A 71,075-nucleotide genomic window follows, 5' to 3' on the forward strand; every position below is an offset into this window, starting at 1 on the left:
AGTTCAGTCCCTCACCTGCCTCTACCTAGGCATTAGGCTAAAAGAATGAGCTGGGTAAGGCTGCTGCCCCAGAGATGCCAGCCATAGCAGGGAGCAGCTGGACCTCTCCCCAGGACCTCAAGGCTGTCCCCCAACTGTGTGTGGCAGGTAGCCAGTGCTAACTCATTCGGAGGAGGGGTGGAGAAGGTCTGTGGCAACAGGAGGGGCTTCGTCAGGTGGGTCTTACAGGTGCGCAGTGGTTTACTGGGCATCGGGAAGGACTGAGCTCGTTTAGGTAGATAGCAGCAGAAGCAAGCTGGGGTACCCCGAGGGGCCTGGGAAAGAAGGGAGAATGTGCCACAGCAAAAGATCTGGGGGTTCCAGGAGACTGTGGCGGGGCAGACAGGTGCAGAGCTTGGCTGCGAGTTAAAGACTTTGTGGTGTTCCAAGTCCACTACCCCAAACTGTGCCTAAGTATGTAATGAGGGGCCAACTGCTTCCAATCACCTGGCTCCACCAGGACCCCCTCTGCTGAAGCGTGGCCCCATCTCCTAATGAGGCTGGAATGGTCCTTCCCTGGGAATTGACCCCCAAAGGATGGGGAGGTACCCAGGCTGGTGGGACAGAGGGATATCTCAGTCGCCAGCTGAAGGCCGGCATAGGGCCTAGGCGCAGGCTCTGCCTGAGTGTGTGAGCTCACGCAGACACCAGGCTGGCTCTTCTCCAGAGCCACTGTGCCCAGCTCCAAAGGTCCCACAGCCCTGTAGAGGAGAGCCATGGTCCTGGAGGCAGATCCCTGGGAACATATTGGGGACCTTGGCTTTTTTTTTTTTTTTGGAGGGGGTGTCTTCTCTAGCACTAGGAGGCAGGGGACAGGGGAGGGAGAGGGCACACTATCCCTCTCCAACTCTCCATCTCCTGGTCCATAAGATAGACAAACAGTTTCTTCAGGGTGGTGGTCACGCTAGAGCTAAAGACAGGCCTGACCTACAGCAGGCAGCAGGCAGAGCATAGTGGGGGTACAGTGCACTCCCCAATTCTGGATGACAGAGAAGTGTAGGGAAGGGGAGCACCTCAGAGGGGCTGGCTCACATAGCTACTTGTGCTTAGTGGAGCCAGGGTCCCAACTCCCCACCCAAACCCCTGTGATGGCCAATGCTACGCAGCTCCCTGAGGGAGCACTGAAGCCCAGGTGACAGGCAGTTTCCTTGTGTTTGCCCATGATGTGCAGATAGCTCTGTGTCCCTCTGTGTACCCCAGGACACTCACAGCATTCATGTGCTCAAGTATCCCAAGGGCCTCACTGACTATCTAACCAATCACGCATGTCTCAGATGAAGATACAGGTAAGAGCTAAAGGCCTAAGGCAGGCTGAGAAGACCCACAGAGGAGGCAGGTCCTCTGGAGCTATTCCACACAAGTCACAGCCACATCCCACTAACACGCAGGAGGACTTCTCCTCTCAACATCTGCAGGATGACTTGGTGGACCGGCATAATGTCTCCACAAGCTCAAAAGGATTATGTGCAAAGTTACGCAGGTAGAGATGGCCAGGTGAAGGAATCTGGACTCAGTGACCCTAGACAGGTTTTCCGAGAACTCCCAGGTTAGAGTGTCACCATCAGCTCCCTCTCCCAAAGGGCTCCAGCCATCAGTGAGGATGCATGTGTGACTGATCTTGCTGCTGCTGAAATCAGCTGCAGGAATTTGGGGAGTGTTCTTTGATGTGTGAATTGGACTCTCCTCCTCCTCCTCCTCCTCCTCCTCCTCCTCCTCCTCCTCCTCCTCCTCCTCCTCCTCCTCCTCCTCTTCTTTCTCTTCTTCCTCCTCCTCCTCATTACTATTATTCTGAGATCTCAGTTCCTGACAGCCAAGGAGTTCTCAGCCACTCTTCCCCCATCCTGAGATTCTGGGCCCCACACTGGACAAACTCTCAGCACTGTGCTCCCAGACACCGAAGTTGTGCACCTGTTCTGATGAGGCAGGGGAGTAGTCAGGACTGGGCGCTGCCTATGGGCCCAATGGTATACTCTAGGCATTCTGAGAGAGAGTCCTTTTGATGCTCTAGGGAGGGTAATAGAGAGGGTCCCCAGAAGCACTGTAATGGGGCTTGGGGCAAGGACAGAACACACACACACACACACACACACACACAGAGAGAGAGAGAGAGAGAGAGAGAGAGAGAGAGAGAGAGAGAGAGAGAGAGAGAGCATGGGGTGGGGGGTGTGCACTCGCTAAGGCTGAGGAGCCCTGTCCTGCCCAGCTTTTACCTTTGCCCAGAAGAGTTGTGCCACCACTTGGGGCAAAGGCTCTCCTTACCCTGGCCTTGGGCCCTTAGCCATGTGCTAGGGACAGGGTCTTCCATAAGGAACAAGGGACTTGGAACAGTGGGTTCTCTGCATCAAAATGGCTTGTCCAACATGGAGTACAGACTGCCGGGTGGAAGTGGGGTTGCTATTTTTATTGTTTTCCTGGCAGGAAGCAAGGACACCCCTGGAGTCCCTAGGGAAGACACCAGCTCATCATGGGTGGCAGACAGCCAGGGAACTGACATTCCTAGCAGGGCAGGGGTGGTGGGGCATCTTGGCTGCCTTGGCCCCTGCCCACCGACTTGCTGTCAGGGACCGGGCCCCGCCTCCCCTGACCTCCTGGGCTCAGCCAGACCCTGGCGTGCTTTGGCAAAGCCGGTCCGGATCTCTTGGTTTATGCGGTCCTGCCAAGGGTCTCTGAGGAGAAAGGAGAGATGAGGGTCATAAATAACCTCCAGCACAACAGTGAGAGGTGGTCGTGCTTTTTAAACGGGCCAGGCACGCCTTCCGCTCTTATGTCTGCTGACACCCAGACCTGGGCACACGGGGCACATCGGACATACTGCGCATACCAGGCATACTGGTGCACTGGGCACACTGGGCGCACTGGATGCATTGGGTGCACTGGGCACACTGGGCGCACTGGATGCATTGGGTGTACTGGGCACACTGGGCGCACTGGGTGCACTGGGCACACTGGGTCCATGAGGCATACTGGTTTGATCCTTCCCACCTTTGCACTGCAAGATCCCAATGCTCAGACATGTGATGTCTCCTGCATGGCCACACAGTGGCTGGCCATCTGCATGTGTGGCCGCCCCTCTGTGCTCAACTTGGGATATGATTCTGGGACACACTGGGACAAGGTGTTCCCTGGACATCCCCCATAAATGTCCACTTTCTCATGCTCTGCTCATGATTCCCGGAGCTGGCTGACGCGCCCCCCTCAGCCCCCCGGCATTGCTTTGAACCAGAGAATGAAGCAGGCAGCTGAGGGACAGCCGAGCTTCACAGCATTCCACAGGGGTAAAACCCAATACTTCACAGATGCTGGGCACGCGTTCTGCCACTGAACCACACTCCCAGATCTCAGGGACACCTTGGACGCTGGTTGGCAAGAGCAGAGGGAAGTGACAGGGAGCTTTGAGGGATGTGCCCCTGTGGTGTGATGGGGTGGGGCTCTCTGAGTTCTGTTGCCAGGTGGCTCTGCCATCACAAAATCAGGGTAGGGCTTCTGTCTCTGATCTCTGTCTCACTTTTGATGGAAATAGTGTGTGTAAACAGATGGTGTGTGTGTGTGTGTGTGTGTGTGTGTGTACAAATGCAGACCCCTGACAGCTCACATGTGGGCTCTGAGCACAGACCTTCCCCTGCCTGCCTGAGGCTCTGGGTCAGGCGAGGCTCCTTGCAGCTGATCTCCAGTTTCTTCCCTCCCTGAGCCAGAAGATGAAAACGTTTCTGGCGCTTTCTAAAGTTTCTGCCTAGGAGTGGAAAAGTCATCAGCTTAAGGAGCCTGGGCTGATAAATTGCAGCCAAGGCTGCAGACCCCAGGCCTGGGACAGATCGTTGGGACAGAAAGGACTTCATTGAACTGTGGAGGAAACAGAGCCTGGGTGGAAACAGGGCAGGAGAGGACTGGGACTTCCTAGGGGTGTGACCAGATCAGATGAATAGAGGGGCCAGTAGGCTTGAAATGCAGGAAGGGACAGGGCTATTGAGGGGGTGGTTCAGCAGAGGAGCACAGTCCAAGTTCAGTCCCAGTACTACAAACAAATAAATAAATAAAATGACTTAATGACAGAAAACAAAACAAAAGCCCTAAAAGTAACAGGGCATCTTAAGCCATGGATGGCAACAGCAAGAGCAAAGGCCCTGGGGTGGGAAGGCTTGAGCTGTGCTTTAGTGAGGAGCCCAGAAGACCCCGAGGAGGTGTCTGGCTGCAGGAAGCAGCGGAGTAAGGGCTGGCAGGGGTGAAGCTAGTGACTCAGAGCAGCCTGTGAGATCAGTGACTCCAAGCTGTGGAAACCCTTTAAGACAGTTCCTCATGCTGTGGTGACCCCCCAGGCATGAAATTATTTCATTGTTAGTTCATAACTGTACTTTTGCTGTTGCTTTGAATCATAATGTATGCAGGATATCTGGTATGTGACCCCCTAAACACAAACCACAAGAACCAATGTATTAGAGGCATCTGGGAGGGGCCTGGTGTATTCCCAGCCCAACCCCAGATGGACTAAGCCTTTTGGGCATCATGGTCCAGAACCTTCCATCCTTTGATAACACCTATGCCTGCTGCCTTTGTTTGTGGAGGCTGCTCATGGAGGCAAGGGAGCGAGGATCAGCCTGTTGAAGGAACTCACTAATGTTCCACGTGGCTCTCAGTGAAGGACATGGTGGCCCCAAGGAGGGAGGACAGAGAACATGCTGTCAGAGGCCCAAGCTCTAAAGAATCTTCCTCATGGCGCCCTTTGATGTCCTGCTAGTGTAAGAGTCCCATGTCTGTGGCACATAGCGACAAGGACACAGCTCAGAAGAGAAAGACCCTCAGTGCTGGATGAGCATGGTGTGCCCTGTATGGTGTCCCCACATGTGGCCTGTTTAGACAGCTTTTATGGGGACACAGGAAGCTCTCATGCCGGCCAACTGAGCATCCTAGGGACCCCCATTGCACCCTAAATGGTGACTCAGCCAGGCTGTGGAGAATCACAGCTGCCACCCCTGTACACAGAGACAGTGCTTAGTTAGTACCAGGCAAATCATGTATTCCCCAGGTCTCTCCTATAGTCAGGCCTTTGATAATCTAAAATAATGGGATCACCCCGAATAGGGAAGTGGTCTTGCAGAATCCCTCACTCACCCAGGCTTGACAGACAGAGGTGTAGGCAGGGGTCTGCAGAATCCCACCTTCCCTGTCAGCCAGTAGGTCTCCTCTAAGCCCTTCCCCTGGAACAAAGAGGAAGAGGTGAGAGGCCCAGGCCCCGAGGGACCTCTCCAGGCAGGGAGAAGCCTGGCTCTCCCTCTTCACAGCTGTGCGGCTTTGGCCAACTTACTTCACCTCTCTGTGCTTCCTCTGTTGTCTCCTAAAGCTGTTGTGAGGATTAGAGACTATAATAATGACCAGCTAAAGAGATGAAGGCAGGCCTGGGATGCTCAAATCCTGAGGCACGCACTGTGTAGAATTCCTTGCAGCCTTTCCTTGGAGGGCTCTGCAGCCTTCCTTGGAGTGGGCGGGAGGGAGCTGCGAGGCACTGGGCTCCTATGCTCTTCTAGCCCGCAGTTCCTCGTTGACTCAGGCCTTTCCTCAGGACACACCATGCCGTGCTCATGTCCCCAAGTCAAACACCCCGGCCCTGAGCTCACCCCTGCCCCCAGCCTCCTCTAGCCTTGGCAACCCCAGGGTGTCACAGGCAGATACTGGCCCCCAAGAGCTTGAGGACTTCAGTGCCTCCTGCAGCTACACCTCTGCTGTGGCATCATCCCAGAGTCCTGAGATGAATCATAAGGAGTGCCTGATTTTGAGGTCCAGCCGTGACTCTGGGGGGGGGGGGCTTTATACTAGTCAGCCCCTGCATCATAGTCAGGCCTTCCCCAGCAGAGGAACTGCGGGAGGAGGATGGGACAGGGTGAGGTGGGGGAATCAATGCCTTTATCAAGCATTGTGTGGAGGAGGAGGAAGAGGAGGAGGAGGAGGAGGAGGAGGAGGAGGAGGAGGAGACAGCCAAGGCTCAAGGCTTTTCTCTGTCTCCTTGCTTATGGATAAGTTCAGAGCCCAGGATCATACTGTGGCCATGGGAAGCCATTCATGGGTGCACAGAGAAGTTATGGCAGCCACTGTCTGGAGGAAGTAGAGATGTTCTTGGGCCAGGGTAGGCTCTGGTGAGAGGTGATGTCTGAACTGGGTTCTGAGGGATGCACAGGAGAGTGTTATAGAGAAGGCACAAGCTTGGATCTGGTCATGAGGCAGCCTTTGCTTTCCTAACTGGGCTTACTCAACTATGTCACACGGGGGTATTTTGTTCTTTACATAGCTGCTCTGAGGGTTATATGTGTCACGTGTGCTGGGCACCAGGGCACTGCCGGGCACCAGGGTGCTGCCGGGTACCAGGGCACTGCACCTGTGGATCATCAGTGCCACAAACTTCTCTGCCATGTCCCTGACTCCAGAAAAGAACCAAACGGATCCTAGGAAGAAACCCTTCTTGCTTCTAAATTGGGGGCCACAGAGGGTCACTTCTATGCCCAGCTCACACAGACTGGCCAACTGAGGCCTCCCGCTGCCCAGAATCTGGTCTCCAGGGCAGTCCCTCACCTTCAGTTCAGTCTGACCTCTGACATCAATGTTGTAGCCTTCGTCAAGGCTGAGCAGGGCCTGGACAGTGCTTCGGCTGACATGGATTCTGTACGCTGAGAAGAAAGACAGAAATCAAGCCACTGCCTACTGGCAGCCTGCTTCCTAAGAGCCTGTGACTCCAACCCTAGTCAGCCACACAACGCAGTCAGTATGCATAGAATTCCTTCTCCGAACCCTCTTGTTCCCCTAGACAGTTGATGGCTAAAAGGACCCCCAAGAAAAAGCAAATTGTATAAATGAAGTGTTAGGAGGTGGTGTCCCAGGAACACAATGTTTGCCTGTAGGGCTACCACATCCAGTTTCACAGTGTGTGCACAAGCTACATTAGGGACTGCACCATCTCCACCCGGAGACAGAGGCCCTAAGATGTGGCAACACAGGCTGCATTCTTCAAGCCATCAGAGTAGCTTCTCCCCATGTCAAGGCCTAAAATGTTGGAGATGTCCACATGGTGGCGTTGGAGCTGACAACAGGGGTTGGCGTGCAGCCAAGTGAGATCCCAAGCTGGAAGAGGCCACCTTACTATAAAAGGACAGTACCAAGGCCTCCTGGGCAGATCAAGGACACTGGGCAAGTCGGTTACAGTGCTAGTGAGAGGACCCAGGTCTCCTGCCGCTTGAATCATTGTCTCCTCTGCTAGTTGTCCCATGAGATCATTAGAAAACCTCCACAGGAAGCTAAGGAACACACATCCTTCCCTCTGCTCCCTGTGCTGCAGCCCAGGGGATGCTGCCACCAGGAAGGGACATGGTGACTGAACACTCGTTCCCACTGTCAGTCTGGGTTTGTGGAGAAAGACTTCTCCCAGGGGCAGGCTAGACGGCGGGAAACACTCACGCAGCCCAGTGGATTCCATCCTGGAGGCGGTGTTGACGGTGTCCCCAAAGAGGCAGTACCGAGGCATGGTGAGACCCACAACACCTGCCACACAGGGCCCTGAAAAAACAAACATGCCCGGGGAGCCCAGGGGCCAATGGAGGATGCGGGTTCACCTCCTGTGCCACCACACCACCCTCTGTGTGTCCTGAACTGAAGATCGTGGTGTCTGGATCAGCTCTGAGGGAGGCCGTGTGTGTGCCAGGCTCTGGGCTGGGGCCCCGGCTGTGTGGGAGACAGGGAAACAGTAGTCAGTGCTGGGATGAGGAAAACAACCTGGAGAAGTGGCAGTTGAAGGGAAGATGAGTGGGCAGGAGATGAGGTTCAAAGGCCTGGGAAACTAAACTATAGCTGACCGTGGGTGAGAGACTGGTGGGGAGCTTCAGTGGGAGACTGGAGAGGCCAGAGAGGGCTTTGAGGCTACAGGGGGCCTCCGCTCTGCCCATGATCCTGGAGGAGGGGCCATGAGAGTGGGAAGAGCATAGAGACCCTTCTGTGAGGCCTCTTCCACACCCAGGTCGGCAGACATTTTGTTGTCCCCATGACTACAGGATATTTCTGCCTCTTCAACCAGACTATCGACTTCTCCATGTGGAATCAGATGCCCTTGACCAGATGCTAAGGGCAGAAAACGTCAAACCAAGTAAGATTTATGAATCTGAGTGTCTAGACCCTTTGGTAGCCAAGGGTGACCAGAAACAAAATTTTCTGACAGAGTGTGGGTATGGATGCCAGAGGTCCCAATGCAGCACCAGAGCTGACCCACCACCAGTGCCCCTGGGAATTCTGGGTGGTTGAACTGGCCTGGCCATGGTGCCCTGCCTACCTGAATGCAGACCGGCCCTGACACAGATGGGCACATCGGGTGCATGCCTCATCCGGAAGTTGCCTGCATAGCTGAGAATGTCTAGGGCCATGTTGGCGATCTCAGCAGCATGCCGATTTCCATTGCGCCGAGGGAGCCCAGATGCCACCATGTAGGCGTCCCCTATGGTCTCTACCTGCAAACAACAATGTTTGGGACAGCCTGTCGCACACCCAAACCTACAGTGCCACCAATCAATGGCCCTCACCCTACCACCCCCAGATCTCACACACACAGCCTCTGCCAGACTTCCAGGCCCAGGCACCCGGCACTGATGAGAGCTGCAAGCTTCAGGCGTCTCTGTCTGTAAGGCAGGTGACTCTCTCTCTCTCTCTGTGTGTGTGTGTGTGTGCGCGCGCGCTGGCTCCAGGGCTAAGAGTGTATGCAGCTGAGTTTGGTGACCTCAGCTTGAGTCTAGAACCCTTATGGTGGGAGGAGAAAACCGGCTCCACAAATAGTCCTCGGTTCTCCATATGAAAGCACACAAACACATGCATGCACACTCTTTCTCTACACACACACACACACACACACACACAGACACACAGAGAGAGAGAGAGAGAGAGAGAGAGAGAGAGACAAACACACACACACAGACAAATACAGACACACAGACAGAGAGACATCACACAGACAGACAGACACACACAGAGTGAGACACACACACACACACACACACACACAGAAATTAAAAAGGAGGAAGAAGTAGAGGAAGGAAAGAGAGTTCTGGAACCTTCTGCTGCTTGCACACACAGGGCTTCCCTTGCAGCCACTGCTTCTCCCCTGGGAGCTGTATGTGGAGTCAGTTAATCGAGCCAACTGTAACACTGCCTCCAGGGAGCCCCCTGGAGCCTCAGGACCCAAGATCGGCTTGATGCCCTCTCCACTACAGGGCTGTAGAGTTGTTTGTTTCTCGGATAACACCATGCCACACACACCCCATGTCAGCCATGGACCTCGGCTCTTACCAGCTGCCCCCGGCCCCCGGCCCAGACTGCAGGGTGAGTCATACTGACCCTAACAGACGTGGTATGCTCAGAGCTACCTGTGATGTGCGTGCTTCCTACAGAGGGGAGGCTAACACAGAGGAGAAGCAAGAAGAAGGGCTGCGTCCCACTGAGCATGCTTGCGGACTCTGACTGTGCCACTGACTTGCTGTGCAACCTCCGTGAGGGAATCTTGCCCTCTCTGAGCTTCATGTGTACGAAGGGCTAAACCGTCCCACCATGGGCACTCGTAGTGCTAAATAAGGCCGTGAAGACCTTCAGGCCCAGCTCTCCCTCAGTGTGGGTGCTTCTCGCTTCCAGGTTTTCAGTGGAGGCCTGAGAACGGGGAAGAGCTGCAGTCAGCCCCTGCTGGCCTTCTGTTGGTGACTGCCGTGCCTCTTCTACTCTGCAGAGCAGACTGAGCCACAGGCATTTCACCCCCGGGGCTTCACTAAGGGGAGCTTTGGGCTCAGAGAGTGACCAAGCTTTGGGGCCATTTGATGGCTTAGATGGCTAGGGCCTCACACCTTACACAGCAAGCTGAACTGGGGACGCACCTGTCCCTGTCCCTTTTCTCCTGTCCCAAGCCTCGCCCTAGCACTCAATTCTCTGCTATGAACAGAAAAGTGCTTACCCAGCAATGCTGATGCTGGGGTGGTCCTCCACCCCACCCCCATTCCCAGCCCCCACCCTGTCACCCATTCTCTTCCTCACCCCCACCCATACCTCCACCCATGCAGGAAGTGGTTATATGACTGCTTCTCAGCCCAGAAAAGATTCAAAGCAGTAACTAGATCCTGCTGTTGATGGGTGGGGGGACCAAGGCAGATGGGGGGAGTGATGAGCGATGCGTCACACATCACAGAGACTGGGCCTGCGTTCCTCACATCTGGAGGGGTGTGCGGGCCTTGTTTGATTTCATTTCCCTCTGCCGGGAAGATGCAGGCCTCTTGGCTGGAGTTCAGAGCAGAACTGAGCCGTGATTCAGAGCTGGGAGGGCCACATGTGTGAGAAAAGATTGGCAGAGGCAGGAGAGACAGGCTGGGGGTCGCTCGGGGCAGATCAAAGCGTGGGGACCAGGGAGACCTGTGGGACGGACACACAGGAGGCCAGGGTGTGGGCCGTTGGCCTTCCAGACATCCATCACTAGAAGCCATGGAGTCCCCAGGGGGAGCAGAAAAGAGGCGTCTGGTGGTCACCACTGTACTGTCTGAGAAGAGAGTGCTCGTGGTAGCCTGTGGACACTTGGGATTCCCTGTGGCTCTGCTGTTGTCTGTGTAGACCCAGGCAGGCTTCCTTCTTCTCGGGCCCTCTGGACTGAGTCAACAGTTCTGCAGACGGGAGTTTTGAAAGTGTGAAGGACAGCATGTACCTATGTCTGGGAAGCAAGGGGGCAGATGGGAGACTGGAAAGATGGCTAACGGGAAGCAGGGTGAGAGGGAAAATGTGGGTGAATCAGGAAGCGGAAGGGTCCCGTGAGAAGGTCTTGTGGTGTGAGGCTCGAACACTCAGAGAAAAGTGGCGGTCTACAGAGGTGGAGCAGCAGCAAATGCACTCAGAGATGAGCTGGGTCAACTCCAGAGGGGCCACTCTGACCTGTCACCTTATCCCAAGAGAATCTTTGTCACAAAGAGGGTCAACTTCCTACAAGGGGCTGAAGGCCCAATGTCAAGTTCAGCCCTCAGGTTCACCCAGCCGCTTCACCCCTGACATCTCGTCTGTAAGTTAGGGGTGCCAGCCCTTTCCTCTGAAGTCCTCATGCACACAAAGCCCTTAACCCAGCATCTTGCACACTACAAATAATGCAAGCAGTTTGCCTGCTCCGTCCCCTGACTCCTTCCAGAAGCTGTTCTTGCCTCTGTTCCCCAAGGGCTGTGGCCCGATGGAGTTGCTGGGCACACACAGGGTCAAAAGCCAACAGGGCCTGGGCGATAACTTTTGGACCCCCTCTCCACCTTCTCTCTTACATCTGGAACTTCTCCAGAGCATCTGCTCCTAGACCAACATAAAAGGCAGGGCTGCAGGAGGCAGGGCAGCAGGGGGCAGGGCAGCAGGGCTGCAGGGGACAGGGCTGCAGGGGGCAGGGATGCAGAGGGCAGGGCTGCAGGGGGCAGGGCAGCAGGGCTGCAGGGGACAGGGCTGCAGGAGGCAGGGCAGCAGGGGGCAGGGCAGCAGGGCTGCAGGGGACAGGGATGCAGAGGGCAGGGCTGCAGGGGGCAGGGCTGCAGGGGCAGGGTTGCAGGGGGCAGGGCTGCAGGGCTGCAGGGGGCAGGGCAGCAGGAGGCAGGGCTGCAGGGGGCAGGGCTGCAGGAGGCAGGGAAGCAGGAGGCAGGGATGCAGGGGGCAGGGCAGCAGGGCTGCAGGGGACAGGGCTGCAGGGGACAGGGCAGCAGGAGGCAGGGCTGCAGGGGGCAGGGCTGCAGGAGGGTCTCTACAGCACAGTTGAGCTGTGGAGGAAGCAGTGAGCTACTCGCTCTCCCAATCGCAGCTGCCACACTTCTGTGTCTCCTGTGACCTGCCAGGATAGGGGTTGTTTAATCCACAGATAAAAAACAGGCCCAGAGAAGGGAAGACATTGGCCAAAGCAACACATTCGGCCAGCCTGGAACCAAACCCAGCATCTAGAGTCACACCAGAAACAGGTCCCAGAAGGCCTTGATGCCTCTCCCAAGGCCTTGACGCCTGTCTGCTCACCTCTACTGCTGGTCCATGCTGCACTCTGCAGTGACCCGTCTGGAACTCCCTACCCACAGCCCTCTCGGGCCTCAGGTGCTTGCTTGTGGTCCCACAATGCCTGCTGAAGTGGCCTCTCCCAACTGGACAGTGCTGGGAGGAAGATTCCTCTTCCAGGAAGCCCTCCCTGCCCTCCTCACTCCCTCAGCCTTCTCACATTGTCACAGTCACAGGGGCTATCTACCACCTATAGGTCTGAGAGCTCCTGTAGGGTGGGAACCAGCGCTGGCTTATCTGTGTACCCATGTACCAAGCACAGAAGGGCCTGCCCATGAAAATGTTAAAGAATAGACAGACAGATCATGGACACACGGACATTAAGAAGAAATAAACTCAAATGACATACTCCATCCCTCCTTGGATTCACATCCCCTGCAATGTATCTGCAATGGCTCCTATCCACAGCTGGTATTGTGTCTTCCACTTCTTCAAGTTGTCTCCCTTGGCTAACAGAATTTGTCAGGAAAAGTAGTGCACCAATCCCAGGTAAGCGCTCAAGGGCTAACATGCCTCTGCCCTCTCTTGGAGCCCAGCTATGCATGTGAACCATCTCAGAGAGACTTTGGGCCAGAGCCCAGTCCTTCCAGTCAAGGTTCCAGAGATGCAGAAAACCAAACTAAGCTCAGTCAGCCACCCACCTGCACACATCTGGCTGCGGAGGCCTGTGAGGCCAGGAACTTCTTTCAGCTCCTTCTGAGGCTTGTAACAAATTGTTTCTTAGTATTGTTTCTTAGCCACTGGACTTTGAGATTATTCATTACACAGCAATAGTTAATTGACACAAGTGCACAAAGTGAGTGGATGGGAACAAATTTGCAGTGCCTGCTACAGAGGGAGGAGAAGCAGGTCTCCTGGTGTCCTCACCTTATACACATCATGGCTGTCTAGAACAGCATCAAACAGCGTGTAGAGATCATTGAGGAGGCCCACCACCTCAATGGGCTCACTCAAGGCTGAGATGGTGGTGAAGCCCACGATGTCACTGAAATAGATGGTGACCTGGTCGAAGTACTCGGGCTCCACAGTTGATCCCATCTTAAGGGCATGGGCGACAGACCTGAGAGATGAGAGGGGCCATATGAGGACCCTGCTTTTTTTTTCAGCTTGGAGGCTGGGAATGTGATAGGGAGGACACCCCCGACTGGCCAGTGTGTCACCCACAGTGGATGCACCGGTCCTGACTTTCTTAGAATTAAAGCCACTCCTTGCTCTTGGGGTGTAGGGCAGTAGAAACTTAACTCTGATATGCATAGCTTAGTGTCCAATATATGGGGAAAGGCAGAAAAATTCGTTAGATAGATGAGAGGAAATGAGGCCACCGGGGCAGGGGCCAGTCAGTGAAGGTGCACACAGGAGGGCCTGTGGTTGAGTCTCAGAACCCAAATAAGAAGCGCAGGGTGGTAGGCACGCTGTAAACCCAGTGTGGAGGACATAGAGATGGAAGGTTCCTAGGCTGCCAGTCCACCCAGCCAAATTGTAGGCCATGAAGAAAGACTCTGTCTCAAAAAGACAACACGGCAAATATTTTAAGAAATGACACCTGGGATTGCCCTCTCTCCTTACACATATGCACATACATGTGTACCGAAGCACACACACACACACACGTGTAGAGGCATGGAGGCATTTATGCTTACAGAGATTCATTAGGGGAACCTGGAACAGTACGCACACAGGCTTGTTTCTTAACAGCAAAACCTGTTTTCCTCGCAGAAGGCCAGAGCAGACAGGCTTTCTAGCAATCTGTGTGGCCAGAGCCGGCACCAGACCCTCCTCCAGACCCTTATCTTAAAATTCTTTTTCTCAGTCGCTCTTTATAACCCGTCTTTATGGAACTTTACAAGAGTTTCAACACAGTCAGGTCTGATCTGTATTTGGCTCACTTTGTTCTTCAGAGAGATTTAGGAATGCTTTGTTGTACATGTACGATTAAGTTCATCGTCACAAGAATGGTTTCACCAGATTGTGCTATGCTTAAATGTGCCTAAGGTAAACAACTCGGGGTGAGACTCCCAGTGTTTGAACCAACACTGGCTCCTGAGTGTTGTTACCCCAAACTGCCTTCTTGCCTCCGTGACTCTCCCACCACTGCCCACAAAGGTCACAGAAATGTTCTGATGCCCAACATGGAGGGCTTGACCCTCAGAGATCTAAGATTGCTTCTTTCTTTAAATAGAAGCAGAGGGTAGGAGTTTGCTTCTCTCACCCAAGAGTTGCCACTGTAAGTCAGAGAGTGACCCCTCATGTGCTCTTAGTCCTCTGAGGCCATTCATCTTATGCCATTATTAAGGTGTCTGTTAAAATCTAGGGGAGTGCTTGGTGTCCATGACTCGCACCTTTAATCGAGCACATGGAAGGCAGAGGTGGGCAGGTAGCTTATGAGCTCCTACCTTGAGGCCACCCTGGTCTACAAGGTGAGTTCCAGAACAGCCAAGGCTACACAGAGAAATCCTGTCTCAAAACAAAACAAAATAACCACCAACAACAAAAATTGCAGGGAAGCAACAGCTGTGACTTCATACAAATGACTATAAAATATAATTTTTGGTTTTCCAAAAAAGAAACCATTGCTGTCAATAATTGGAAACATAGCCAATATGAAAAGAGCCCATGAAAAGGGTGATAAAATCACTGTTACCCTGCAATCCGGGCTGTGGCAATGGACTTTCTTCAAGAGAACCACAATAAAGAGGAGTCCTCCACACACATTTCAACAGAAGGTGAAGCTTGATAAGGAAACAGGTGGCTCCCAACCTTTTGCAGATGGTGGCAGTGTCACTAAGTGGCCCCTGGCCCCATCCATGTATCAGCATGCCTAGCCCAAGGTGCCAAGATCCACCCAGGACCCAGGCCACTCCCTCTTTCCCATGATGCAAAAAGGAATATCAATCCAAATTCGACTTCCAGGGGCAACCACAGCCCCAGAATCAAGGGAGAACTCGACCCAGTATGGATTGACCAGTGGCCCTTTCATGGGGAAAAATTAAAACAAGCCCAACTTCTAGCACAGGAACAATAACAACTAGGGCATATAAAACCTCTGTCAGTCCTTGGACTCCCCTTGTAATTCATAAAAAAGAGAACAGTACGTTTCAACTGTTACATAATCTCGGGGGTATCAATGCTAGTATGAAAATGGTAGGGGCCTCCAGCCAGGGCTCTCTGCTCCTACTGTGATTCCTCAGGGCCATTATCTTCTGAGACTTGACTTAAAACACTGCTTGTTCTATGTTCCTTTGCATCCTGATGATAGGAATGTTTTGTATTCTCTGTTCCTGCTTTAAGCAATCAACAGCCAAGGACCTAATATTAGGGGAAGGTTTTAGCACAAGGGATGAAAAATAGCCCCATGGTGGGCACTGGTTGCAGGGCTCTCCTCTGGGCATCAGTGGGAGAGCCACTGGAGATGAGAGGGCAGTTTGGTGTAATAACATGTAGGAGCCAGTGTTGGTTCAAACTCTAAGAGTCTCACCCCCAAGTTGTTTACTTTAGGCACAGCACAATCTGGTGAAACCATTCGTGTGACAATGAACTCAATCCCACATGCACAACAAAGCATTCCTAAATCTCTCTGAGGAACAAAGGGAGCCAAATACAGATCAGACCTGACTGTGTTGAAACTCTTGTAAAGTTCCATAAAGACGGTTTATAAAGAGCGACTGAGAAAAAGAATTTTTAGGGAGCACCTGGTGCTGGCTCTGGCCACACAGATTGCCCAAACTCACTAGGCTAGAAAACCTGTCTGCTCCAGTGGGTGGAAAATGGGGTTTGCACCTCCCCTTGGAGAAACAGCTCTGTGTGCATAACATTTCAGGTCCTCCTAGCGCATGTCTGTGAGCACAAAGACTTCTGTGCCCTTATGCACGTGTGCTTACACAGTGTGTAGGAGTGAATGACTGAACAAGCCCATTGAGACCAGGCTCCCGGAGCACCTCCTAGAGCCCCAGAGGAGGGTAGAGACACACTGGCACCCCCAGGCCACTCACGGAGGGAGCATCTGTGAGAGCAGCCTCTCTGTCTTCCGCCTCTCCAGTTCTAGCTCCTCTGTTCGCTCCTGAACCAAATCTTCCAGGCCTTGGGAATACATCTCCAGCATCCGCAGCATGGAGTCAGCAACACTTGTCTTCTTGCCTTGGTTGATGCTTTTGAACTGAAGGGAAAACAAGATCTCAGCTTCGGTCATAAGGATCAGTGCTGCCTGCACACAGCTTGGGAGTGAGCCAGGCAGAGCCCCAGCCCGGGGAGGAGGTGGAATGAAATGGAAGACGATCATCAGGAGGCAGGGGCCCTGAGGGGTGTGGGGGAACCTCTGTGTGGGATGGGCAAGTAGGAAGAGAAACTTGACAGAGGAGTTTGTGTCTCTGCAAGCATTATCCTCAACGCACCCAGGTCCCACAGTAATGGCGGATGGATGGACAGAGTCATTACGGATAGGTGAATGGATGAATGGGGGCATGGTGAGTGGATGGATGGATAAGTGATGGATAAGTGATAAATGGATGGACAGACAGACAGATGAATGGGCAGACAAATAGATAAGTAAAATGTATGAAGCTCTACTTTATTTCAACCTTTAAATACCTGAGGATATTAGGACCAAAGGAGACTAAAGATTTAAAAAAGGAAGGAAAAAAAAAAAAGGTTAAATCCAGGAGTGAGGTTTGCAGGTAGAAAATTATCATTGTTTAGATAGAAGCTTCTTAGCAACAAAACCAAATGGAAACAGAAGATCAAACCCATTGTTCTAAAGGAACACAAGGACTTTCTGCCAGTGCCCTGCAGAAAGAAATCTCCTTTGGGTTTTCATATCAGGGCACTAGGCCATAAATGGCACCTCTTTCCAGCCAACATGTAAGAGGCTAGGAAAGGGCGAGTTTAGCCAGCCAAGCCAGTGGGTAAGAGTCGCCGCAGCTAGTTCAGGCCATCTGACTCTGCCCTTCCTGCCGTGTGATGCTATCCCACCGTTGTCATGCCAAGCACAGTGCGTGCCCAACCACCCTTCTATGCCATGGAGGTGGCATGGGCCTTTCTCACAGACACCCTTCACTCAGAGCCGTTGCCTCATCCCCTGGCTTCCTAGCTCGGATGACCTCTAACCACCACAGGAAGACGACAGTCTGGTGTTTGCGGAACCTGTGCTCATTATAACTCATCTCTCTCCACCCATCATAAGCCTTGGAGTCTGGTGACTGTGAAATCCAAGTCCCCATCTATGAAGTGGGTGTTACCCATGATCTACAGTGTGCATGGGCATGTGTGCCAGCACCCCAAGGAGCCCTGCATGTTGTCTCTGCCTCCTGCTGCCTCTGCCCCTCCTCCGCTGGCCCTCTGACTTGTTGAACCTCACCTTGGTAACTTGGTGCTGTGGCTGGGGACTATGAGATTAGAACAGGAGGCAGATATGTGGCCCTGAGTTTGATGGGCCCACACAGTCTCACACAGGTCCACACAGCCCTGAGAATTCGTGCAGGTTTGTCTCAGCTGTTCCACTGCAGTCCCAAGGCAGGCCAAGGGACCCCAGAGTCTCTCTAATGTCCTCAGTGACTTGGGAACCAGGGTTGTCTCCATAGTCACTAAGGGCTTCTCAGGTGCTCGGAGGCCTGGTTCTGGGTGAGGCTCTTCAGACAAACAGACAGGACATCAAGCGCGTCCCTTGGGTACTTGTCTCTGCCTCATTTATCTGCTACAGAGCCAAGGCCATGGTGCTGTGCTTCGAAGGGTCACCTTCAGGATGGAGTGACTTACAACAGGCTCAGCACTCAGGACAGCACTGGCAAACACGACTCTCTGAGACTGCCCTCCTCAGAGTGGTGTTGCTGGCCTATGTCCCCTGACTACCTGGCATTTCCAGGCCCTGGAAATGCATGAGGCCTGCACAGGGCCAGTGAGGCCTGTGGACAGGATTGCCTATAGACACTTGCTCCTCTGGGGAGCACTGACCTGTGTGTAGATCTGGTCCAAGCTTGGCCTGTCATCTGCTGCTTCCTCCCAGCATAGCTGCATCAACTGGATACACTCGAGGGGACCCTGGTCAGGGGACACCAGTGGCCGGCACAGAGGAGGAGGAGATGCCACCTTCCGGATGATCTCTGCAGCAAACCCCATCAATACCTTGGGTCAAAGTATCCTGAGAAATTATAGGAGGGGTCTTGGGGCAGGGCAGAGAAGGGGGGCTTTGAACCCTAGGGATGCTCCCAGCTCCTTCATCCTGACTCCTGCATGGCTGGTCAGTGCATACCACCTTGGGTCTCCTTTAGGCTGTGGCCAGAGGAAGATTTGGATGAGGAAAACTAGGTTTAAATTCTGAATATGCTATCACTCTCTATGGGGTGAAGCATAGTAAGTCCCCAGCCTCAGTTTCTTCATCTGTGAAATGGGTTTAGCGAGGGTCTCCTCTTAAAGGGTACTAAGGGAAAAGGTGTGGAAGGTGGTGTCTGGCACCTGACAGACTCTCCCCAAGGTTTCTATTCTAGCCTTGCTCTTGAATCCTGACCACACAGCAATTCCTGCCAGTCTAAGCATCCAGGGACTTCGCAGAGGTGAGGAGAATACAGCCTCAGCACCCAGGTACTCCTGCTCCACAGGGGGAGGACCATGTCATTGTATCAAAGCCAGAGAGACCAGTGCCCTGGCTCTCTGGCTCTGCCACTCTATGCCCCAGTTCCACACTCCACTCCAGACACCTGCCTCTGGCAGAGCCAATAATTCACCAAGACTGCGGAGAGGGGAAGCTGGCTCCATGCTCAGGCTCTGAGCCCGCAGCTCCACATGGGCTTCTGTCATCTGTGTACAGTCTGTGCAGGTTGGGGCATAGCAGGCGAACCCCCAAGGAGGCCTGAGACCCTCCTGTCATGGAGCCTGTGAGGAGAAGCCTCTTCCTCTACAGTCCTCTTCTCTCCACACTAGGTTGGCCACCTTGATGGAGATCGTAAGGGCATCACTGTCTCTTTACAGTGTTGGTTTTTTGGTAGTTTTGTATTTGTTTGTTTTGTTTGAGATGGGGGTCTCTCCCAGGCTGGCCTCAAACTTACGAGGACAAAGATGATCTCAAATTTCTGATTCAGATGTGTCCCAACTATTGATCCCAATTCTATGACCACGTGCCACCATGCCTGGTTATACCATGCTAAGAAGATTCAAACCGAGGGTTTTGTTCACACTAGGCTAGCACTCTACCAGAGGAGCTCCGTCCTCAGCCCTGATTGCTGTGTTTTTGAAACAGTGTAGTCCATGCTTATCTGGAACTCACAATATAGGTCAGATTATACACAAATTTGCCATCCCCCTGCCTCTGCTTCCCAAATGCTGAAGTTATAGGTCGGTGCTATCATACATTGTCTACTAATGTCCAACGTTATAGTCAGGGTGGGGTGCGGGTCCCTATACAGGACAGTAAAAAGCAGACATGAAAATACGCTTGTTTTCCACCCAGCCTGTCTAGAGGGTCCCAGCCTCAGGCATCAGACTCCAAGGGCCTCAAACCACAGGGACTGAGAGGCTGTGAGCTTACAAAGAGGTGTGTGCAGATGGAAATGGTATAGACTGTTCACACTCGGGCAGCTGTGCTTTAAAAGCATACCGATTGCATCGTGATGAATGAAACGTAAATCCATTTCAAAGCATCTCGGATTTCTGAGTAGCATCTGTCATCGGGACTGCTGCAGTCAGCAGATAGTAAAAGCCGAAGACAGTGTGGGGGCTCTGGCATTCTGCGTAGGGTGGGGGTGGGGTGGGTGTAGAGGGGGCGCACATGTATGGATGGCATGCACATACAGGTCAGAGGTCAATGTCGGGTGTCTCCCTTAATCAGTCTCCACAGTATTTTTAATGACAGGATCTCTCATTAAACCCGAGCTTGCCAATTTGGCTAAACCGCCTGGCTAGCATCCCCTGGGCTCCTCCTGTCTCTTCCTTCCTGGTGCTGTGCCACCACACCCAGCTTTTTATGTGGGAGCTGGGGACCCACACTCAGGTCCTCACGATTGCTTGGTAAGAGCTTTGCTGACTGAGCCATCCTCCCAGACCTGGGTTCCAGCACATCCGAGGTTAAAAGCTGCAAGCAGGGTGTGAGCAGCGGCCTGGGCTGCTCTCCGGCTTCTCCTGATGGGCCGGGTCCACTGTTCACACCCAGCATGTCTGTTCTCAACAGTGCTGGCTTCTCGTTCCTTACAATGCTGTGCCTGGAGGACACAGGGCTCTGGGACTGGGCAGATGTGGGGTGGAGGGACAACTGCAGGAGCACCCTAAGGTCCAGGGAGCCCTGACAAGAGACCACAGAATGGACAGACATTTCTGAAGCCTGGTCCTGGGATTAGAGTGGCAAGAGAAAAAAATAAAACCATCTACAAGGCAGGTGCCAACGGGGGGAAGTATGTGTAGCTACCACCTGGAAAATGGAGACAGAGTCTTCGGTTAGAGTAGTCTCTGGCTTCCAAACATAATGCTGCCTGACACCTCAGCACAGAGCCTGAGGCTCCATACAGTTTTAGTGGGGCTCTGTCTTAAAGACGAGACCATTGAGACTCAGAGTGGGTGTGTGCTATGTAAATAAATAGAGTGGAGCTGAGAGTGCAGATACGGGGCAGGGATGGGCTGGGAGGGGACTTATGGCCCAGGAAGGAGCACACACATCTTCAGGGAAAAGCAAGGGGTCACTGCTTACACAGTGTCCACAACTGGCCCAACACCTTGGAAGAGTTGCTACAGGCCGCCAGGAGACCCAGTTCTCACAGTTAGGCTTTAGGCGCGGATGCCCAACTTTCCTGAAGGTCACAGAACTTCCTAGCTATCCAAGACGGCAGCCGGGGAAGTCAAGAAGGGGAGGAAGACACGTACCTTCTGCCGAGAGTCCCCAAGAGCAGTAGGGTGAGTCTCGGGTCAGTACCTCCTGCAGGATGATGCCCAGGCTGAAAACGTCAGCTTTGAAGGTGGCCTTCCCAGGCCCCCGCAGCAGCTCAGGAGCCGTCCACAGCAGCTCTGCAGTCACAGGAAAGGGTCACACAGACATCACACGCTGTTCCTGAGAGGACGTAAGTGCATCTGTTGTCCTGGACTCCCAGGTTAAGGGCCTCAGGGTCTTCCAGAGCAGAAAAGCCAGCATCAGTTCCAGGTCCCAGCGCTGAACCCGTAAGGCACTGGAGGTTAACCCCTGCCCTTGCTTCACAAGCACCAATGCACCGCACCCGACTCACGGCCCCTTGCTCCCAAGCTGACCTTCTGGGGCTGGCTGGGGCCTGGAAGAACAATGAGACTCCAGGAACTCTGCATAGCCATGGTCAGTGATCTTGAGCACAAAGCGAGTGTCCACCACACAGTTCCTGGACTTGAGGCGCCCATGGGGGAAACGCCGATGGTGCAGATACCGCAAACCCTGGGAGGGGACATATGGGACCAGTGAGGAGTGAGAAAGACTGTGGAGTGTCCACAGGCCCAGTGGCCTTCTCTCCTCAGCTCTGCTTTTGCCCTGTTAGATTTTTTTTAAGGCAGGGGGTGGGGGGCTGGAAACTGAGTGCCTCCCATCTATCCCTCTCCCTTGACTCAGTTCATCGGGAGGCTCTCACTCGGATCAGATCCAACAATAAGGAGGCCTTGAAGGTCCAGTCTAGCCTCAGGTCCTCATTCTGCAGCAGGTCCTCCAGGCTGCCACGGGCACAGTGCTCCAGCACCATTGCACTAACCCCAGGGCCCACAAAGAGGCCCAGGAAGGCAGTGACATTCTCATGCTGCATCTCCCGCATCTGCAGAGGCAAAAGGCACCTTCGAGTCCCTTGGGGGCCTTTCATCAAGCCCCCCTAGGATAGATGAGGGATGAGGTGTGTGGATGGGGTGAATGGATGGGTGGCTGGATGGACAGATAGATGGACAAGGGGATAAGGAGGTAGACAGATGGATGAGCAGTGGGTGGGTAGATGGTGGTGGGTGGTTGATAGGCGGGATACTAGAATGGATGGATTGATGAGTTGATGAATTTAAATGGATAGGGATTGGATGAGGAAACAGGTGAATGGATGATCAGATAGACACACTGATGGATAAATAGATGGATAGATGGATGGATAAATGGATGGATGGATGGATGGATGGATGGATGGGTGGATGGATGGATGGATGGATGGGTGGATGGGTGGATGGATGGATGGATGGATGGATGGATGGATGGGTGGATGGATGGATGGATGGATGGATGGATGGGTGGATGGATGGATGGATGGATGGGTGGATGGGTGGATGGATGGATGGATGGATGGATGGATGGATGGATGGATGGGTGGATGGATGGATGGATGGATGGATGGATGGGTGGATGGATGGATGGATGGATGGGTGGATGGGTGGATGGATGGATGGATGGATGGGTGGGTGGATGGATGGATGGATGAAGGAATGAGGGCAAGCATCATGGATGGATGAGTGGGGTTGCTGTCAGTATCTCCAATAGTCAGATCTAGGCCTATTTCTCAACCCTGACTGAAGCCAATGATCTGGAAACTAGTCCTCTCTCCCCAGCAGCCTACAGGATTGCAGGAGGAAGGAGAGCTCAAGGGTTCCTGCCCGCAGTGAAGGAAAGCAGCCTCCCCAGTGGCCGGGCCCAAGCAGGACAGAGTAAACCCTTGTCTGGCAAGGCTTCCTTCAAAAAGATGACTCAGGACTCAACAAAATGTTCTCCCTCCTCTGACACGCCCAAGGCAGCAGCTTGCATGGAGAGATAAGAATGACCCTGATGCCTTTCACAGTCCTACCATGGAGAGGTGACCTCTGACAACTCCCCCTCCCCGCCCTCTGAGTGCGCTCAGTGACTAAAATGAACTACTGAGCACAGTGGGGCGGTCTTGGATGTTTGGGGTTTCAGAGCTTAGGAAAGGGCAGTTTCCACTTCCTATGTTTGCAGCACCCCAAGTATGGAGTCCTTCTCTGGATCCAGAGAGCCCAGTAGATGCCTTCAGAGTATAAGAAAGAAGTCATATCCTGTGGAGCTTAGTTCTCAACTGCCCTGCCTGTGAAGGACGTGCTTCAAGGTTTTCTGAAGTGATCCTGATAGTAAATATTTTAGGGTTTACACACCCCTGTCACAAACACTCACTTCCACCACTGTGATGGGGAAGCAGCTGTAGACAATACACAAAGCAGAGAGTGTGGCTGTGTCCCAACTTGATTGGTAAAGACAAGCCTTGGGTTCGATTTGCCCTACAGGCCACAGCTTACCAAGTTCTGACCGCTGAGCCCTGTAGACTGATCCCCACCCACTGCAAAACTGAACGGAATCGAACAATCAAGTCCTAATCAAATTTCTTACAAAAGTATAAGATGCAAAAAGCATCCTTGATTTTAGACCCAGTATTTTAGAGTGTACTGCAATACACCAGTAGATAGCCAGAAGGTCACAATAAAGGCTCTGGGAGGTTCTGTGGCTTCCCCAAACAACCTACGAACGTGCTTGACCCCCGTATAAGACCTTTTTCCTTAGAGAAGCTGCTCACACTGGCAACAAGGGAAATGCCTCACTACCTCCAGTCACTTAATCTCTCTGAACTTCATTTAAGATAGCTGCTGCTGGGAATAATAATAAAAAAATAACAAAAGTCACAATTGAATGAAATCCCCCATTTCTCAAAGGACAGGTCTGGGTCATCCTATACACTCCCTGCCCACCCTACAACTCCCCTGGGTTGGGTGGTATTGGCTCTGCCTTGCAGGGAAGCTGGGTGGTCCATGGAGACAGGACACCACCTGAGGTCTTCCTGGGCCCTGCCCTTCCTCCCATAGCCTCTCCGATGGTGATAATTCTGGGGGAAGGTCAGCGATGGTGCCTGAGGCTCTCTCAGGAACCTCTTCTCAAAGCTCAGGACTCTGCCTGGCCTGAGAGGAAACAGCAGATACAGGGATGGGCACAGGGCACAGGGAGGCAGGCACAGGCTGAGGACCCAGGTTCCATTTCTGGGAGAGGAAGAGCCGCGCCCAGACAGTTACAGTGAGACTTCTGTTAGGTTGCTGACATGGTTTGTGGGATGCTGGTGTGTGACGGTGACTATGCCACTGATGAGATGCTGGCTGGGCGGTGATCATGATGAAAGGGACCAATCCAGACCAGGGAGCGTGTGCTGAGCATGTGCCTCCCTCTAAGGTCCTACCTTTCTCAGGAGGCTGAGGCTCCTTGGCCGCAGATCAGGGGCCACGCCGGCTTCAAACTTCTTCAGCCATACCCACTCTCCCTGTTTAAGCAAGAACCAGAGTTGGCCTGCTTTAGTTCACTGGCTGGCTAAACTCAGAACACTCCCACCACCCCTTGGCCTCCGTGCATGCCCTCTCCTGTGTTCTGAGCTAGGTGTAGCCTGGTTAATGGGAAGAGTGAACAGACTTTTACTGAGACTCAGAGTGGGCCAGGGGCAGGTTTTGGTTGGTGGACATGAGGTCTATTTGTCACTTGACCTCCCTGGAACTCTGTGACCAGGGTAGATAACTTCTAGTCTGAGCCTCAGCTTCCAAGTCGGCAAGGCAAGGCAACCGAAAGGCAGGACCTAAGGAAGTATGGGTAGGAAACAGGGACTTAACTGGAGTCTTCACAACGAAGAATTCAGGTACCTGTGATAAGCTGGCTGTGACTAGGAGCTCCAGAAGAGACCGGAGATGAGGCCCGACCCTCACTGTGGTCCCAGGTCCCTAGGGGATTGGCTCCTCCGGACAGCCTCACCTGCAGCCTGCTGGCCATTGTGTTTTGTGCGTCACTAAAGCCTCCTTTTAGTAGGAAAAGGAAAAGGTGGGGTGGCCCAGGGGGAAAGGTGGAAAAATAAGCAACAGGAGCCTCACACTGCTTCCCACGGAAACAATTAGCCAAGGTCAGTAACCATGGCAGGCGACCGCCTATTAGTCAGTAGTTGAACTTGAGACTAATGGTGCTCGGGAAAGGGCTGTGTGCTCAGCAATGTAGCCTTGCTTGTGTGACCTTTCCCTCCATAGGCTCCCCGTCAGCCCAGAGGCCAAGCTTCTCCATGGAGGTGTCTGTGGCCGAGACCTGCCTTCCCTGCTTTAGGGCCTGGGAATCCCACTGAGCAGGGGGGGTGACCTGGCCAAGGCCAACGCTGAGTGCCTGAGACTGATTCGCAAGGTCGTACATGAACCATGCTGGCGGGAGCAACGCGTCTTTTCCTGTTTCCCATTTCCGGAGCTGTTGTCCATGTGCTGAGGCAACCAAGAAAACCCCCCAAGTGGGGCCCCCTGGAAGCCTAAGACTCTCTTTGATTGGCTTCTTCCAAACTGGCCACAGCCAGTTCCAGGCCCTGCCTGGGGTGGCAGCAGCCCTCACCTGGTACAAGGCCACGCTGCTGTGCTCCAGGACGGCTGGCAGGCTCCTCGCTGAGCCCTGGGTCACCGACCTTGGGCTCCCACCATCCACCACACTTCTTGACTCGCTACCACTGTCCACGTGTGGCCTCTGGGACAGGTACAGGGGGTGTCAAGAGGCTAGACGCAGCCTGCCCCTCTGCCTACCCAGCCCAGGTCTGCCCACTCACCCGCCGGCTGGGGGTCCGCTGGAGGAAGGTGAGCTCCTGAGATGTCAGCAGGACCCGATGGGGGCCCCGCAACAGCTGCAGCTGCTGGAGACCTAACCTGAAGAGGGAAGGAGGACCTCAGTCGTGTACTGGCCCTGCCCAGGCTCAGCCCCCACCTGCTCCCCCCCATCTTTCCACATCTCATTCTGTGCCAGCTTCAGGGCTGGCAGGTGCGAGTGCTGTCAATACAGAGCCCATTGGCCTTGGTCTCGGGTCTGCAACTTCCTGGGGCCCGATGGGCCTACTGGTGCGTGAACCAGTTTCCTGGAGGCTTTGTTAGAGATCAGCATAGAAGGCTTCCAGATAGGTCTGAGGCTCGGGAAAATTAGAATTCATGCACATATAGGGGAGACATGTTTGCAGAGAAGGGACCCTGGGATGGGCCTGGCTAGCCCCTCGCTGTGCAGATATGAGCCTAAAGCTCAGAGGCAGAGTCTCATCCAGTGTCACAGGCTTGTCCTCAAGACGCAAACAGACCACTCAGGAGGCAGCCAGGACTCCTAGCTCTTCTTGTTGAGTGCATCTAAGAGAGGGAAAGAGGCCCTGAGATCTAGAAGTAGAGGTGGTGAGAGCCCCTGTAGTTTGCGGAGGGAGACCCCATAGGACAGGAACTCTGAGGCTGAGCCAGGCCTATCAGCCTCACCTGAGGAGGTAAGCAAGGAATCCACCAACCAGTGCCAGGACACAGGCTAGCGTCAGAGTCAGGAGGCCGCCCAGGGGCTGCACACCTGTGCAAGGAAAGATTGGGGTCATTAGTGACCAGTCCCACCTGGCTCTGCTGCTGCCTCCTCACATCCCTACCCTGTGTGGGTGTGGGCGCTGACTGTCACAGGCTGAAGCCCCTGGAGGGCCTGGCTTGGCTTTGTCTTTGAGTGCCTGTGGGAGGAAAGGGTCTTTGTCCTGTTCTCTCCTACTCCTGAGAGCGAGCAGTGGTGGGGCAGGGATCAGGAATCACTATTTGTAGAAGAAAAGAGCAGGTGAGGGCTTCGGCCCACCCTCTCCAGAGGCTTCTCATGTAGTTCACAGTAGTCTGGAGGCGATGGCCCTGCCTGGTTGGGCACACTGAGATGAGTGACACTCCGGGAGGAGCTGTTGTGTAAGGACCAAGGAGGCAAGGGGGTGGCTCTGTGCTGGAGCACTTGCTTGTGCTACAGAACACACACATGTTACAGAGCAGGTGTGGTCAGGCAAGCAGAGGCGGCACCAGGGTCAGGAACACAGGCGTTCCTGTCAGGGGAGGCCTGACGGGTGACAAGCATTTGGGAAGATGCACGAGTTGCTGTGCCCGTAGGTTAGAGCTAAAGATCCAGGTTGGCTGAGCCTGGACAACAGGAGGCACAGAAAGTTTGAGGCAGGACAGGGCCAGAGACAAGTCTGGTTAACCCTGCCACCATAATGATCATGCATGCATTAGAGAATGTGCATGTACGGATGTGCCTGTATACACGTATGTGAGTTCAGTCACGAGTCATAAAGGATGACAGCCAGGATGGATAAATGACAGGAATCAGAACTGTGTGGACCTCTTGCCCTGTAGCCCCCAACCCCCTTGGTCATAAGGAAAATGAATCCTGTATTGGAGTCAGCAGACTTGGGTCCAGCATGCTCAGCCACCAGCTTCCTGTGGGACTCTGGGGCAAGTCACCAAGGCTTTCTGAACTTTAATTCTTTAGTAGTGTCTGTGGAGGGTAATGGCCTACGCACAAGGCTGTGAGGCACTTAGGAGATCTATAAGCTAGGAGCATCTCTAGCCCTGATCATCCAAGGGAGCCCTTGCTGATCTCTCCTGGTGATTCTCAGCTTCTGGTCAGGCTTCCCCATGAATGATCAAAGCTCTTCTTTATATTTGCTCCTGCCCCCTTTGTAGGACTGATTACCCACGTGGAGAGTTCTAGTGTAGAACAGCTGAGCAAGCATGGAGAGATGACATAGGCGGACTGATGGAATGTGTACATGAGTGGGTAGATGGGTGAATGGGTGGGCTGGTGGTGGATGGATGGAAGAATAGGTAGGCAGGTGAGAAGATGGTTAGATGCATAGATGGATTGGGAGAATGGATGGACGGATGGACGGACAGATGGATGGACGGATGGACGGATGAATGGATAGACAGATTAAAGATTAGTGGGCAGACAGTGAATTACCTCTTACACATAGTGTGTTGGGGTCGAACCAGCAGCTGGCATCGCGGGCTGGAGCGCTCCCTCCGGGAAAGTGTATAGCCTTTCCCAGGGCCCGCACCTGCCATGTGCTTGTGTCCAGAATGTGAGTAGGAACCAGCTGGCTTCCTTTGCCATCTGTGTCCAGGATGACATATTGGGCTAGCCTTCTGCCTTTCCCATCTATCCGGATTCTCTGGCTAAAACCAGCCACATCGAGAGCTCTTATGTGGTCCCCTAAGTGAGCCCCCGAGAGCCCTGCTCCAGGGGTCTCAGATTGTTTCAGGGCGTGGGCCAACAGGATGACGGCATCATAGATAGTTCCAAAGAGTGGGGACACCTGTGGAAGAGAAAGCCCTCCGTCCTAGCACCCTGGGCATCTCGGGGGCTGCAGGATTGTTTAGATTGTTGTCTTCTACCCGCCACAGTCCTCTCTTTGGCCGCACTTTACCCCAGCCCCACCGTCTCCATGGTTACCATCACCACTGTGCTATCCTCTAACTCAGATGTCTCTCAAAGCTTCCCAAAGCAGTGGTTCTGGCAGGTCCTGCCTCTCGGCTCTTTGTTCAAGTCCTCGTCTGATGCTTCTTGATTCCCTCAGCACTCCACACACACATAGTAACAAGATGAACTAAGTTCTTTATCTAAGGACAACACGTGATACATAAGCAAGGGTGTCCTTGCCCAGCAACACATGGCGATGATATAATATATAATGTATATGGTATGAATTTGACATAGAAAGATATTTTTCATTTGTGGCCCATCCGGTGACACCTGGTTCACTCAGGCGTCACCTCCTCCTGGGGGGGCTTCCTGGCCCATCTTGTCCCTGTTGTCCACTCCTTTACTCCAACTTCTCTTCATCCCTTTGCCCTTGTCTTCTTTCTGGGCAGTACCATCATTCTAGATTTGTTTATCTTGTTTCTTGGTTGTTGTTTATGTTCCCCAACAGAATGAAGCCTGTCTTGTTTTTTTTTTTCTTTTTCTTTTTTGATTTTGTTTTTGTTTTTTCTGAGACAGGGTTTCTCTGTATAGCCCTGGCTGTCCTGGAACTCCCTCTGTAGACCAGGCTGGCCTTGAACTCAGAAATCCACCTGTCTCTGCCTCTCAAGTGCTGGGATTAAAGGTGTGTGCCACCACTGCCCGGCAAGCCTGTCTTGTTTGTCGACAGGCCCCTGGCATTTGGCATGTGATGATGTCAGGTGTCAAGAGCTGAGTAACTTCCTTCAGCACCTGCATCCCTGCAGGCAGATCAAGCCACTACTATCTCGCTTCACTAAGAAGCAGGTGCAGTAGTGCATGTCTTTAATCCCAGCACTCTGTAGGCAGAGGTAGGTAGATCTTTTGAGTTTGAAGCCAGCCTGCTCTACAAAGTTCCAGGACACCCAGGCTGCACAGAAAGACCCTGTCTTGAAAAATCAAAAACAAAAACAACAAGAAGAAATGAAGAAGAAGAAGAAGAAGAAGAAGAAGAAGAAGAAGAAGAAGAAGAAGAAGAAGAAGAAGAAGAAGAAGAAGAAGAAGAAGAAGAAGGCGGCCCTGGAGTTTAGCTAAATCTGATAAGCCAAACCAAGCCAGTAGCCATACCCCACTGCTATCACTTTTCAGAGTCACAGGGGTGACCTCAAAAAAGTCCACTCCCAGTACTTTCTCCTGGTTTTCATAACCTGCTAGAGAGATTGAGTCAGGAGAAGTGGGATGTCACAAGAGGAAGAGTGGCTAGAAATTAAGACTATGGCAATCGAGTACACTGTCACTGGAGATTACATCAGAGCAGAAGGGTACATGAGAGAGACGGGGAGGAGGAGAGGGAGGGTGAGAGGGGAGGGAGAGGGAGGGAAGGAAGGAGAGAGAGAGAGAGAGAGAGAGAGAGAGAGAGGGAGAGAGAGAGAGAGAGAGAGAGAGAGAGAGAGAGAGAGCATGAGACAGAGACAGACAGAGATAGGAAGAGAGAGAGTGTGCCCAGAAGCCCATACTTGTGGGCTAGGCAGGCAGACACAGGTCACGTGGCCACAGTGGAGTGCGGCTGGTTAGCCAGGTAGGTCAAGGCAGGAAGACTTGTAATGGGTAAAGTGTGCACACAATGTGCACACACTGGCCCAGGGCCCCACCCTCTAAGGCTGGAGAGAACCTGACACACTCACCTGCTCTGGCTCCAAGTTGGCAGCTGCCCCTCCACTTGTCTTGGTAGCAGTGAAGGCTTGGCTCTCGGCACTGGACTCCAGACTGATAGTAAGTACTGCGTCGTAGGCCTCTCGAAGGGGCCCATGGCCGCCCAGGGCCAGGTAGGACTGATTGCGATAGGGCAGGGCAAAGAGCAGCGTGTCGTAGGGCAGGAAGACTAGCCTCCCGTCGGCCAGGCCCTCGGCCCACGCAAAGCGTAGCAGGGTGGTCTGCTCCGGGCCTCCAAGCAGCGCCGAGTGCATGCACAGAACCACAACTGGGGAGCAGACATGCAGGGTCACCTATGCACTCCAGCTCCTGTCAGAAACTCTAATCCCGAGGCCCTCAGAGCTCCCAAAATCTGTGGTCACATTTCTAGCCCCAGCCCCAAAGCATTCTGGGTATAAGTGAGATTTGTCCTCAATCTGAATGTAATTATGGCTGAGGCCACCAAATCTAGGTGGAAAAATAATCCTCTCAATCAAGGATACCCTTGTATTAAGATGACCCTGTGACCTCTCATCCCAGAAACTACACCAGCTTCTCACCCATTCTGACCCTCAGACCCTGATAAGGACTGATATTTATCTATGGTTGTTCCAAGTGTACTTACATTTTGTCATTCACTACTGACTGTGGGGTATACACATGTAATGCCAGCACTCACGACACTGAGACACAGAGGCAGGAGGATTAAGAGTTTAAGGACAGACTGGGCTTACATGGCAACATCCTGTTTACAAATAGACAAACACAAAACAAAACAAAACAAAACAAAACCCCACCACAGTATGAAGATGTATGTTTATCATTATCAGCCTTTCGGAGAGGAAACTTGGGCACAGAAAGGTTTATGAATCTCCCCAGAATATAGAAACATCATAGTAGTAGAGCTAGGCCTTGAATCTTGGCATTGTATTTAATTTTTTAATTAAGATGATTTCATATCATCATATCAGAAATCATATCCTTAAATGTGTACACTTTGGTAGTTTGAGTATATTTGCAAAATTGCATCACTGCTGTTTAGTCTGTGGGAATGCTCGTCATCACCCCACTGATGTCCCAACCCCCCCCCCCAGTCTATTGCCCATCTCAATTGATTGTCTAGTGTGGATATTTTATTTGACACATGATCCTTAATGTCTGACTTTTTACTTAAAGTGCTCCAGGTCCATCTTGATGACAAGTATCAACAATTCATTCTTTATATGGTTGTATACTATTCTACCACCTGACCACATTTTGCTTCATTCGTAATCAGCCTATAACCCTAACTGTGGCCTTGGGTGGTACCTAAAGGTCAAGCAGATACTGTGACATCAAGACAAAGAAATATTGCTGTGGTTTGGCTCTGAAGTGTCTGTCCCCAAAGAGGCTCATGCCTTGAAGTTTTGGTCCCTGGTTGGTGGACTTCGCCTTCATGCATGGATGGGTTTATAGTTGGTGGTATTGTTGGGAGGCGATGGGATGGGGGACCTTGCTAGAGGGAGTGGGTCACTGGGACCACACCTCTGAAAGTTATCCTTGACCCTTCCTGACTCTGGTTCCTGGTGCCAGGAGGTGAGTCACTGCTCCCTCCCACCACCCAGACATCCCATCTCACCTCGGGCCCAAAGCAATGGCCCCATCTGACCTTGAACTGAAAACCCAGGAAAAGCTTCCCTTCTTCCAAGCTGTTTTTCTCAGGCACTGTTTTTCATAGCAAGGTTGTCTACACCACAGCCTCTAATTGCCTCCCAGGGAAAAAGATGGAGCGGCCCCACTCAGGGTAAAGTCCACAGACCCCCTCTGCTCCTTTGCTGTCTTCCCACATCGGGTTCCTGACAGGCTCATAGCCACGGTGGAGAAGGCCATCGTTCACTGAGATGAGGTCAGGTCCCAACTGTCATCCTTTTCCTAGAAAACCCAGGAAGATGGAGCTACCACAAAAGAACAGAGGCCTCCCTGCTTTGCCCCAGGCCCCTTGTTACACAGAGGTCAGAGCACAGACGGAGCCCCTTCCTTGGCTGAGGCCCCGAGTGGCTAATGCTGGACTGGTGACCACGAGCCCTCTGAAAGCTAAGCATCCGGAAGCTCTCCTGTTGAAAGACCCACTGGGATAGGCCATAGCCCTGCCCCACACCTGTTTTTACCACTCTTCTAACTAGGGGTCTCCCAGACACCCCTTTTCTCCTAAGTGTTATCGGAAGCATATTTTGTACTTGGCCACAAGGGGGAGTCGAGAACCACATAACTAGGGAGAAAGCCAGATCAGGGAACCTCTCTTGACTGGGCACATCCATATCTCCTTTTCAACACCCCATGAACTCGGAGTTTTATACTGCCTTGTGCCACTGAAGGAACTATGGAATAGCACAGAATTTTGAAAAGAAAGGACCCTGGAAGCACAGGCGGGTTTTTGTGGCTTGCCAGAGGCCGCACAGCCAGTAGGGCCAGCAGGGAGCTCCTGCAGTGCTCCTCACTGTCCTGCCTCCTGAATCTGAATGCCAGCATCATGGCTGGAACTCAGGTCCCTGCTGTGGTGGCAGTGGCCTGGTCTCATAGCCTCCTTAGCTGCTCTCGCCCTGGTCCAGCCGTGAAAAGTAAAAATTGCCCCATATCTTCCTTAGCCATGAGACGTGTTACCTGCGCTAGCTGGCACTTCTGTCTCAGATGCTCCTCCCTCATCTCCATTCTGCAGTTGACTTCTCATTCACTGCTTTCAGCCCCAGCCTAATGACACCTCCTTTGGGAAGCCCTCTCCACCTCTAAACAGGTCATCCCCTCTGGAGTCTGTTCCTTCTCCAGTTTCAGGTTCCTCATAGCTAAGACCCAGCCTGTCACTGCCATGTTCCCAGGGCTCAGCTGGAGGCACATCTCACAAAACTAAGCATTCAATTTTTGAGTCAAGCATCCCCAGAAAGGAGGGGTAGAATGTTTAATCCCATTCATAAATACTAACCACAGCAGTTTGGGGCGGGGCTCTTGGCCAGGATCCAGGAACCTGGGCTTGAGATGTCTGAGTGAAGATTGTTGAGTTCCTTGTGATAACTCATGGATCAGCTGTCAGAATCCACTATATTGAAGTGGTGTGAGGATCAGAGCCTGAGCTCATGGGATGAAGGCAGAAATATAAAATGCGAGAGAAATGGCACCCCAGACTGGCTAGGCTCACTCAAACATTACAGATGTTTCCACTGAAATATTAGGGGGTAGTACAAAAAAGAAAATCCAACTGACAACCTAATACTGGATGCATAAATCCCAATACAGAAACACAAGAAACATGAAAGACCAAGGCGGCAACACGACTGCTTGAAAATCATCAATTTCATAGAATGAACCCGCAAAATAGAACAGAACAGATAGAACTCTAAACAGAAAGTACAGAAGAATGAGTATAAAATGTTCAACACAATCAAAGAGCCTACAGAGGAATACTGGCTGAATGAAAAGAGAACACAGATAAACATCAGTGGGGTGAAATAAGTCAATACAAGTTATGAAATATGAAGAGAGGAATACTGGAGGAAGAGAATGGAAAGATGGCTTAGCCAGGAACAATGCTAGTCACCCAATAATGCAATCCTACAGCCTGTGCTCAGTCCTCAGAACACACATGTGTACCATAGCAGGCCATCCACATACTCACATCACACACACACCACCATCATCATCATCGTCATCATCATCATCATCAATTTCAAAAGAAGTACTGGAAGAAGTCAAGTTCAAATATTGGAAGTGAATAGTTCAATGACTCAAATAAAAAATTTCAGTGGAAAGTTTCAGAGCAGAATTAACCAAGTGTAAGACAGAGAATATCAGGTTTTGAAGTCAAAGTACATGAATTCAAAATTTCAGACAGTGGTGAAGATAAAATAGGAAGAAAGTGTGAACAGAACACGTGAGATCAATTCAGTGCCAACATATGAGAACTGCTCAGGGCTACCACAGGACTAGATCTGAAAGTCATGGACACAGAAAAAGGAGAATTTCAAGTTAAATACATGGGAATACATTAAAAAAAATAGAAAATTTCCCAATCTAGTGGGCTATCAAATGCAAGACACATTTAGAATGCCAAACAGACAAGACATCCTCATATCATATTATAGTTAGAATACAAATATATATTAAAAACTACAAAGCTAAGCACAAATTCATGTCTGGGACAGGTCTATCATAATAATATCATAGATTGAAATACAGCCCATAATATCTTAGCTTTAGAATTTCTGTTGAGAAATCTGCTATTATTGTGTTAGACCTGAGAACATGGATTATTATACCCAGCAAAGCTATCATTCTATATAAAAACAAAAACAAAATAAAAAATAAAAAGAAAAGTAGAGAAATTTATAACCACCGAGCTAGCACAATACACAAATGGGAAAAGTAAACATATCCATGAGGACATGAGAAAGAATAAACTACAGTAGGAAAAATATATAAGCAATTTAGAATCAGGAAAGGATCAAACACTGCAAAAATAACAAAGCGACAGAAATGACTGCATACATTTCAGTAACAATGCTGGATGTTAACAGCTTCAATTCATCAATTGAAAGGCATAGATTAACAGATTAGGATAAAACAACAACAACACCCATCTATTTGTTGTCTGTAAGCAACAAGCCTCGCTGACAAAGACAGCCTTTTGCTGAAAGGATAATGAAAGACATTCCAAGTTAATGGAACCAGAAAGCAGGCAACTCTAACAAGTCTAACATCTGGCTAAATAGATTTCAAAACTTAAAAAGTCAGAAGAGAGAAAGTCAGAATGTTTGACACCGGAATGATCTCCGAGGAGGCTACTGCAGATCTGAACATCCCTGCACCGACTATTGGTCCATCGATTTTGTAAAACAGACTACCCTGGACGTTAAGGTGCTGACTGATCTAAGCACTGTAACAGTGGATGGCTAGTTGGCTGCATTCCAGGACACAGAGCAATTTTTAACAAGTAAAAAAGAACTCTGAAATAATTTTATCTATTCTCTCTGATATTAATGAAATAAAACCATAAACAACAGCGAGAGAAACTGCACAAACTGGAGGTTAGACAACTCAGTACTAAATAGTGAATGAATCATCAAATAATTTAGAGAGTGAATTTTTAAATTCCTAGGATCAAATGAGAATACAATATGTAGGATATAATGAAAGTAGCTCTAAGAAACTACATATAGCCGGGTGGTGGCACACGCCTGTAATCCCAGCACTCTGGGAGGCAGAGGCAGGCGGATTTCTGAGTTTGAGGCCAGCCTGGTCTACAGAGTGAGTTCCAGGACAGCCAGGGCTACATAGAGAAACACTGTCTTGGAAAAACCAAATCTAAAAATCAAAAAAAAAAAAACTACATATATACATACATGCACGCGCGTACACACACACACACACACACACACACACACAAGTTCTATTTTATTTCATTATCAAATCTATTCTTTTCATTCTCCCCCATTTCTTTTTATAATGCTAGCCATGATGAGATCCTTGTAACACTCCTGGAGCTTTTATTTCAAAGGCAACCACCAAGGATGCCCTAGGCTTCAACAGACAACCTCTGAACCAGAGCTTGGGATTCTGCTGGTCTGCCTGACTGCTGTGTGACTCGTTCTTTGCCCTTTCTGACAAAGGAAGCCTTCAGCAAGGATGGCTTACAGGACCATTGCTGAGCTATTGGCAAGTGCTCAGCCCAAGTGATACAGAATCTCCTTGTGGTCATGTGAAGTTCAGGCTGCCTATAGCAGGGAGGGGCCCTGATATACTTACTTTTCAAACCGTGAACACTGTGGAGCTGCTTGCAAACCTCTGTGGCCCCCTTCTCTCCAGGTCCCAAAGAGGTCACCAGTCCAATGGGCAGCCCTTGGGCCCTGAAAGCTGTGGCCAGCTGCTGGGCTGTGGCTACCCAGATGTCCTGGTGAGAGGACACAATGGCCAAGCGAGCCCAGCCAAAGTGTCTCATGACAGACAGTAGCACATCGGCTGCAGAAGGCAAAGTGGGCACCAAGTCACCTCCTCCCTCTGGAGCGCCACAGGCCCAGGAGAAGAGGGACTTGCCCCAGCCTTGGGCCAGAAGGGCTGCTGCTGGACAGTACCCAGGATTGACAGGGCCTACAAAGGCAGCCACTGTGTTCTTGTGGGCCACAAATGTGGCCAGGGCACGAGGAGTCTCACAACCTGTGGGGAGGACCTTGAAATCCAACTGTGATCCCAGCAGCAGTGAGGCATCCTGATTGACTCGATCTACAGCTAGCTGGGTAGCCATGCTGGGGAGGGCCTGGGCAAAGATGGGGTCGCAGTCCCAGGGACCCAGCACCCCAAGGGTGAAGGTTTCTCTTGCCCATGCTGGCAGGGAAAGGGAGTCAGTCGACAGTAGGACACCCCAAAATACCACAGAGAGGACTGATATGGAAGAGACTGTCCTCAGATGACTGACAGTGAGTCTCCATGGGCCCTGGCAGGGCATGCAGGTCTTCCAGTGTGGTGCTGTCCAGTCCTGGCCTTCAGAGTGACAGCCCTGCTGCAGACCTGGGGAAGGTATGGATAAGCCTTGCTGTCTAGCGGAGACTCTGGGTACCACCTTTAAGCCTTTCTTGACCTCTGCCTGGAAGCACCATAGCCTCTCCTCTATCCACAGGGCTTGGCTATCTTTCTGCCCACACCATTTGTGTAGTCATCTTGAGAACCACAGCAAGAAATAAGATCCATTCTGGCCCCTTAGAAAACCGCCAGGCAAATAGAGATGCAGAGCTCAGCCGAGGGAAGAGTTAGCCTTGTCAGGAAGATGGATAGGAAGGAGGAAGGACAGTGAGGGCCTCCTGGAGGAGGCAGAGCTCACATCAACTCTACACTTGAAGGCATATCTCAGGGGAAGGGATGGTTTTCTTTGAATGTCATCAAAGGGATCTGGGTAGAGCAGCCCTTTAGAAACCATGTTTGATACTGAAATGTAGATGGGAGCCTTAGAGCCATATTGAAGACACATTCATGATCTCCTAACTTTGGGCTAGGCACTAAGGTTCTTTGAGCCTCAGTTTCTTAACCAGAAAAATGGAAGTGCAAATAGTTACCTGGTAGATTATGGAAACTAGACTGCCTCATCTGTGGTGGGATGAATGCTCTGCACTCACTAAGTGGCCATCTGCCTCTGCCTCATTACCACCCCTCCATCTTCAGATCTTTGAGGGAAGGCAGAAGGTGCAGAGAGACCCAACCAGGAAGGAGGCAGGGGTTGAGTCCCAGCTTCCTGCGAGGCCTCAGCCTCTCACCTGTGGAGTTTCCAATACTTTGCTGTGCTGACTGAAGCCTTCAGTAGTACTCTGCTTCTCCCGATTCATGCCTGGGGAATGAAAGGCTAGGCTTCTGTTTGCCTCTGAGCCCCGTGGGCTCGGCTCCCCTCTGGTGTGGTACTTAGTGGTCTCCTAGCATTCAACAGAGGTCCACTTGCCTGAAGTGAATCCTTTGGGGCTGCGGGATGAGCTCTGGATGTAACAGGTTTTGTCTGTCTCCAGCTGAGAACCAAGGTGTGAGCCTTCAGTGTCCTAAGTGGCAGTCACTTCCCTCACAGTCTTTTTCCTGTAGTGCCCCTGACTCAGACTTTGCTGGGGCATCCCAGCAGCTACCAGCATATGCTTAACTCTCAGTTTTAGAGGAAGAAGCTGATTGTGGGTAGTATAGTGACTTGTCTGAGGTCTTACAAAAGGTGTGACCAAATCAGAACCAAAACTTAGCCACCAATTTCCCAGTCAAAGACAAATACTATCCCACCTTACTTGCTTTCTCTATCTCTATCTCTATCTCTATCTCTATCTCTATCTCTATCTCTATCTCTATCTCTATCTCTATCTCTATCTATCTATCTATCTATCTATCTATCTATCTATCTATCTATCTATTATCTATCTATCTATCTATCTATCATCTATCTATCTATCTATCTATCTATCTATCTATCTATCTATCTATCTATCTATCTCATCAGAGTCTTAAAGATACTGATGTCTAAGTCAACCCCTATGTGTTCATATGGGGACACCAAACTCAGAGAGGAGGCTGTACTTCCCCTGGTCCTGCAAAGCACCTGTTGGACCCCTGACTGCCTCAAGAGTCCTGCAGCCAATGGCCTATAGAGGCGCACAGAGGGCTCATGGGCATTAGCAGGACATAGCAGGGGCCACCTTTCACCACATCTCTGCCCTGATTTGTAGCACAGGGTCTAGACCCCTTTCTGTGCTCTGGTTTCCTCAACTGTGCAAAGAGAACTCAGTTTGCATCTTAAAGTCTCTAAGTGTCCTTTTGCACTGACGGTCCATGGGCTGATATAACATGAAAACAGAGATCTCTGTCTCTGAGCCATATTTACCTCTACCTATTGCTGCAAAGGGCATAAGCTCCTCTTCCCTCTGCCCTGGGCATGATAGGTTAACGGGCAACCCTGAAGTGGAGAGGGGATCATAGTTTTTGGATTTGGAGATGGCCTTTGGATTACCAACATGTTGTTTGGTTTTTGAGGCCACACTTATGGAATTGAAGGCTCCCATCAGAGCCCTGGAGCTCAGAGACAGAGATGGGAGCTTTTGTCTGCACAAAGGCACTAAACCAGAGAGAGTGACAGCAGTTCAGGGGACAAGGATGGAGAATTCCTATCAGCCCAGGGCCACCCTCCTGCCCTCCTGGACCTTTTTGCTCTGAGCAGACTCACCTGCCATGTTCGGCTCTCAGAGTTGACACTGGATCTTTGTCAGTCCTGAGGGTCTCACACCAGGCTTCTCAGAGGCGAAGCTTTCTGAGCACTCTCTGACCTGGGGCTTCCCAGGTCTGTGTGGTGTCTTAGCCACTCACTGCTCCCGTTCTATCTGCTGGCTTCCCGAGACTCCTGCCTGGGGAGTGCTTCCGATATGGCTCAGTCCCTCCCTGTTCCCCTTAGGATTCCAGAGAAATTATCTGGAAAATTGAATCTGTTCAGACACCAGGGCTCTGGGGAGCCACACGAGAAAGGAAGAAGATGGGGGGGGGGAGGAGAGGGTGAGAGGGTGTCTTCAGCACTGTGGACAGCTCCGGCCACTCTGGGGTGCCCATGAGGCAGGGTGTCCAGACAAGCCACAGAGCTCAGCATTGACAAACATCCACCAAGTGCCAGACATGGTTCATCTTACCCATAGTGGCACTGTTATTGCTTCTCTCCAGAAATATACAAAGTCTGGCGCTGAAAGGTTAGATGACCTGTTTCCATGTTCTGCCAGCCCATGGAATGTCAGGGCTAAGTGATGTTTAGAGACTTTAAGCTGCAAACTCTCGACTCTTCAGAAAGGGAGAGGTGATAGAGTCAGCCCATCTCCAGGTAGCTGGCTGGTACCAGGTAGCTGGCTGATAGATACCAGGTAGCTGGACTACCCCGTTACAGGAACCATTGCTCAGCAGCGACCTCTGCTGTTCGCAGCCTGGATACACAGCCATGCATAGTCAAAATCGATGTCCATGGGCCAAGCGCATGTTGGGTAGGCTACATTCTGACTGTCAAGGCTACTTCCCCCTATTGATGGAACCCTAGGGTGTGGGAGGAACAGCTGGCTGACAGCCACGGGTCATCTTGTATACCTAAGTGCTAAGGACATGTGCACACATAGACATACACACACACCACAGTAATACATTATATTGAATTTAGTGCATGCTATCTGGCGCCTCAGAGCTGATTCTTCAGTAGCTCATCAGGAGCCTTCCTACAGCAGCCAACATGATGAAGCAGATCAAGAGCACTGAAGCTTTTCCGGGGACCTTGGATGCTGCAGGAGGTAACGCTGCGGTGTCGGATTTCCCAGGCACCAGCTGTGGACCTTCAGAACGACCCGCTCCCTTTCATTCCTCTCTGAACCATATTCCAGAGCTCTTCCTTGATGCGGATGCGGATGACTGCTGGGACATTGCTGCAGACTACGAAGTCAAATGCATGCTGGTCTTCACGTCTCATAAAAGGGGTCAAAAGGTGAAGTCTTCTGGAGCTCACAAAGAAAAGCTTGAAGCCACTGTTAACAAATTTGCCCAATCATGTCCCGAAAAAGTAAAACAGCCATCAGCTGTTTAAAACTTGTCATTTTCTAATTTGTAAAAAAAAAAAAAAAAAAAAATGAAGTATGGAAATTTATATCCAACTGACATTTATATATGACAATAATATATCAATTCCACTCTTTAAAAAATTAAATTAAATTTTTAAATTTAATTGAAAGACAATGCTCCAGGTAGACTCTGGTCTCCAACCCCTCCCCCCAGATGCACCCACACCTACAGCTCCACCCCATCCCCACCCCATAAACACAGACACAGAAAAAGGGAAGAAAATAGGATGGAAGGAAGAGTTGGGAAGAAGGAAGGATGTCCCAACATGACTTTAAGCCATCTGGGCCCTGGGGACAGCTCCTGAATTGTTGTCTCTCCCTGGCACTTGCCACCATGACAGCTAGGATTCTGCTACCTCCTTAGCACCAGGTCCAATTAGCAAAATGGCACTAATATAATCTTCTGCCATGATTCTCTGTGGGCTATCCGGCTGATCCAAGGTCTCCCTTGAGCCCTGTTATGACAAAGAACTGGAGCGCTGGATAACTCTGGGGACCAAACAATAGAGACGTCTGTTGTTCAGCACAGCACCTCTAATGTTCTTTCAGATAGGAATGAGAGGGGAGATATTTGCTAGGACAAGAGCCACAGAGCAGGTGTCAGGGACTGTGTTGACTGGGTCCAGTATAGACAGGTGAGATGGAGGCTTTCTATGAAATCACCTCAGACTGCATTGGTGACAACCACCTTTGTCCTCCAGGACCCCTCTAGCCTTTTCCTTATTCAACATGCAAGCACGGGTGCTAGAGAGATGGGTGGGGGTTAAAAGCACTTGCTGCACTTCCAGAGGACTCAAGTCTGGTTCCCAGAATCCATGCTAGGCTGATCACAACAGCCTGTGACAGCTGGATCCAGGGCATCTGATTCCCTCTTCTAGTCCCCGTGAAGACCTGCATATACAGGCCACGCATACATGCACACACATAATAGATAAAATAATTAATTTGCGAAGGAAATGCAAGTTGTTAGGAGTGCGGTAGGTATGACTGTCTCCATGCCTCTCGCTCACTTCAGGATCTGGGGATCTAGCTTAGGCTCTGCTCTCTAGGCAGGGGACAGATGGGCGAGGCATTTCAATGCTTCTGCCTTATAGTTCGTCTCCCAGAGCCTTTGTTCCACAGGCCAGAGAGGCCAGACGGTGAGCTGGCTACTAGCTGTGCATGCCCACTTCCGTCCGTCCATTCTGGAGCTGGGTAAATAACCACCACACCCTCTATTAGGAAGGCCCAGGCCAAGACTGCCCTGCTTGCTCTTTCCTAGCTGCTAGTGCTTGGAGTCTGTGTCTAGTCACCTCCTAGCCTCCCTCCTCTGTGGAGGAAGACCAATAGCATCCACCTACCTCAAAGGGACTTAGTGTCCACCCTCATCCTCCCCATGAGGCTTTGAGGCTGGAAATGGCAGTCTGGGAGTTGTGTGGGAAGCAGGGAGCCCACACTGTGGTGATTCCAGACAGCTTTTGGCTGCCAAGTAGAACTGCAGAAGGCTGCTCTTTCTTTCTGCCAGGGATGGATAGAGATCACCACAAGGGGACAAAAGGGGGAACCTCCCCATAGGCCTTAATTTGCTACCCACTGACAACACAACTTCTGATCCATCCTTGCTTCCTCTCAACAGCCTTGCCATAGAATTCTGGGTCAGACTGCAGGGCCAGAAGGTTCCTAGGAGCCCCTGCAATGAGACCAGCTGAGCTCAAGATGGCCACACACATGAACTCTAATAGAATCTAAATCCCTCAAGAACAAAGGGGTAAATGAAGGCAAAATGGAAACCATTACCAAGGGAGGAACTCACCGATAAATGCCTTTGGGAAACCCCAAGAACGGACGGACCCAGAGCCCAGTGACAGCTCTTACTTTTAGTTAATCGCTAATTTTGAGGTCCCTGCTACTGGGCAGTACATTTTTAGCTTCCCACTAACTTTGCTGTGGAAAACAACCACTTTCACTGAGAACACCAACTCTTCTTGCATATGTCTGAAGGATGACTGACCAGGCAAAAGGCTTGGCATCTCTGTCTTCATAGTGTGTTTGCCCCCTTTGCTTCCTTGCCTCGTGAGCCAGATTCTACTAGACTCTGCACACAGAAACACATTTCTTTTTGTTTTTTTTTTATTGAATATATTTCTTCATCTACATTTCAAATGTTATGCCCTTTCCCGGTTTCCCCCCTCCCAGAAAACTCCAAACCCCTTCTCCCACCCCCTGCCTCCAAGAATATGCCCTTCCACCCAACCCACTCCCACCTACCTCCCCCTCAATTTGCCCACAATGGGCATCTATCGAGCCTTCATAGGACCAAGCACCTCTCCTCCCACTGATGCCCGACAAGGCATTTTTCTGCCACACTTTTGGCTGGAGCCATGTGTACCTTTGGTTGAAGGCTTAGTCCCTGGGAGCCCTGGGGTGTCCTGGGTGGCCAACATCATCATTCTTCCCATGGGGCTGCAAACCCTTCAGCTCCTCCAGTCTCCCCTCAACTCCTCCATTGGAGGACCCTCATGCTCAGTCCAATGGTTGGCTGCTAGCATCTGCCTCTGTATATACAGTAAGGCTCTGGCAGGGCCCCTCCGGAGACAACCATGACATGCTCCTTTCGGTATGCACTTCTCTTCGACCATAATAGTGTTGAGTTTGGTGACCGTTTATAGGATGAATCCCCAGGTAGGGCAGTCTCTGTGTGGCTTTTCCTTTAGTCTCGGCTCCATACTTTGTCTCCATAATTGCTCCCGTGAATATTTTGTTCCCTTTCTCAGAAAAACCAAAGCACCCTCACTTTGGTCTTCCTTCTTCTTGAGCTTCCTGAGAAACACATTTCTCATTTACAATGTACTGGCCATGAACAATCGTGTGGAGTTGACTTGGCCTAATGCCCTCTGGAGCTGGAACATGCTCTACCCAGCCTTGCTGCTTCTTTAGTAGCCCAAACACTGAAAGTCTTTCTTCCTATCATAGCGCCAAGACTAAACTATAAGGTTGGGGCATCCTTGAGAGATGGTGGTTGCCAGTAGCAGCAGAAGCAACTCAGCAGCTCCTGAGTTAAGGTAAGCATCCCGCTAGCTTGCAAACCTCAAGGCCAGTTGTTTGCACACAGAACAAAAGACATCTTTTGGAACTATACCAGTTTAGCTCACTGCAACAGGTCAGCGGAACATTTGCCCTTTCCTTCCTTCAGTGGATGGTCTGGTTACCTCTTAGTTCATTGTTACCTCGCTTCTTTCTACCCACAAGCTCAAAACCTAGTAAGGTCTTATCTATCCTTTAAAAAATGATTTTATTTTTGGAGTGTTTGATTGAACCCAGGACCTTGCATATACCAGGCAAGTATGCTATCGTCCAGCTGCACACCCAAGCCACTTTGTCCAACCTGTGACCTTTGTGTTTGTTTGTCTCTATTAGTCCCATGTGAAAACATGCCACCTGTGATGTCAGGGACACTGCAATGAGTTAAGAATCTCCATAGATCCCAGAAACACTTCCATAATCACTCTGTACCCGTGCCTCATTCTGGTAATTGTGTTCTCCCATTTGTTTCTGATGGTCAAAGGCTCTTCCCTATCTAGACTCCCAGGCTCCCATTACCCACATCAATATCAAAGAGCATCTATTACATCACCCTCACAGTCCTTTCTGCTTCCCAGAGGTCTTCAACGAGAGCAGGGCCCTATCCCATGCATGCATTCCTCTTTGCTCTGGTGCAGGGAGCATCTTCTCGCTCTCCTAGGAGGCGAGCAATGTGCCATCGACTTTATCTGCTTCAGTGTGTGTCTGCTTCTCTTGCCCTCCAGATGCTTCCCTCCCTCTGTTCCACAGAGGCTCTAACATTCCTTCTTTATGAGCTGTGCCACTGATGAATCCAAACTCCAAGCTCATCCACCCAACAGATGATCAAGGCAAAATATTAGATCCCGAAACCAGGCCCCATATCAGTGAATGAGACCCAGTCTAACCTTAGTGTTTTACTCTTGATATAAACTGTTGGGGTTTGGTATGGACTTAAAGTCTTTCACTGCATGTGAGGCTGGGCACCGAGAGCATTTCACTTGACCCTCATCTTATACCACCCTTGAGACTGCCTCCCAGGAGGATCACTCCCCAGGACAAGGTGGTCCTCCATCTTCCAGTCAGCCAAGTTCATGGTAATAAAGCTTTCCCCCTCTGCCTCCCTTGCTTTATGACAGACTGGCTTCTGCCATCAGGGGTCAGCTCCGAGTTTTGCTGGGGTTTTCCGGGCTCTGCTGGGGTGGACTCCTGCCTGTGGTCTGAAAGCAATGAGATGATGTGAACCTGTCTGGGAGGACTTTGTGTAGCCATGGGAGTGCTCAGGAAGGCCTGGAGGGGCTGCCTTACCAGCAAAGGACTATTTCAGGGCAACCTGAAGTTTGAGAATTCTTGGACCCATCTTTAGTCCCCTAAATGTATCCCCTATGTGACTCGGAATCCCATCCTTGCTTCTCCTTTAGGGTAGAAGAGGGAGCGACTGCAATGTTATCATCACACTCTGAGTTCAGGATTCCATTACTATGCACAAGTGCCCACAGGGCCTGAGGGACTTCATTTAGGTGTCATGGAAGCCTTCCATTGATCACATACCCTCAATTATGTGACCCTAATTTACACTCTTTATTTCCTACCTGCAGATACACATCACATAGCGGTCAATGACAGACTGCATACGTGAGTGTGTATGGTGTGGTCTAAGCATGCATCATTATGCCATCTAGGTTTGTGTGCATAGATCTTGATGGTCACACAACATCACAAGTTGTAATATGCTCTTCAGACTGCACCCCTGTTAAGGCACACACAGCTTTAAGTGTGTCCTCTTGGGCTGTAATGGCCCAGACTCCTTCACCATCTTTACAGTCATCTTTGTCACAGATGTAACAGAGCCTTGTGACATCCCAGTCTATGTACTGTCCCATACTACCACCTAGAACAAGTTATTTGTTTTCTGTCTCCCACAGTAAATAGACTATCCCAGGATTGCACAAAACTGGAGAATACTTGTGTATTTCACGACTCGACTGGTTGTTTAGCTATTTCATGACTCTAGGAATAGAACCTGGGCCTTCTGCTTAGGCAAATGCTTTGCCACAGAATTTTAGCTCTACTTCCAACAACTCAACTCCATTGTCTTGTTGGGCCGGTCATTTCCTAGGGCCACCCCTAGTAGGATCACAACAGAAACTGTATGGTTTCTTGGGTAACTCCAAGAGGCCTTGGTGAAGGGTCTGTGCTCTCGGTGGGAGTCGTAGGCTGATGAGATAGCTCAGCAAGTAAGACCGTTGCCCAGCCTGACCACCTGGGTTCAATTCTGGGGACCCACATGGTGGAGGGAGAAGATCAACCCCCAGTTTTCCTCTGACATAGACATGCTCTAAATAAATTAATTAATAATTAAAGAATTTAGGAAGGGTCAGACTGTGGAGAGTGTTTTTGTTTTTTTGTTTTTTGTTTTTGTTTTTTTTTTTCAGAATCCCACAGAGAGCTGGCTGCCTGGGGAGATACAGTTGCCTCTGGTGAAAAGCTACACCAGATTGCAGCATTTGAGCTGAGAAAGCAGAAGTCAAGCTTGTGTGGAGTCGTGTGGCTCAGCCTGCATGTTCCAAGTGTTACAACTGTTATCCCATTCTGCAGATGAGGAAACTGAGACCCACAAAAGGTAACTTTCATGGGGCAACCCAGTTGTGCAAGGTACATTCTGTATGCTCTAGTGTATCTCTCTGAATTCTGAGGGGGACAAGTAGAGTGTAGCATTACATTATGAAATCTAGTTATGTAATGAGAAGAAGATATCACTAATGAGAAGAAGATACCCAAAGTGGAAAGGCTTAACATAACCCTAGGCTATTTTGTTCTTGAATCTGTAATTTGGAAATGGCTGGGTGGGGAAAATTGTATCCATTACCTTTTTATTGCTCTGACAAGATGATTGAAGAAACAACCCAAGGGAGGAAAGATTGGTTTTGGCTCACATTTCAAAGACCTCCATTCATCCTCCTGGGCTCAGGTGACTCTGATCAAGTGCAAGACAGAATACTGTACCAGATGCACATACATAAACAAAATAAACCTTGGTAAATGTCTTAAACTATGCTGGCCATTCTCTTCTGTGCTTTTACAGAAGTGCAACAGTGATGGGACATAGGTGGCCCTTGTGTGGCATTGTGTGATGTTCTTGTATCACATAAGATTCAGTTTAATGCCATAGTGCAAGCTGAAGATAATCAGGGTCCCCTGGTGCCATGCCCACAGATGCTATACACAGCAAGCAGTCATTAAATGGTTAACTTGACCACTGAAGAGCTAAGGCTCAGAGAGCCTGAGACACTTTCCCAGTGTGACAAGATTAGTGGCATCTCTCTGTCTGCAAAGACTGTTTCTAATGTACCACTGTTGGGTGTATCATGGTTCAGTTTCTCCATCATTTAGATGGGGAACATGACTAAGGCTTTTGACAGCTCTGCGAATGGGAAAAAAGCACACAGATTGGGACCTCTATTTCTCCTTCACCGTGGCATTGAGGCCTGTGTAGGAACTGGTCCAGCTGGGATGCTGCAATGCAAAGCCTGGTGGAAGGGGATGGTGTCTGTCTTAGTCAGGATTTCTATTCCTACACGAACATCATGACCAAGAAGCAAGTTGGGAAGGAAAGAGTTTATTCAGCTTACAGTTCCACATTGCTGTTTATCACCAAGGGAAATCAGGACTGGAACTCAAGCAGGTCAGGAAGCAGGAGCTGATGCAGAGGCCATGGAGGAATGTTACTTACTGGCTTGTTCAGTCAGCTGTCTTATAGAACCCAAGACTACCAGCCCAGAGATGGTACCACCCACAAGGGGCCCTCCCCTTTGACCACTAATTGAAAAAATGCCCCACAGCTGGATCTCATGGAGGCACTTCCCCAACTCCTTTCTCTGTGATAACTCCAGCTTATGTCAAGTTGACACAAAACCAGCCAGTACAGTGTCTGTTGGACATAAGTGATACTGAGAGGGAGGAAGGGAGGAAGGGAGGAAGGGAGGGATAGAAGGAAGGGGTGATTGTGACTTGTAGTAATGGATATACCGATAGATCATGGACTTATAGACAGATGGATTGATGGATAGATGGATGGATGAATGATAGATGATAACTAGATGAATAGATGGATTGATAGATGGGTAGATGAATGGATGGATGGATGACTACATGATTAGATGGGTGGATAGATAAGTGGATGATTGGTTGTGTGGATGGATGGTAGCTGGATGACTAGATCAAAGGATTTGTGGGTAGGTGGATGATGACTATAAATTAGATGGTTGGATAGATGATAAGTGTATGGATGGATGAGTATGTGGATGAGTAGATCAAAGGATTTATGTTTGATAGATGGATGATTGGTACCTGGATGGGTAGATGTTGACAGGAGATGAAAGAATAAATGTTTTAGAAGCGTAGTCACAATCAGTGCTTCTTCCAGCAGAGGGCACCAAGACTGCACTCATCGGCTCCACTAGAGTTCCAATGGATACCTCTGTAATGAGAGTGGGGCTTCCTGGCAGTGTTAGCAGCTCTGGGAGGTGAGAGACTCAAGGTGCAGAGAGCCAGGCCAGAGTCCCTGGCTACAGGACAGATACAGAAAGCACAGGCTAGAAACTCAGTGGCACCGGACACTCTCCATGGAATCTCAGGGGAAAATAAATAGCATAATTGCCTTCAGAACTGAGGGAAGCATTTGGAGCCCAGAGAGTTACCCCAGATCAGCAAGTGTGAGGTGGGAGGTGTATCTGAGGAGCCTGGAGAGGTTTCTCTGAAAGGGGGGAATCTGGTTAAAGTAGAGGGGGTTCCTCAGGGGATGGGGACAGTGGGGAGGGGCTGCTCCAAGGCCGGGGAAGATCCTCGCAGACACAGTGTCGGGTGGACTCACCCTGCCACCTGGGAGAATGTCAAGTGCATGCTTCACACCCCGCGATGAGACACCGGATGTGAGTCAGCAGTGTGCAAAAGCAGGGGCTTGGCTTGCACCTCGGGTGGGAGTGGAATCCTGTCACCCCGAGGGGAGTGAGAACACTGACTTTTTCCCTGTGGGGTTTGTCAGCCACTCCTGATCCATGCCAGAGATTTATCTCAGGACAAGAAATGGACCTGTGGGCTCTGTGTCCACAGGAGACACTCTGCAGAAATCAAAGTCAGATCTTACACAGCTTTAAAGAGCAAATAAAAAAAAAACTGAGAACAGTGGTACACACACACCTATAATTCCAGGATTTGGGGGGCAGGGGCAGGAAGAGTGTCAGTTTGGGGTCAACTTGAACTATATAGTGAGACCCAGTCTCAATAAACTAAGGGCTAAGGTATAAGGTATAGCTCAGTGGTAAAGCACTTGCTAAACATATACAAGGCTCTGGACTCTATCCCCAGCACACACACACACACACACACACACACACACACACACACACAGAGAGAGAGAGAGAGAGAGAGAGAGAGACAGAGAGAGACAGAGAGAGACACAGAGACACAGAGACACAGAGACACAGAGACACAGAGACACAGATAGCCAGACAGACGTGGGAGAGAAGGAATGGGTGGAGAGAGAACTTTGTTCTAAGCTGAATGAGTGTCCTGCCCAGAACCCAAACAGTTACAAGATGTAATGCAGAACCGGTCCACTGGTTTCTTGGGAGCAGGTCTGAAGATGGAAAAAGGCCCCCAATGGGGAAGACAGTGGCCAGAACCACATACATCCTGGTCTACGATGACCACTCCTGCTGGTGCTGCATCATTAGAGCACTTCTGCATCTCTACAGCCTCAGCGTGGTTCACTCAAAGCAAGCCAACATCCTCTACACAGGAGAGTCAGCATCTTCTGGCAGCGAGTGGCCAGGCTCCTCAGCTTGGGCTCACAGGGCCTTCCCTTTGTGTTCATCCCTCATGAAGTTCTCCTGTGCATCCTACCCGCTAGTCTTGTTTGTTGCACTGCAGCCTCTACGCACATGGGAATTCCACTGGCTCCCATCTCGTGCTCTGCAAGCTGTGTTGATGTCAGTAGACAGGGCAGCTGCTGTAATCCGGTGGAGGAGGTGGAGGCACAGCAGCAGTGGAGAGCCACTGGCTTGGGAAGGGGACCCACAATCTGGTGACTCCTGATCTGCTAGCTCATCACCATCCACAGAGGTAAGGGTGGGCAGGCTGCAGGGGAACCTGCCTCCTGCATAAAGGTGACAGCAAATAGGAACTAGTGGGAGAAGCCACAAGCCATAGTGTATGGGAGCCCCGGCAGTGCCCTAGGACATGGGGTGCAAGCATTTGTAGCCTAAACAGCTGTCTACCCTGCTCCCCAGCCAGTGACCCAATAGCGCCAATCTAACTTGGCATTTCTAGGAGTTGCAGAGTGCATAGCATCAATGCTGAGGTTTCAGGGCTTCTCTGGCCCTGGATGGTGACCCAGGGAGGAAGCAGGTCCTCTGTGCTGACAAACCCCCAGCTGCCATCCCTCGACAGGCAGGCTGGACCTTCCTCTGGAGGGGATGTGGTGTGCCTAACCCCCAAGCTCTTATCATAAAGTGCCTTCCCTAACATACTGCCTCATCCTGGCTAATTCCAGTGCAGCCCTGTTGGGACAGCAAGTCTAATGTGCTTCATTCTGCTGAGCCTTTTCCAAAGCTGGTCCAGTTGCAGGCTCAGCTGATTCCCTTATAGCCAACTCTTCAAGCCTGGGTTGTCACTGTGGACAGAGGACAACATGACAGGTGCCAGGCTGATAATTCTGTCCTCGGCTGACCTGTGTTCTCTGGATCCCAAGTTGCCTTACCTGTGACATAAAGGACAATGGTGGCCTTCCTCACAGGGTGACGATGGTGGTCCCATGGAGTGATGGGCTCTTGGAACTGTGGATACACAGCAAATGTCACATTAGATTTGAGTTCTAAAATAGCTCGGAAGCCAGGCTACGATCTACAGAACTTGCCAGCCTGATGGGGTGTCAGTCAGCTTCTAGACCTCAGATGGGTCCATCCGTGCTCCCTCCCTTCTTAGTGTTACACTTGCATGGGAAGCATCCCGAGAGCCAGCTGGAGCCAGAGCTGACAACTGAAGTTGGAGTCAGCTCCAACGCACAGGGGAAGTGCTCCTATGAGGAATGTGGGCAATAGCAGCCGTTCCCATGGAAGCAGGAGTGCCAGGCTGTGCCCAGCTGTGGGGAGGTGTGTGTGTGTGTGTGTGTGTATGCTTGTGAGTGTGTGAATGCATGCATGTGTGCATGTGAGGGTGAGGGTTTATGTGTGTGAGTGTATGTATATGAGTGTATGTGTGTATATGAGTGTGCATGAGTGTATGTGTGTGAGTATGTGTATATGCCTGTGAGTGTGTGCATGTGTGTGAGAGCATGAGTATGTATGTGTATGTGTATGTGTATGTGTGTGCATGTGTACGAGTGTGTGAATGAGTACGTGTGTATGTGTGTATATGTGTACGTGGCCTGTCACAGTACTGCCCACCAGGGCTCCTTGGTTTGCTAGTGGAACTGATGTCTACACTTAGGGTTTTGGGCTGTGGCTTGCTTTCTGCCATCTGAGTGCCCATTTTAGCTTGCGAAGCCTCCTTTGAGACAGAGACAGCCAGCTGGACCGGCATGTTTCCCAGAACTAGCCGCAAGTAGCTCTTGCTGTCATGGGGCACATGCAAGGGGATGGGGGTGGGGGCTGGCTCAGTAGAAGCCATGTAGCATCAATTCCCAGTCCACAGCCAGGGTGCGATGGGTTAGTGAAACAGGTAGGAACCCAGAAACTCTGAAAAGGGAAGAACTGGGCAGCAGTTGTGGGAAGGAAACAGGAGGCAGGAACAAGTAGCCGAGAGGTCAGAGAAAGAGTCACATCAAAGCTGCCACAGACAGGAAAGAGAGCAGGGTTGTGGGAAGCAGAGAGTCATGGGCAGAAGCAGAAAGGCAGAAAGGAGGAGAGCTAGATTTTGAGGAAGTTAAGCCGGGGGAAGTAAATGCTGGAAGGTGGAGGAAAAGAGGAAGAAGGGGGAGGGAGTTAGGGGAAAGAGCGTGAGATGATAGAGCAGGAACAAACGGGCGTGGTTCAGGACTTGGGCTTGGAAAAGACAGAGAGCATTTACAGTGGTCAGACGAGAGGACAGAGGCTCCAAAATGGCGGCCTCCAACATGGCGGCTGCAGCCTTTATCCCCTACCCCTAGGCTTAGTGTCAGTTGTGTCTGCATGGGCTTCTGACTTCATTGCCTTTGAGGGTGGGGTTCCCCGGAGCCCTGTCAGCAGAGAAAGCAAAAGAATATATCTCTCCATGAGTTCATGCCTCCACCCCATCATCCTCTCACTGTCTTCTCATTCAGTCATATACAGCCACGCACCCGAGACAAGCCCTGGTCCAGTGTGTGGGCCTCCTCCTCTCTCTGCCTAGAGGCTGACAGCTGGTGCTGGGCTCCGTCCTCCTCACACCCCAGGGACAGCTCGAGATCTCAGAAAGTACGTGCTCAAAGGCATGCCAGAAAGAACTAGAAGATTCCCTAGAAGGGTTCCCACAGGGCAAAGCTGGATTTCTCTGTGCGTTGGAATAAATACTGGTCACAACAGACTGTGAGTCCTTGAATAAAATAATGAGACCAGGAACCCAAGTTGTTGGAGGGCAGAAGGAGGGAGGGGACATTTAATGAGGCATGGGATATTCACACACCCTCCAAACACCTTCCCACAAAATGCTGGCTCACTGTGCATGGGATGGCAAAGGATCTTTTTCCTCCAAAGGTTTTACAGTGGAGAAACCTGGCAAGCACTTGTTAAGAGATCAAAGTGTATCCCATCAAATCGGGACAGCAGGATACAACAGAGCAATGCCTGGAGCATTCCTGCAGAGGAGTCAAATCTGAGTCTGGTCAAGAGGAGATACCCAGCAAAGCAGCATAGAAGTGCATCCTACAGGAAACAGCCTGTCTTCTTCGAAAGTATTAAGCGCATGAAAGGCAGGGTGGCCCTGCTTCAGTCTGGCTAAGAGGTGGACCCTGGGAGACTTTAAACCAGATCGTTGGCTCTAAAGGACTTTACTGGGTCATTTTTAGAAACCCACAAGGATCCTGAAGAGTAGGTGGAGACCCTGCTCAGACACTCACACTCAGACACTCATGCTGTGTAACTGTTGTTGTTGTTTGATGTCCCATTGTGGTTATATAGGGAAATGGCCTTTTTTTGTAGGTTACAATGGGATGTTTGTTCAGGAAAACATAAACATACATTCTGCACATTTGAATACATTTTTGTGTGCACATACAATAAAATTTCCAAAGAGAATTTTCCCATAAGAAATTCCAGAAATGAATAACCCCTAGTTTTATAACTCGGCCCCATCAAAATGAAAGCCTGTATGTGAAGTAAAATCATGTTTATAGGCTCATGAATGTGAAGATACCCAATAAAACATGTGAGCTCTCAGGCACTAGATTCCAGAAGCCCTTCCTCAGGTGAGCCAGCCTTCTGGCCCCATCCCGCTCTCCCTCCTCACCCTGGGACAAAGGTCCGTGCCAGCCAGGGTGCCTTCTTGGATCAACAGTGACAGCTCACTGGAAGAAGTATAGCACACAGAGGAGGAGGAACCCATGGTCTGGAGTACTTCCTGGAGCACTCTCACCAACTTGCTCCTGAACTGTTTGCTCTATATTCATCTGTTAGAGGGACAACTCCCTCCACAGGAAAATCAAGTCACAGCCAAACCTAATCAGAGCATTCAACAACAGGGAAGTAAGGGAGAAAAAAATAGAGTTCATCTCCTAATGGAAAAAAAATGGATTCAATAAAGTTTGATGTTTGCTCATGATTCTAAAATTAACTCCTAGCAAACTTGAAAGAGACAAAAGACGTCTTTGATTTCATGCGCAAACACCTACAGAAGCCCCACGAGCAAGCACCGCACTGTGCTCACCAGGAAGATTTGTGGTTTAAATCCTCTTCAGAACACCGGTGGAGATAAGCATCCTCCTGCCAGCATTTCTCTTAATTTCTCTCCTGGAGACCCTTAACAGCCCTATAAAATAAGGCCAAGAATGAGAGGCAGAGATATGAAAGCAAAAACCAAATGAAGCCATTATTGTCTACATAGAAACCATAAATATCTGCAAGTAACAACAACAACAAAAAAGGCTCATGAGGTGCATAGGTATAAGACACATATCAAAATAGGTGCGTTGTATCCTTACAACGGAGTTCAGAAATGTAATTGAATAGACATATTTATAGTAGTAACAGAAGTTAAAGTGGACTTTGAAACAAAGTGAATTATTTTTAATTGTCTGTGTATGAGGGTGTGTGCAGAAGACTGTGGTAGCCAGAGGAAGTGTAGGATCCCTTGAAGCTGGAGTTAAAAAAACGAGCCACCCAGTATGGGTTCTGGGAACTGAACTTGGGTCCTCTGTTAGAGCTGTGCATGTTCTTAACCTCTGAGCCAATTGTAGCCCCAATATAAGCTTTTATTCCCAGTGGATGAGCAAAAGGCTAAGAGACTCCCCCCAAAAGAAAAATAAGGTTAGCAGGCCTGTCCGAAAAGCTATTGAGAGGAATCACAGGCCATGAGGAAATTCAGAAAATTCGACTGCTGAAGGGCATAGTAAACACAGCGAGAAATGAGAGAGAGCCCAGAAACCAGCTGGGCACACATAGAAACCCGATAAATGACGGCCGCACGGGGAAGAAGAAGAGAGAGTGCTTCCAAATGGCCTGGCACTTCTGGTTATCCCCATGGAAAAGCTGTAATGCGAGCCACACTTAAGGACAGAGACAAAAGCCAGGTTCAGGTGGATTAAGGTCTTTAACACGGGCTGGCCAAGAGTTTTGTCAGCTTTTGAAAAAAAAAGATAAGAACATTCTTTTATGAAGTTGGGCTAGAACTCCAACGAGACCTTTTAAAATACAAACAGAAAGGGTGCCTGCAATACACTCAGTTACTGTAGAGACTGGAAGCGTGGTTGATGGAAAGGTGTCAGGAATCAAAAAATGCAGGCGTGAACGGAGCATGACAGACTGTATTTTCCAAAAATAGCAGGGACAGCACCTGTCTTAAATGCTTTCTGAGGGCCCTGCCACTCACGGGCAAGAAGGGAGGGTTCATAGCCTGTGCCCCGGAACTGCGCAGATGCTGGGGACTGCCTTGAGTGACCGGATGCATGTAACTACTGAATTAGGTTATAAAAAGCCACACATTTCGGTCTCCATCCTGTGTCAACTGTCCCCAAAGTCTCACTCATTTCCTAGCTGGTGGCAATGTTTTGGGAGGCTGTGGGGCTCTTAAGGATAGGCCTGGCTGGCAGAAGCAGCTGATAGAGGTAGGTCTTTGAGGGTCACAGCCCTCTGCTCTCTGCTTCCTCTCCAGCTGCACTGTAGGAAGACTGTCAGTGCTCCCAACCCCCTGAAAACCACGCCTTCTGGAAATGTGAACCAAGGTAAGCCCTCCCTCCCTGTTCCTGTCAGGGGTCGGGTTCACAACAGGGCTTAAGAAGCTAATTGGCTAAGCTGAGCCCCGTGCTCAGCCCACCCAGTCATGTGACACCAGCTACAGGAAGGCTCAGATCTGCATATATGAATGTGGATATTGGCCCAGCCTGAGAGGCAGAGAGAAACACAGAACACAGAAATTAAAGGACTATTGCATACCTGTGTGTGCTGAGGAGTCTGTGTGGGAGCAGGAGGAGTGGGGTAAACCCGGGTGGACACTCAGGAAGCTGGGTCCTCACTGGATGCCTGTCTACGCTCTGGAGTCATGCTCAATAAGGGGGAGCAAAGGTTTGAACCCAGCTGACATCTCTGGTCTGTCCCCAAGCGTGTGTGACTTAGGGCAGATCATTTTGCCTCTCTGGGCCTCAAATGCCTTAGTCTCTGGATTCCTGTGCTTATCATGTGCATAGAGCCCATTTATATCAGGAAGTCTGACTATAAACAGAGTAGCAGGGATGCCCACAATGTAACTACTCCACAAACTCCTGATTACAGCCATTTATCAACACCCATCTCAGTGTGACCTCGTCTAGGAAGCTTCCTTTTCCTTTATCTCATCAAGTCACCATGTAGCCTCCTGCTTTCTTCCATCCCAGCAAAGAAGTCTGTCTGTCTGTCTATTTATTATGTCTGTCTATCTATCTATCTATCTATCTATCTATCTATCTATCTATCTATCTATCTATCTATAACACATAGTTCCTAAACTTGATTTAATCATTATGCAAAATACATTATGAATACTGTCTTCTTCAAAAATATAAAATAAATAAGCAAGATGTGAAATAGGCAAGTTTCCATTAAATGAATGAAAGATTTTTATTTTTTTAAAGTGTGTATGTGTGTGCGTGTATGTGTGCGTGTATGTGTGTGCAAGTGCCCAGGGAGGCCAGAAGAGGGCATCAGATCCCCCGGAGCTGGAGTTACTGAGCTGTAGGAACCAAGCTGAGATCTCCTAGAGAGTGTTAAGGGCCCTTAACTCACTAAGCCATCTCTCCAGCTCCCAACGAGTTTTCTTTCCGCAGCATTTAAAGAAGGGTTGAATGGATATCAATCTGCACCCTAAGGCATCAATCCCTTCTTGCAAATATTCTTTGCTGCTTCTAACATTTCCTGAGTTTCTTCTTGAGAATATCGATGACATCTCTCATCTGATAATGATAGCAACAAGTCATCATGTACGAGCGCAATGCCACTCCAAGAAGCCCGTAAACCCTGGACTGGTTTCTCTTATTTCTGATGAGCTCTGGGACACTCATCTGTCATTCTTTAGGAGTAACACGGACGTTTTCTAAGCTGTCTTCCTTGTGGTGGTCGCCATCATCCTAGCACTGAGGTGGGCCTACAGGCCCAGTCAACGCTAACCCTGTATCTCCACAGCAGATGGAGCATGTGGGAACCATCTGTGCACTTGAGACCCCAGCTCTTGGCTAGGGCGAAGCTTGCCCGGGAAGGAGCTGCTCTGCTCAATAGTTACTCAGTATATAACAAAACCTGTTCTTCTGACAGGACCCAGAAGGGCCTGTTCTGCTGAAGGCCACAGGGCCTGCGAATAGCCATCCTTACAACCCAGTCCCCAAGCTTCCTTGGAAATTCTGTCTAGGAGTCACAGAGATGCAGGGAAAAGTCTCTGTCATCAGACAGCTGATTCTCAGCAGAGCTCATGACAGACACGAGAGCCCTTTATTCATCCACACTGGCAGGATTTCAATAGGAGCAGGATTTTTTTTTCCTGTTAAGATCTGCAGAATTGGCATCTGTGTTATCTGAAATTCATCCTTCGTCTTCCATGGCACTGTCAGAGGCATGAGCACACTGAGTTTTGAGCGTGAGAATTAGCCACAGCCAATGTGTAGTCTGAAATGGTTCCTTGCCCCCATGCCCTGAAACCTGAAGCTAAGAACACCTGCTTTCCAACTCAGTCTGAACTGAGGAAGACTCAAGGCCCTGTGGTCACTCATTCTTATCTATAGCTCAACCCAACTCCATCCTGTTCAGTTTTAAAATGACTTTGGACAAGAGAAACCCTACTATTCCACTGCCCCTCGGCCGGTTCCTCTATACCAGCAGTTCTCAATCACGTCACATTACCAGATATCCTACACAGCAGATATTTACATTACAGTTCATAACAGTAGCAAGATTCAAATTATGAAATAGCAACAAAAATAATTTTATGGTTGGGGGTCAGCAGAACATGAGGAGCTTTATTAAAGGGTTGCAGCATTAGGAAGGCTGAGAACCACTGCTCTATCCTCACACTGCATGCACACTCTCAGGAAGTTGTCTTCTGGATATAGGAGAGAGGAGGGGAGAGAAGAGGCAAGCAGGGGGAGGGAGAGAGGGGAGAGAGAGAGAGAGAGAGAGAGAGAGAGAGAGAGAGAGAGAGAGAGAGAGAGAGAGAGAGAGAGAGAGAGGGAGGGAGGGAGAGACCGAGGCAGGAGACTAGGCTGGCTAGCAGATGCTGCTATACTGACTCTGGAGCCCAGAAGACCATCCCAGCTTCTGAAAACTGTTCATTACTGCTGACTAATTCCCACCTCCTGCCTCTGTAGCCAGGAAGAGAAGGACTTTGACAGGAGCCTGCTCCACCTGTAAGTACCTCAGGATCTGCAGTGACCAGAGCTCATGCCCTGACTAATTTATTGTCTTTTCCCCCCACTTTCTCCAATTCTCATCTATTTCTATGATCACAGACCCCACAAATAAATGACATACCTAAATCACCTCAGGATCTGTCTAGGGAGCTGGACGAGAGATGGCAAACAACAAATCAGAAAGAAGCCACGAGAGTGGGCAGGGCTGGATGATCCTGAGAAGGCCTGTGAGTAGAAGGAGCGGACCCGGAATGATCAGATGTGGGGTGGGGAGAGAGAGTGTCCAAGTTGGGCAGCACCTTTCCTGCAATAAGAGATAATGGATTCTGATGAGTTCCAATTTTAGTGAGTTTCAAATCCAATTTTAAAAATTCAACTTGGATTCAATTTTTAAAATTTTGTATCTAAATTTTACATACCCAGAATTATAGTTAATCCTCATAGCAACCTCATAGCAACTCAATAAGTAAGTTGATTTCGCATTTGTCAAAAGGGAAAAACAGGATTTTTATGTGACTTATACAAGCTTTCTCTCTCTCTCTCTCTCTCTCTCTCTCGCTCGCTCGCTCGCTCGCTCTCTCTCTCTCTCCCTCTCTCTCTCTCTCATCTGTATCACATCTTTTGAGACAGGGTATCATACAGGTGTAATGGCCCAGCTAAGATATGATAAAAAAAAGCAAGATAATATGTGTATAGGGATATATATTCAATCATCAGAGGACTGTCAAAGGCATTTAGCAGCATGGAAATAGTTTAAAGTGCTTTATTATGTTAGAATAATTAAAATAATGATTTAAATATAATTAAATCATTATTTTAGTAAATGTTTTAATTATAATATTAACAATATATAAATAATATTATAAATACTATAAATAATAAATAATATAAATAATATTTTAATACTATATAAGTAAATATTTTAATTATTATATAATTCTGAGAGGCAGGTCCTCAGATGTTACCTGTCTGCAGTGGCAGGCCCTAAGACAGTCATCTCACTGCCCATCCCATCCTCAGCCCATCATAAGGCCCATTGATTCCAAGCCCTACTCTTGGCTACTGCACTGTCCCCGCCCCCCAGATACACCTACTCCCAAAGCTCTGGAGCCAGAGAAAGTGACCTATATGGCAAAAGGTCTGGTTAAGACCAGACTCTTGAAGGGAGAGACTTATTCCAAGTTACCACAAAGGGAGCAGTCAAGGTTGACAGACACACAGGGAAACATGCAGCTGCTCACAGGGGACTGGCAGCCACCAGGAGCCTGCACAGGAAGGGAAAGCTCTGTCCCAGAGGCTCCAGAGATGTGCAGCCTGCAGACACACTGTTTTAGCCTCTGGCACCAACTGCGAGCTTGTGATCCCCAGAATTATGGAAGGACACACTGCCTCAGGAACTGCACTCGGCTGCTTAGCATGCAGGCTCCAGGTCATTTCACTTGTGTAGTGGGAATTTTTTTCGATGTCTTTTCCCACACTCCAGGGACTCAGAGCCTCCCTCAGCTGTCCTGAGCCTTCCCAGGGCTGGGGACATTTATGAGCCTCCTTTGGTCTGTCTTCCTGGACTCCCCTCAGATACTCTGCTCTTCTGGACAGGATCTGGTCTCCTACCCTCAGCCTGCTCCTGGAGCCGCACAGCAGCCTCTGCCTCTGGTGGCTGGCCCCAAAGCTCTCTCTGTGGGACAGTTTGATGAGGTGTATAGTGCCAGGCACCTCACCTTTCTTCCAGCTCTCTTGCACTCGGAATGCTGTCTACTTTGGGGTGTGAGGTCTTCACCCTTCATCAGGCTTCTGAACGACTGGCTGATCCTCCAAGCACAAAGGCCAGGTGGGCCCAGGAAGGAAGCTACCCTAGCATAAGGCATTGTTCTCAACAACGAGTAAGGCCAAGGGCCTGAGGTTAAGGGACCTGGGGAAAGGATGGAAAATGTTTAATAGCTTCAATTTCTTCTGGCTACACACACACACACACACACACACACACATGCATGCATGTGTACATGCACACACATGCACATAGACACTTATGTATGCATACACACAAGTGCGCACACATGTACACACACGTGCACTTGTGCCCATACACACACATGTACACTTATGGTGACAAAAAATACTACAGAAAGATTAAAGTATTATCTTTGAGTTACACATATTTTCATTCATGGTCCTTTTTGCTATATATTTCCCAAAATATCTAACAGTAACGGGTCTCATTTCTGTAACTGAGGGGGAAATGTTATTTGAAAGGCAGCATTTAAAGGAGATAGCATTCCAACTGTATTTTTAAGGTAGGTGTGAAAGAAGCGAGGCCAGGAAGCGTGCCAGACTGCGTGAAGATGGTCGCGCGTGCTGTGGGCTGAGCACTGCACTCTGGGTTCGGGAGCAGCGGGAAGCGTGAGGCACACAGTGCTCACGAGGGAAGCCAAGCAACTGCTCAGAAGGACGGCTATTCTTAGGTCTAGAAGCAGACAGGAGTCTCTGCCAAGGATCTGGGCGGTACATAGTATTAGTCCTCTTTTTTTTTTTCAGAGAAGAGTGAGGCAGGGTAGAGAAATCACTCACTCTCAGCTACAAAGCGGGAACTGAGCCTGAGGCCCAAGAAGAAACCAAGTGGGGTGATCCTTTTAAAGCAATGGTGAACAGGGTGGCTTCTCTTCGGTTCAAAGCTTCTCAAGGCTCCAAAGTCACTTGGAAAAGCCAAAGTTCTTCAATGCCCTGTAATGCCTCTACTAAACTGTGACCTCATTCAGCATGTTTAAACTCTGCTGAGCCCAGCCACACCTCAGCAAGCCAGGTCAGCTCCACCTCAGGGCCTTTGCCCTGCTGCCCCATGTGACCAAGAACACACTCCCCAGAACCTCTGTCTGCAAACACCCTCCTCTCCTTCCAGTCCTTCTAAAGACGCCTGTATTAGCCCAAAATAAACATGCCGCCCCACCCCCATCGTTCCAGCTTCAATCTATTTCCAGCCGCACCACTTGTCACCTTCTAATGTCCACTGCTGTTGGTTGTCTGTTCCCTCGACTGGAAGGCATGAGGCTTATCACTTTTGTTCACTGATGTCACCCAAGCCCTGTAGACAGAGCTGGTGCCTAGCAGATGATCACTAGGCATTCGTTAGATGACTGGATGATCAGAAAACATTTCACACTTTGATCATTCAGAGTATGCGGCCCTGTTTGTCTGTGGAAAGTCAGGTTACTGCCCTCCACAGATACTGTGATGGATGGAGTCCTGGGTTAGGCATCAGGGATAGAAATGACCCAGGTCTCAAGGCCTCCTCATTCAGAGGAGGGACTTATGCCAACTAACATAAGGCAGGAAGCGAGACCCATTTTTCACTGAAAAAAGTGTCAGGATGAATTTATGTGCCAGAGTCATAATTTCATGTCAGGTGTCTCACTAAATGTTTATAGGACTCATGAATGTAGACGAACAGCCCCATTTGTAAGCGGGTGAGGTGTAAGCTCATTGCTGTGGTACCCTTTCCAGAGTCAGTAACGAATCATTCTGACAATGGAGAGCTTGGGGGTTGCAGTAGAGTTGAGGGTAGGCAGGATATTAACAGGAAGAGAGGGCAGAACTACATGACCCTGGTGTTGGGGACAGCAGGGGCCGAGGCACAGATAAGGTGACACGGCAGTATGTCCAAAGGCAGCCAGAATCAGGAAATGGCTTGTCTCCCTAGTATGTGGTCTTGACCCATGCTAGGTGGGACACAATCTGATGCCCAGATCATTACCACAAGAATAAATAAATAAAGCTGTAGTCATGGAAACAGCCAAGCCCCTGGGCCTGCATCATCATTGGCAGAACTGGCCCTCTGACCTTAGCACCTTGTGTCTGCTCCAATCACAGTTTCCCTGGGTCTGGATGTCTGTCTCCTCAGCATCTCCCTGGGTACTTGATCAAGAACCGGCAGAAATAATCTCCAGGCACCATCTCTCAGTTGCTGTGGGCCGTGTGAACAGACCAGGCCCTGCACTCTGACCCTTAGCAGCACAGGCTTAAATGGGGCAACTGTTCCACCACTTTGTATTGTTTCATCTTTATAGGATGAATTTTGAATTTCAATTCTTTTTTTGTTTGTTTGTTTCTTCGAGACAGGGTTTCTCTGTGTAGCACTGGCTGTCCTGGAACTCACTCTGTAGACCAGGCTGGCCTCAAACTCAGAAATCCACCTGCCTCTGCCTCCCAAGTGCTGGGATTAAAGGCGTGTGCCACCACTGTTAAATTTCAATTCTTGTACTCTGGTATTTATAATTTATATGTGGATAGTATCTATGGAGCATGGACGATGCACTTTGAGATTTCTTATTTAATTCCATTCTCCTGAGAACTTCAATATACACATTCCATCTCTGTTTTGCTGAGGGCCTGTGATGTGTGCAAGGCCACAGTTGATCAGTGACTGAGACTGAGCTGTTCATTGAGCGGCTACATGAGGCTGACGCTCCCTTTAAAGAATGTCAATCCATCCTCAAAGCTGCTCTTTCCCTTTGCTTCAGTTGCAAGTCTCTGGAGAAATTTAACAAGAATCAGCCAAGGTCACAGAACCATTCTGATTTATTCTTTTGGGGGATCTAGAGTAATCTTGGCACATTGCAATACTGAACTGAGCATGCCTAGAAGTATTCATGTCAGCCATCTTTCCTTTCTGAATATGCCCTCTCTGACCTTGAACTGACGGTGCTTGGAAATGTGCCTGCCTCAACATGATTTTCCTGTATTAATATGCACAGGCTTCCCAGTAAATCCCCATGCTTTCTTTGTCCCCAGAAAGCACTGCTTCATAAATAACCCCAATGCTCTCTGTATTTGATATAATGTGTCTTTCTCCACTTATGTCCTGGCTTTTGGTATGGTATTCACTAAGATGCAGATCCACTGCCTTTGGTTGCAATTCAATCTTTCCTTTTCTCTTTATTCTGAGCATACTCCCAGTGGCACTCACGGGAGGTGCGGCTGGGCCTTAAAGCCCTGACTCCTAGACTAGTCCTTCATCAAGCATTTAATTCCACCTCAAGTAAAAGATGAGTCTTCCATGTTGGGAGTTTTATCTATGACTTAACCTTTAATTCTTACAACAGTGAGTGGCAGGAACCTGTTTCTAGTTTCAGGGAAGGAAGTAGGGATTGAGAAGAGGGAAGCAGGTTGACTAAGACCCCAACTCCCCACCGCCATATGCACTGGGGAGGCAGATCCCAAGATCAGAGTCCCTGAATCCCCACATCCAGTATCTCGGTCCATTCTTACTCCCTCTCCCCTGCCACCTCCTGCTTGGCTTTTCTTACAGCCCACTGTCTAGGGGGCTAATTCTTCCCAGATGTCCAACAGCCTAGCAGGCAGATAAAGGTATTTGAGGAAATCAGACCCTTGGGGGAAATCAGCCTAGTAAGGGGTTTGCTCCCTGGCCAGGACACCAGGACTGTAAGAGAGGGGAAGAGGCCCAGGCTGCCTATTCAGGGTGGAGGTGTGACTTCGCTAGGCTGGAAAGGGCCCAGATGACTTTACCCATGAGTGGCAGCTGCCTCACTACTGCCTCAGCAAAGCGATGTTAGGAAATTGTGAGTCTAGTGCATTGCCCACTGACCTTCGTGGGGCCTGACCAGTGGGGGAAGTGTGAAGGCAGAGAGGCAAGCAGGATTCAGGCTTCTTGGGGCAGGTAAAGGACTTGGGGAAATGGAGAGCCACCCTTTGCCAGGCTGGAGGAGAGGAAACCTGGGTCGGGGGAGGGTATAGCTGGTTGGACAGGAGTGTGGAGGGAGGAGGTCATAGAAAACAGAAGGGAGAGACTGAGAGGGGAGTGCAGAGAAACAGCAGGTGGAAGACAGAGACAGAAGATTAAATCAGGACAGCGGAAGTGGCTCCGTGGATACAGCACTGGCTGAGCAAGCGTGTGAACCTGAGTTCAGGGCCCAGAACCCACAAAGAACCAGTGTCAGGAGCCCCACACATGTGATCCTCATGTTCCTACAGGGAGGTGGAAGGGCAGAGGCGGAGACCAGGAGCTCTCAGGCCTGAGACAAGTGACAAACAACAGACCCTCTCTCAGACAAGGTGGAAGGTGAGGGGGATTGGTACCGAAGATAGTCCTCTGGTCTCCATGCTCTCTCTCTCTCTCTCTCTCTCTCTCTCTCTCTCTCTCTCTCTCTCACACACACACACACACACACACACACACACACACACACACTTCCCCGTCTTTGACAGGATCTGGCTTCAAGCTTGCTTTGCTCATATGTTGAGACCTTGCATGTCTGATCCTCTCCCTTTTTCTTCCTTCATGCTAAGATGACAGTATGCTCGCAGGGGATCCAGTCCAGGGTTTGGCTGCTGCCAAGCAAGTGCTGTATAACTGGGCTACATCTCCAGCCCTCAGCCCCCCATCCCCACCTCTTCACAGGGCAAAACCAAGGTCCAGGGTGGGAAGATGAGCGGCCTGAAGCCATACTGTTTTCAGGCTTCCTATAGACAGCGCCCTGCTTGCCCGGGCATCTGTCTGATGCACGTTTATCCATTTAGCCATCCTTAACAACCCTGCCATGAACCGAGTACCATGCTAAATGCTGAAGGGACATTAGGTAGTCTCTGTTCACAGTCAGGGGGCCGGGGGCAGGCGCCACAACACAGCACACGTAAAGGAAAGCTAGAAGAGTTGGAAGTCTGTCTGGGCACACGGTTGCTTTCTGAGGAAGATGCCAAAGGTTAAACTGAAAGCAGAGTAGGAAGCAGTCAGGAGGGAAGGATGGCAAACCACGTGAGGTGAGGCAGAGAAAACAGAGGGAGGGAGCCAAGCACTTGGCAGAGCGGTTACAAGATTCAGCTCACTGCTCTGATGCACGAGGAAGCTATAATTATTACTAATCTCACTTTTCTCCCAAACTCCTCCCTATCTCCTCCCTCGGTTGACAGGGAAGACTTGCATCATGCTACTGAGTTTGTTTTCAAAAGTTAAGTCTGAGGTGATTGTTTTATGTACCCAGGTACCGTCCCGCCTTTTCTGTAACCATGCTCCACCCTGAAGCTGGGCGTGTAGCTCAGGCTGGGAGAGTGTGTGCCTTGCACGCTTGAGGCCCTGGATTCAGGCCTCAGCCCTGCAGAAAAACAGGCACAGTGGCTCCAGCACTTGTAAGTAGAGGCAGGAGAATCAGAATGTCAAGAATAATTAATCTTGTCTACACATAGGGATTTTGAGGCCAGCCTTGGCTACACAAGACTGCCTAAAAAAGTAAAAATAAATCACTAAGGCAATCGATTCTGTGCTTCAGGCGGCGCTGGCTCTACTTGGATGGTAGTGCTGGGAAGTGTTGGGGAAGTGCCGCCTAGGCAGGAAGAGGAAGTGCCGCCTAGGCAGGAAGAGGAAGTGTCGCCTAGGCAGGAAGAGGATTACCCTAAAGAGGTCTGCCTCCACCCATCCAGTCACAAGGCTCCTCAGTAGGGTTTCCAGCTCATAAACTTGGGGTCTTTTTAGCCAGCTCATGCTGCAGGGCTGCCTCTGCCTGAGCTGGCTATCTATACTTGAGCTCTGAGCGCCTGAACTGCCTCATTGGCCCCTGCCCAGGGATCTCCCCTCTGTCTTTACTGCTCCATTCCTTACCCTCTGGCCCTCAGCTCAGCTTTCAGTAACTGGGAACATCGGACAGTCCGGGCAGGCTCAGGCCTTCACCCTTAGACAACACTTGCAGGGAAGCCTTACTCTATTGCTGTCTGGACTCTCAACACATGAGCGTATGAGACTTTCTTCTCTCTCTCTCTCTCTCTCTCTCTCTCTCTCTCTCTCTCTGTGTGTGTGTGTGTGTGTGTGTGTCTGTTTTCCCCAAGACAAGATTTCTCTGTGTAGCCCTGACTTTTCTGGAATTCATTCTGTAGGCCACACTGGCCTCAGTTTCTCTCGATCTTTAGTGTTATGAACTTCAGGAAACTTCTTTGTTGGTAGTGGGTAGATACCTAGGGGTGAATTGCTGGGGTAAATACACCATTTATTTTAAATTCCAGTAGAATGTGTCAGATGGACTCCAAAGAAGCTGTCCCAACTTACATGGCCAGCAATGCTTTTTATTTTCCCAAGATGTGTTTTATTTTTAATTGTGTGTCTACGTATGTGTAGGTGCTCATGAGTGTGGGTGTCCACAGAGGCTGGAGGTACTGGTTCCCCCCTGGAAACTAAGTTATAATTGGTTGTGAGCAACCCTATGTGGATTCTGAAAACTGGACTTGGGTCCCATGGAAGAGCAGAGGACACATAGTTGCCGAACCACCTTTCTAGTCCTCACATTGTACAGTAACTCTTATCAACAATGGGTTGCTGTGGGTTGGTTGTGGCTTGGTCTTCAGTGGTTCGTGAAATATTAGTCATTAATATAATATTACTAAGAAATGGAATGGACCTTTCAGAGGTGGGCCCTTGAGGGAAGTCCTTGAGTCACCGACCACTGTGCTTGGAAAGAGTTTAGGTGGGCCTCATGGCTTAGTACCCTGTCTGGCTTCCTGTCTGACAAGCTGGTCACTTCCTCTCATCTACCTTGTAGCCACTGTGACATTGTCTGTACGAAAAGCCTTTACCAGAGCCAACTTCATACTGGCCAGGGGAACCTTGAGTCCCCAGAACTATGAGCTAAGTAAACTTCTATATATAAACTGAGTCCTATAAGATGCCTCTGGTGTTTTGCTATAGTAAGGAATATCATCAATACTTTGTCAGCCTTACCGATGAAAACTGATCTCAATCATAGTATTTCAGATTTTCATCCCCTGACAAGCAGCCAGGGGGATATGGTCGCATGTGTGACTCCTTCCTGTTTGCACTCTCTGCGCAGCGCTCTGATTTGGTTTACTGGGTTAGTGGCTTGTTTGTTTGTTTGTTTCTAGGAATTCTCTCCAGTTTTCAGGATGTCTCTTCTTATATATGGGGTGAGCACTTTTCATTTTTAAAACATTATTCTATCATTTTTATTCAAAAATTTAACACAATGAATTTTGAGCTGTTTCTCCTTCACCAACTTTCTCCCAGATCCTTCCCACCTTCATCTTCCTCTCCCCCCCTCCAATAATGTACACCTGGGTGTCTGGGTTACAGTAGCTCTGGCCATTGTCACATTTCCCTCAACGTGGGTTGATGCCACGCAGAAACATGTTCAGCCACCTGAAGCAAGCTTTCTGCCAGGCCACCATGGGCATCTTAGGATTTGACCCACCACCTAGACACCAGCACAGACCAGGCTACACATTTGTGTCCCTTGGATGGCAGCTTTGCCTGTTTGTCCCAAGGTCATAGCTCTCCTGTGGGGTGGAGGATGGAGCCACCGTCTTCTCACAGTTAAGATTCCTGTTCCCTTTTCTCCTCTGGGTCATCTCAGGGGTCTGGAGGTTGTTTATTTTGAGCCCATGAAGCATTCTAATTACACTCAAATTACAGCCCCTTTCCTGACCACACTGCTGACCCACCCAGCCATGGCTTTCTGCTGTGAGTCCCTCCAACACTAAAGGATGGCTGTGTCTGCCACCAGCTGGGAACATACGTCCTATGAGTGTGTCTGGCTTCCTCTCAGTGATCAGGGATCAACTTTCCCAGATACCCATAAGATGTCAGGTAGTTCTCAGTGTGTCCCTGCTCAAAAGCCCTGGCCCAGCGTTTTCCTCAGGACCTCCCTTCTCCTGGGCAGGGCAGGCACCGAGCAGCGACAATACAAGGAGAAGAACACCAAGGACTCCAAGGCCCCCGTCATAACTCTCTCATTAAGGAAAGCATTTTCCAAAGTGTCTGTGCAGGGTGTGGGGAGAATTGCTGATGGCGTGGCTAAGCTGTTGGAGTGCCAGCCTGGCACGCACGGAGCTCCGAGTTCAGCCTCCAGTGCCGTGTCAAGCTGGCGTGGTGACTGATGCCTGTCATCCAGCGCTCAGGAGACAGCTATATTGCTCTAGAGTGAATTCAGAGTTAGCTTGGGCTACTTGAGATCCTGCTGAGAGGGGTGGGAGGAGGAGAAGAAAAGAAAGACCATAAAGTGACTCTGTGTAGGATGCTTCTCTAGAAGTCATGTCTCCATCTGAATTCTAGTATGACCAGTAAATATACCCAGACTGAGATGTAGTCTCATTTACATGTAGTCTCTCTCCCTCTCCCTCTCCCTCTCCCTCTCCGTCTCCCTCTCCCTCTCCCTCTCCGTCTCCCTCTCCCTCTCCGTCTCCCTCTCCCTCTCCCTCTCCGTCTCCCTCTCCCTCTCCCTCTCCCTCTCCCTCTCCCTCTCCCTCTCCCTCTCCCTCTCCCTCTCCCTCTCCCTCTCCCTCTCCCTATCCCTCTCCCTCTCCCTATCCCTCTCCCTCTCCTTTCCTTCTCCCTCTCAAAAAAAAATTCTCATGGGCTGAAAAGGCAGCTCAGAGGTTAAGAGCACTTGCTGTTCTAGAGGATCTGAGTTCAGTTCCCAGCACCCACATCAGCCAGCTTACAAATACTTATAACACCAGACTCAGGGGAACCAGCACCCTGTTCCGGTGTCTGTGGGAAGCTGCATACATGTGACATATATTTAAACAAGTACACACAAACACATAAATAAATGATAAAATGTTTTAATTGCTTTAATCTTACTGCTAAGATTAATGGTCTAAATTCAATCCCTGGAACCCAGAAGGAGGAACAGAGAGCCAGCTCTGACAAGTTGTGTTATGGCCATTGTATTTTATGATGGTATTTAGAATTTCTCTCTGTCTCTCTGTCTCTGTCTCTATCTCTATATGTTTCTCTCTCTCTCTGTCTCTCTCTCTCTCTCTCTCTCTCTCTCTCTCTCTCTCTCTGTCTCTCTGTCTCTCTCTCTCTCTCTCTCTCACACACACACACAGTTTCTAAATTTAATAAAAATTGCCTTTAATTTTTTTTAAATAACACTGTCTTTGTTCTTAATATGTACAGATTTTTTTCCTTTTCATTATTTTTAAACAAGATGGTGTGATAACCAATTCCGTGGCTTTTATGTTGTCTTAAGTATTCTAAATCAGCTGGAGATGGTTTAAAGCAGGTGCGAGGTCTGTAGGTTATGTGCACGCCATCTTCTAGGAGAGACTGGGGCATGCCCGGTTTGGGTATTCGCGGAGGGTCCTAAATCAGACCCTGTGTAGCTGCAGGGAGACGGTCACGCTCCGCTCCGCTCCGAATGCGTCTTCTTTTCATGGCTTTTCCCTAAACATGTAGACACAGTGTCTGGGCAGAGGAAGCAGAAGAGGGAGCAGGGGAAAGATGCAGGGGAAAGATGCAGAAGAGGGAGCAGGGGAAACCAATGACGATGGCCCAGGCCTGTGAAATATCACAATGAACGCTACTTTGAACGCTAACTTCAAAAATTTATTTAAAAAATGCAGATAATCCGTTCTTTTCAACTTGTATGAACTAGCTTGTTGTTGGATGGCTTTGTGGCACAAAAGACCATGGCAACCAGACTAACTTGGCTTTTCAGAGACTTCCTGACTCTGAATGTCCCAATCCCGCATTAACTTACATGCATAAAACCTTTCCTCACTCCCTTTATATCACCCTGCTTCTTTCAGTGAAATGACAGCAGGCACACCAGTACACATAGTTTAATTTCCATGACTTGTTGATTTTACCTTGTCCCAGCCCCTGACCTGGCCTGGGGATACCCGAGCGAGGACATCAAACACAGTCCCTTTAGGATGAAGCTCACAGCCATGGGGAGGACAGGTGGACCACAACGTTGTCCGGATGCCAGAATGGAGGTTAGAAGTGAGTGCCCAGCTGAGGAGGCACACTAACTCTCCAGGGCACTGGGAACATCCAGGAAGATCTCTGAGATTTGGTCAATGGAGTGGATCGCTAGAGGCATTGCAGAGAGATGGACTGGTCCCTCATCTGGAGAAGGAAGGCTTGGGCTTCCAGGCATTGATGGATACCTCAGTGCTAGAAGGGCCAGAGAAGAGGGTGGGTGACAGATGGGAAGGAGCCATCAGGGCCTGAGGTGGCTCCTGGGGCCTCAGATACACCAGTCTAGAATGGAGTGTATGGTTTTCTCCAGAGTGCAATAAAGAACCCAGTGGATAGTTTTAATCATTTAACTTTGAAGTATGACCCACACACGTAAAAATTCCCACATTGTAAAAATATGCATCTTGATGTGTTTTCATGAGAAATACAGCAGGCTATGCAGCATCTAGCTAAAAATGCAAGGCATACCCTGCACCCAGAAGACCTGCTACGTCCCTCCTCCCTCTAGGCTCCCAAGTTGGCTGCTGCCCTGTCTACTCTCACGAGGGTCTCAGGCTGCCTGTGTGCTAAGCTGCATATAAGTAAATTTGAACAGTGCACCTTCCCTGACTTTCTGTTGCTTCCCAGTTTGATGTTGCGATTCTTTGATATCGCCGTGGAAGCTGAAGTGGCAGGGCTCCAATGTGTGGGGTCAGCATACCCCATATGGACAGCTATTTAGGTCTTGCTGGACTCCAGTGCACACGTTGTGGGTGTGTGGGTATCTGCCTCTTGGGGATACTGCATGTACTGGGTCAGAGAATTGTGCACTAGTGAGCCGGAAGTCGTCACACCAACCCCCTTTCCCGTGCGTGGATGGACGGTTTGAGGCAAGAAGGAGGCAGCAGTAGGCCTGAGTTTGTTTCACCTCTCTCTTCACCGGCTGGGTCTCAAGGAGTGACCTGCTATCAGACGAGTTAGGGGATGCGGGGGCTAAGAGGTGAGAGCAGGATACAGGGCTCTGCTGTGACATCTTGGTCCCGAACAAGCAGAGCTCTGTTTTCAGACCTGCTCCCATCACAGCAGAGAGGCAGCTTCTGGCTACAAAGACTGTGACCTCCGTGGCTTTGATTGGGGATGGATTAGAGGGCTGGCCTGCATAAGGGCCAGGCTGTCCCTAGTGTCTGACTTCTGTTGCTGGCTGGCAGGGCTCTCTCTGGATTGTGCACTGAACTAAGGACGTTCACAGCCCTTCTGCCTGGTGGCATCTACGCCCTGGAAGGAGGCAGAGGTAGTATGCCAGGGTATTGCCCTGGGTGAGTATCTCCATAACCGCATTCCCACGGGCAAGCTTAGCTGTCAATTTTTTCCCTGGCACCTGCTGAGCCCACAATTCCAATGAGCAGACCCTCTCAGAGTCAGGCACAAAGGACCTGGGCTTTGAATTTCTGGGAATCATACAGATCATGAAAACTGACCTACAAGTGTACTGATGGATGAAATCTTGCAAGAAATGACTGTGACGGCCTAGTAATGGAGGGGGACTAAGGAGAAAAGTTAGGGGAACAAGAGATGTGTGGAGAAAGACTAATAAAACATCACATTTTCTCTTACATGCAAAATCTTGGCACAAATACACATCTCATGAAAGCATTTGGTAGGAAAAGGGCTAGCAGGGATGGGCGGAGGAAGAATGGGAGAGGGCGAGGGGTTCATGAATATAAGCCAAGTGCAGTATATCTCGTATGTATAAAAATGTCATAACAGTTTAGCACAATAGAAAGACTAATAAAATAAAAATTACCAAAGAAAAACGATTAACCTAAACAGTAAAACAAACAAAACAAACAAAGGCAAAAACTGGACCTTAGATAGCAGTCCACAGTCTAAGCCCCACATCTCCACCTAGCCAGATCCTAGCTGTGTAAGCTTCGAGCATTGACGTTGCCAGACACATCAAGTGTAGGGGTGGGTGTATTCAAAGGGCAGAACCCTCACACCCCGCAGAACCCCAAATGGGCTCCCAGAGGCTTGGAACCCTCAGATGAGCGCTGCCAGCATTGTTAACCTCACAGCAAGTCTGAGCAGCCAGAGGTAATGAGCTCAGATGGGCACCGGTGCATTAATTAAGTCAGAGTGGAAAGGAGCGGGATAATTGTGGGTAAGGAAGCAGGGAAGGAACATTAGGTCCTGAAGGAAATCAGAAGTTCTGGAGGC

The 71,075-nt window shown here is 50.0% G+C and overlaps 2 protein-coding genes across 2 annotated transcripts; one reads left to right on the top strand and one right to left on the bottom strand.

Annotated features, from left to right (window-relative positions):
- Positions 1 to 2,476: 2,476 nt before the first annotated feature.
- LOC127684938 (guanylate cyclase D) lies at positions 2,477 to 38,670 on the bottom strand. The gene is made up of 19 exons (XM_052181724.1): positions 38,664 to 38,670; positions 35,732 to 36,490; positions 29,953 to 30,248; positions 27,791 to 28,145; positions 26,290 to 26,374; positions 25,608 to 25,704; positions 25,400 to 25,528; positions 24,228 to 24,308; positions 21,660 to 21,836; positions 21,313 to 21,469; positions 20,935 to 21,075; positions 18,040 to 18,188; positions 16,086 to 16,249; positions 12,964 to 13,156; positions 8,342 to 8,516; positions 7,477 to 7,575; positions 6,598 to 6,692; positions 5,146 to 5,231; positions 2,477 to 2,705 (listed from the first exon to the last, which is right to left on the bottom strand). The coding sequence occupies exons 1-19, from the start codon at positions 38,668 to 38,670 to the stop codon at positions 2,597 to 2,599; spliced, it is 3,354 nt and encodes a 1,117-aa protein (XP_052037684.1). The 3' UTR covers positions 2,477 to 2,596.
- A 1,028-nt stretch (positions 38,671 to 39,698) lies between these two features.
- LOC127685031 (thioredoxin-like) lies at positions 39,699 to 40,046 on the top strand. The gene has a single exon (XM_052181819.1). The coding sequence runs from the start codon at positions 39,699 to 39,701 to the stop codon at positions 40,044 to 40,046; it is 348 nt and encodes a 115-aa protein (XP_052037779.1).
- Positions 40,047 to 71,075: the final 31,029 nt, after the last annotated feature.

Source organism: Apodemus sylvaticus, chromosome 1 (assembly GCF_947179515.1).
Source record: "Apodemus sylvaticus chromosome 1, mApoSyl1.1, whole genome shotgun sequence".
Classification (NCBI taxonomy): Eukaryota; Metazoa; Chordata; class Mammalia; order Rodentia; family Muridae; genus Apodemus; species Apodemus sylvaticus.

What these genes read in the sequence shown, in the direction of transcription:
- LOC127685031 (XM_052181819.1), top strand. Translation starts at nt 39,699, where the DNA reads ATGATGAAGCAGATCAAGAGCACTGAAGCTTTTCCGGGGACCTTGGAT.
- LOC127684938 (XM_052181724.1), bottom strand. An exon ending in ACAGCCATGATGTGTATAAG is followed by an intron (nt 8,517 to 12,963) that starts GTGAGGACACCA and finishes TGTTGTTTGCAG; the next exon opens with GTAGAGACCATAGGGGACGC. An exon ending in GATGGAATCCACTGGGCTGC is followed by an intron (nt 6,693 to 7,476) that starts GTGAGTGTTTCC and finishes CTTTCTTCTCAG; the next exon opens with CGTACAGAATCCATGTCAGC.